This window comes from Sphaeramia orbicularis, chromosome 11, assembly GCF_902148855.1.
Source record: "Sphaeramia orbicularis chromosome 11, fSphaOr1.1, whole genome shotgun sequence".
NCBI lineage: Eukaryota > Metazoa > Chordata > Actinopteri > Kurtiformes > Apogonidae > Sphaeramia > Sphaeramia orbicularis.
Window position 1 is genome coordinate 48,021,198 of NC_043967.1, and position 55,185 is coordinate 48,076,382.

Consider the following 55,185-nt stretch of genomic DNA (forward strand, 5'->3'; position numbering starts at 1 on the left):
TCATCAAATGCCATCAGGAGAAAAGCGTCATGGTTTTGCTTCATTGTTCTGTTCAAATCATTTTTTTCAGTGTTTCCTGAGAAGACTCAGAAAAGAAGTCGATGTTATAGCAGTTCATAATTAATTTTTATAACTTTATGAAGCCCTGGTCCACTGGGTTACAATTTAAGTAAAACTGGTCTCACGCCGCAGACCTCACATGTTGGTATCTCACCAAAACAGACAAAAAAAAAAAGATTAATTGGAATTTTGATTTCCCCAAAGTGTACATTCGAGCCAAAACTTTATGAGTTCACTCATTAAAGTTAGGTGGGACCAGTGCATATAGAACCTTGATATCACTAAATACAAAGTTCCACTTGTCTCGTTGGAGCAATGATTTCAGAGTGAAGAGTTGGCTTGAAACTCATGGCGCTGAATGTGTGTTTTTCCAGATTTAGAGGATAAGATTTACCAATCTCCTATCAGTTATGATAACACAAGACTGAGCAAAGAAAACGCTGAGATCTGGGAATGCAGTGACATCGAAGACTGACAGGAACAGTCAGATGATTAATGCGTCGCATGACAACCCAGACGCCAGAGTAAAACGCTTCCGTTGTGCATTTCTGCAGACAACGGATACATGAAATCGCAAAGTAATTTGTCAGTGAATGATCCGATTCTTTCCTGAGTAGACTAGAGGTATGTGGGTGGCGGTCCAGGCCACCAGAATACCAGGGTCTGAAATGAAACTCAGAGAAGTCCTTAAATGTAGACAATAGGAACTGATTAGATGCATTATGGGTTATTTTTCATCACATCATTGGGGATGTTTCTATATAAAACTAAACATTTTATTATTTTTCTAGCCCTCATTAAGAGTTGTCATTGTGGAAACCTGACAATAAAAATCAAGTTCTCATATATGAAACTTTGAGACATAAGTAAAGTAATTACACAGTTTTATAGACACATCCAGAGCTGCTACAAAATGTACTGCTGGTCCAAAGCTATAGACATTATATTGTGTGTATGTATAGTTTCCAGAAATGTGTGATGCTATCATCTTATTCTAGTTGAAATTAGTGGACTTCAATTCTATGATAGTGTACACTTCACCATCATGTATGTAGATGACTGAGGTAAATTAATATTCATTCACACAAGAAATTAAATCTATCTGTTGCACTTCTGCATGTAATGTGACTGTTTTAAACTTATGTGGATCAGCAGAGCAAAACATTTTATTTATCAGGTGATTTTCTACATCATTTAACGTCATTATTTTTGGAGTTTGAGAAACTGACAAAGGTGATCCGTCATGTCTCCCTTCAGCCAAAGGATGGGTAGAGGTCATCATACTGACCAGCAGGACCCAGACACTCCTGATGTACCCAGTTCACAACATAAGACAGGATGTCCACCTCAACAAGCTGCCTTAAATGCACAAGACAAGAGAGAAGAAGACCAGATATTCAGATTTGATGTTTCTCCTGTTTGTATTTAAGTATACTAGCGGCATTGTACACGTGGTGCCATTGTACGATAGCATGAGAGGCTAAAATCACCCAGCATACCTCACAACATTTGAATATGGACATAAAAATTGTGCCTAGTAGATAGTCAGGTAACATTTCTATTCATTTGGTTAGTTTGGCGGTGATCGGGGCTGTGAAGGCTGAGGAAAATCCATACAAACACCCTCCTGTGCTGCAACATCGATCAGATGGACACAGGACGTGCATTACATAGTAGGATTGACATGTTTACAACGTGTCTAATTTTTTTGTATATTTTGTGAAATAAAATCATCTTATGTGAAAAACACCTTGTTTTTCCTAGTTTAATCCTCTCGTTGTCTACTGAACATCAAATATTGCTGTGTTCTGGAGGGGGGGGGGGGGTTGTACTAAAAAAACAGCCCCATAGTGTATCTGTTCATCTTAGCACTAGTTCTACTGGCCTTAGATCTTTGCAGCAGACATTTTCCATTATGGTTGGAATTCTGGTGCAGTTTACACTATTACACCTCAAACAAATGAGAAGTTAAAAGTATAGACATCAATTATTTAACATTCTCTACAATTACATTGATGAACAGGAACTACAGTTGAAACATAACATATGTAATGTGAGGCAGAAGCAAAGCCATATTTTTATCCAATCAGCGAGTTTACCTGAACATATAGACCTCTGGGCGATGCTAGTGAGGGGCGATTCCAACCACATGAGCGCTAACCAGTCACAAAACAGCAAGGCCAGCCGACCAATCAGGACAGAGTGAGTGGTCCAAGAGGAGGAGCTTAAAGAAATATAAAATGAAACATTTTTAACAGATGATGAAAAGAAAAATAATGGGGTTTTTAGCCTTGCAGAATGTAAATCTATTCTAGTGGAACAAGATTATTAACCTTAAAATGAGTTATACATCCTCTTTATATAACCAATGGATGATTTGCAGTGAAGTCTCCCTTCCTAAAGGAACCTCATTATTCACACGCAGCTGATGATTCCCGTAACATTCTCTGCTTCATGTGTTCTGATGTGGGTGTAAAGTGTACACTGGCTCTTCTTCAGTAGAGAGCAGCTTTCAAAGCTCTTTTGACCTGAAGTTATTTATTACCCTCATCCCTGCAAATGGTATTTCAATCAGGTCAGTGTGTGTGTGTGTGTGTGTGTGTGTGTGTGTGTGTGTGTGTGTGTGTGTGTGTGTGTGTGTGTGTGTGTGTGTGTCCAGACCTGTAACTACCTTACAGACTCAGATTTTTTGGGGCATTTTCTGTTTCTCATAGATGAATGAACACACACATGCAGCATGACTATATCTACCAAGCACATTTTTTAAAATAAATTTAGTGCAGTTTTGTACATTGGTGTCAGATTATTGATATTATAAGTGAAAGCTGGTTGGACAGACATTGAGACTCTAAAATTGTATCACAGTTTTGTACAAAACAAAAATTTTCCCATCAACAGAGTCCAAGTTTTACACCATTACAGTTACCTAAAAATACATTTCACTTAAAGCTCTAGTGCTTCATAGTTTTTTCCCCATTACTGCATAAAAAAATCCACAATTATCTTTCACCATGGAGAGCTGAAGTCTCTCTTTTACCTGTTTGTTATACTGTATGGGACCTGACTTCAAAAAATATATATTTAATAGTTATATTTTTTCAATCCCATGTGAATTTTGCTACCATTTACAAGATGTCAATTTAAAACATAATTTTACAACTCAAGGCAGTCCTATGTGGCAGACTTAATAAAGAAACATCTAGTTGTGTGTGAAACAGGTCAATTGTTGCATGTGATACACATGGAGCTAAAATGTACATTACCTCAGCAAATTTTACTTCACTCTTTGAGAACAAGGTGAAAAAGTATAAAATGAGATGAAAATTACTACAAGTCTGTTCCTGTTGCACATTTACAGTGATGTCACCACCATGAGTTTCTAATGTTTGGTCTTTATATTCTATATTCTATATGTCTTTTAAATGACAGACATCATATGTGTACATGATGTCTAACACAAAGGGAATCTAAAAATGACTACAATGCAATTTTTTTGCACCTCTTGACTCCATTAACAGGCTGTAGAATATATGTAGTATTTAGCTGATCATGTGTTTTCAGGCAGGTAGGGGGGTTAAATATGTGATTCACAGCCGTAATCACTGATTACTCTGAAGGTTCTGTCACAGGCACGTCAGCAGCTCCACTTATCATCTCTATTTGGCCTCTGTTTTGTCTTTTGATTCGGATCAAGAGGAGAAAGCTGCAGGATAATCGTGTGCATCTTCAAATTCTGGTCTTTTTTTGCACTGATTTCTGGCTCCTGCAGCTTCAAGCCTCCCACTCTGATTATATGCATGTATTACATTGTGCTGATCCTGAAAACAAGTCCTGAATAACAGCTCTGCCAGAAATCCATTTGTACTGATACTGGTTTTGTGGTTTTTTAAGGACAGCCCTGTTATGTGTCAGTCTGGGCCTCCACAGCTCTGCAGTTTGTCAGACTTTGACACATATCCCCCCATTTTCCATACTCATCTCCTCTGACACAACAAATAGATTTTTAATTTTGCGACCTGTCAGGTTATGACGTACAGCTTTGAGTACGTACATTTACCAGCTGAAGGGAACCCAGTCCCTGAAGCTGGAGCTGCTCACAGTCCCCTACAAGTCAAACCCTTCTCAGCTGGCATTAGTCCAGCCGCCCCCTCCTCTATTAAAGTGTGACTGAGGAGAAGGCCATCTGAATTGGAATATTTACCTCTGAGTGTGGAGTGGCATGGCTCTGGTTTCTCCGGCTACACCCACTGGGCTGGTATTTAAGCCCGTTTCTCCTCCCAGGCTGCATCAGTCTGCTGCAGGAGAATAACAAGCCCCAGCCTCGTGCTTCAGGAACCAGGACTACTGGCTGAACTTCAGTCTGCAACCAAACATGTCTGTGGAAACATTCTCCAGATTCTCCTTTCTCCTGCTCATTATTTCACTGGTGAGTTTTATTCAGATATGACAATATTCCTCATGCATAAAATTAATAAAAGTGAAAGCTGTCTCTGGTAATTCAATGAGATGCTTGGTAGTACTGTGCTTCTTTGGAAATAAAAATGCATTAATATGTAATTTGATTAATATCACCAGTTAAAGCTACTAAACCTCTGCTGAAAACATAACAGTTGCACATGTGCAGAAACAGAGAAAAAGTCTGAACATTTTTTTCTGGTGCTGCAGTCAAATCATATGCATTATTCTCAACTAAAAGCTGCAGATTTGTCTTTATTTTTTGCTGTTTCCCATCTGTTGGAGTCATGTTTTCCTTCTGCAAAGGGGCTGCACAGACTGACAGCAAGAGGGGAAGAAAACATGGAAAATGTTTGGTGGTTCATGTGTTCAGAGTCTCGTGTCGCCATCTAGTGGACGATAATGTCTCACTCAGCTTTTGGAGGAACTGCAGTCGAAGGAAATAATATTTACTCTGAGTATATGCTATAAATAATTTACATCACTTCACCCACGGCTTGGGTTTAGATGTTTTTATCATCTGTTGTTTCAGAATTACTGAGGGTGGAGTGGATGCAATTTCAGTAATAATTTTCAGACTGAACAAAAAGGATAAGATATTGCAGATTTAGATTTGGATGAAAATATGATCCCATTTCTAGACTGTCTTCCAGATCAGCAAGAAACTGATCCTGTTGTTAGATACTGTTCTGCAGCATGTGTGTGGTTGTTTTTCAGAGGAAAAAATGGGTTTCATGTTTGAAAAAATGTCAAAAACCTAAAAAAAAACAAAAAAAAAACAATATAAGCTCATCTACAAGAAGAATCCAAATATGAGATAGTCCTACTTTATGTTAAGTGTGTAGTAGATTTTATGTATGAGTTTGCTTTTTACACCTGGTTAGTCCACCTGTTCAGGGTTTCAGAGCCCTGTACCTGCAGCTCTCAGGTGTTTTTACATGTTCTGCTGTAGAACCTTCAGTTTCTGCTAGATTTTTTTTTTTACAACCAACGTGGGTCATGTTCAGTTGAAGACCCTGGTGCTAAAAGTACTGGTCACAAAAAAAGTCTTTTAAAAATATTCATAGGGTGGACTTAGCTAAACAAATACAACATGTTTATATTCTCAACTTGAATTATCCAAAAATGTGACTTCAGTACTTTTAGCACCAGGGTCTTCAATTTAGTTCTGTGGTTGTTTTCATCACTACACAACTGATGCAAACAGGGGCATTATTATTCAATATCATTCATTATCATGACATTACTTTAATTCCTATTTGGCATAAGTGATTATGATCCCAACCTTCTTTCATTTGCCATGAAAATGTTATTTTATTTTGTTTAGAGCTACAACCAATAATTGCTTTCATTTCTGAGTCATCTGTCAGTTATATTTCTGAATCTCTGTTTGGTCTATAAAATAATGGCAAATGTTAAAAAAAAAAAAAAAAAAAAAGTGCTCCCCAGTGTGCTAGATCATGTCTTGTTTGGATCACAACTAAAGTATGTTCAGGTCACTGTCACAGAAGAGGAAAAAAGCGGAAACCAAAAAAAACTTTTAGTTAATCAAAATAGTTAATAACATTCAATTCAACATGTAATAATAGTCAATAATTAATCCGTAATCATTGTATCCAGTAATTACAGTCACTGTACCTCAGTAGGTTTTGCTTTTAACCTTTTTGCAGGTTGTGGATGATGTTCCCAGTGTTTCTACACAGTTTTTCTCCATAATGATAACTTATAGATTTTGTGTTGAGCAATGGGAACATTTCCAGACTCATCAAGTACATAATTAACTTTGTCTCAAATTTAAGAGGAAATGCAGGAAACCAAACATCACTCAGGACTGCTGAAAACCAATTAGAGAAGTGAGATCAAGAGAAGAAAACTATGCAACACAAGGAGGAATGTGACTGTAGGCCTACATTTGGATCATATGGAATGTTTTTGCCACTATTTTTCTGTCATAATGATGTTACTCAGAATAATATTTATTATTTAAGCACACCATGTACATTAGCATATCAGCCATGAGGTCCATAACAGGACTCTTTGGTGTCCAGAATCCACATTATCTCATTCTGGTTTGTGTTTGCAGACGGTGGCCCAGGACTGTTCCCAGCCCTGCTCCTGCCCCGCTGACCCCCTTCCCTGCCCGGTCGGTACCAGTCTGGTCCTGGACGGCTGTGGCTGCTGTAAGGTGTGTGCCCGTCAGCTGGGGGAGCCCTGCTCTCTGATGGAGCCCTGCGACCACCACAAGGACCTGTACTGCGACTACGCCCTGCTCAGCGACACTGAAACCGGCATCTGCATGGGTAAAGCACCCAGAAAACACACAACCATGTTAGGTTTGATCAGATGTTACTAAGATGAAAATGCTCTTATTGGTTGATATTGAATTATCATGATAAATTCATGTCATTATTTCTTGTTGAAGTTGAAGAAACCAGATGCTTATTTGGAGTTTTAAATTATTAGTAGAAGACATAACACACAAATACACACCCTGATTTTGTGACTTAGTTCTGTATTTTGTACATACACTGACTTCCAAATAAAAATTAAGAAAGTTAATGCAATATAAATTCTTATTCATCCAGATTAAAATTATATAAAATACATTATTTGCAGGTTTAAACTCTTCTTTATGATCAGAACCTGACAAATAACTCAGAGAATCACGGCAAAATGAAGTAAAATAACAAATCACTGAACATTTTGTACTCTAACTTCCTCCCACCATCCAAAGACATGCACTTATAGGTTAATTGGTTCATCTAAATTGGTCTGGTTTTGGTCCACAGGCCACATGTTTGACATCTCTAGTGTAAATAAAATAAACCCCAAAGACAATATTCCAATATACATGTTGTGATATCTGCAGATCTCCAAGAAGAATTCTCACAATATAACTGAACAATCATCTTATTTTGACTTCCTCCTGAGACCCAGTATTGCATGTCTGTCCTCTGTAGGGGACAGACAGCTTCACAACTTTAACAAAAAACTGTCCACAACAAAGGACATTGCATAAAAAAAATCATGTGGTTTCCAAACATGACAATTATTTAACCCATAAAGACCCAGTGCTACTTCTGTGGCAGGGCCCATATTATTTGTTCCTCTATATTTAGCTTTTCTTAAGTGATTGATCACCATTTATTGTAACATTATCCTTTTTAATTTGAGTTCTTTTCAGTGTAAATCATATATTTTCCTATATTTAATTCACTGATCATGTTGATGTTCATAAAAGCTCAGAGTAAATTCAAAGGTTATTATATCAGAACAGAGAAAACTGAAGAAAAAGTGACTTTTTCAGTAAAATCTATCATTAACTGAACATAAACCAAATGTCTCCTTCCACTGTCTTTGATCCGATTCCATGGATTTTACTGGTGGATCAATGTTGTAGAAGACGATGGTGTTTCTATGTTCACTACGGAGCCTCTGAGCGTCCAAATGGGTCATATCTGATGACCATGAAAAGACGACAAACTGTATTTTACACCAATTATTTACATGGATTGATAGATTTAGTGGATCATCAGGTATTAAACATTTTCCATTAGTAGTTGTTTTTGGTTGCCAGTGGCTGTTTGGATCTTAGGTTAATGCAAAGAGGCCAAAAGTTTTTCTTTCCTGGGTCTCAGGAGAATATGATGTAGAATGTTATCATAATAATTATTTTTATTTCAGTGAATTGAACTATATTGAAATGATATGTTCAGGATTATGTATACTATTGTATGTAGTAGTGTATCTAAGCCTCATTTTCCTTTCCGTTTGTCTGTCTGTCTGTGTTCAGCCCAGGAGGGTCAGACCTGTGACCTCCAGGGCGTCATCTACCACAGCGGTGAGTCCTTCCAGCCCAGCTGTAAACACCACTGTGTGTGTATGAACGGGGAGATCGGCTGCATACCCACATGTTCCAGCGACGTACGGCTGCCCTCCCCCGACTGCCCCTTCCCACGCCGCATCACCATCCCCGGGAAATGCTGTGAGGAGTGGGTGTGTGACGAGACCCCACAGGACTACCACTATCAGTCAGTGATGGCCGGTCAGTGCTTCTTCCTTTGATCCATGACCCTTTGAGATAATTCATCAGAATGTCACTAAACTATTGCCTTTGCCAACTTTTTTCTACTACTGGCAGACAGTGTTTTAGTAGAGATTTGTCTTAGAATCAACTATATTTTACTCAATTTTGTCTTATCTTGCAAAAATTAGACTACATTTTATTTCAAGACTGGTCAACACATAACCTGGGAACCATCAACCAATCAATCAAATTTTATTTATATAGCGCCAAATCATAATAAAAGTTATCTCATGACATTTTACATATAGAGCTGGTCGAAAACAGACTCTCAAGCCAATTTATAGAACCCAACAGAATCCTCCAGGAGCAAACACTTGTGAGTGGTGACAGTGGCGAGGAAAAACTTCCTTTGTAGAATTGGACCAGACTAATTTGCTCTGACAGACAGGTGTACTTATGGTCTAGATCTGGTGGAGCCAATCATCCCTTTTATTTGGTCAAATGCAGGTGAAAATGTGCTTTCATACAATGACATTCTGCCATGTGAGATCCCTGCTGTCTTTTTGTTCATGTGGGAAAGCCTTAAAAAGGAGCCATGAATGCAACTGTAATTGGCTGCATGCTGAGTTTTTCTTTTTTTGCACACACTACAGATCTTAGTTCAGTTATCTGTCAGTTTTTCGAGTCTACTTCATTCAGCTGTGAAGCCACTGTTAACTGGGCTTTATCTTTTATATGCAGTACGCTGTGTTTTTAACAAGATAAAAAAAAAAAACATGTGGTGGAAATTGAGCCTGAAACCTGTGACACTGGGTTTTGTGAACAACAAATAAAGAACAAAATAAAAAGATTGATTTTGTTAAGGCTGTGGTATTTGAAATTGGACCCTGAAAGCAGAGGTTTGAGGCTGAATTCAAAAGAAGAGTTATTGTCCAGAAAAACAGTGGGATTCTCAGTAGTTTAGAAGCAACATGAGTGCACACAACAGACACATCTGGAGAAGGGGTGTTGGAGGGACCTGGCTTAAATACACAGTAAAGGACGAGGACAAATGGAGGCAGGTGCTGCTATTTAGCCACGCCTCCTCACACACACACCTGCAGGAGAGAGAGGAAACAGAAAGGAGAGGGAGGGAGAGAAAGTGGCAACACACACACACACACACACACACACACACAACACCACAGATTTCTTTGTATTGAAACAGAAACTGATTCAACTGAAAACATTTGCAGTTCGGTATAGCTCCAATATTGTTCACAGAAAACCTGAAAAAGGATTTGATTGATTTAATTCACCTGGTCTGTCCAACACACAGAGGTGTTTTAATCAGTACCTGTTGATAACGCCCTTTGGAATGCAGAGGTCCAATGAGAATTAGTGCCAGCCTTGTCAAGACCACGACTAAAGGGTTATCACAAAAATGTTTGTGCATTGTATTTGATAAAAACATTACTGTTAGTTCATATAAAACCTTCTGATGCCACCAATAATTCATGTCGGATTTGATATTTTTCATGAGGAAGTATTTGGAAATATAAACTACAAAATTCTACTCTATTCATTTTAATATGCAAATGAAATCATATTTCGTTTCATGTATAAGTTTTCATGTTTTCTTGAAATTTGTTACATTTCTAGACACTGAGGGAAAATTATTTTGTTTTGTTTAATATTTGAAATGAACTGACCTGAAAGCAACACCATGAAAGAAAACAAAGGTTAATCTTTCCTTCTAACTGGTCCAATTCTCTGTTCTTCGCAGGAGCGTCTCAGTTTCAGCCGTTGCCATCTTCAGCTCCAGTCTCAGTGTTCAGGCCTCAGGGGCCGATGGCAGAGAGTCCCAGAGACAACTGCATCGTCCAGACGACGGAGTGGAGCGAATGTTCGGCCACATGTGGCATGGCCGTCTCATCCCGCATCACCAACGACAACCAGCGCTGCCAGCTGGAGAGACAGACCAGGATCTGCATGGTACGACCCTGCAACAGCCAACAGGAGAAGGACATCAAGGTGAGTGGACATTAAAGGCTCTAAAATACCAAGTGGAATAGAACTACATTTGGGATTCATTTAGACAATAAACTGGGAACTAAATAAGAAAATTACACAACTCAAGAAAATATGAAATTAGACTAAAATCAGTACCACTAGGGATCTATACCTGTTAATTCCTCATCATCAAATCATATTTGAGCAAAAAAAAAGAAAAAAAGGTAAAGCTAACATCCATAGAATATTAATAAACGATAGAATCTAAGGAGGAAAAATGCTGTCTGGTATTTATGATACGTAGCATTTTTTGCAGAATTTAATTAATCCAAAAACAAATGATCTGGAGGTTATTTAGGATCATTTTTCCAACAATTTCTATATGTATGTGTATGTATGTGTGTATGTATATGTACATGTATACGTATATTCATAAGTATTGTTGAGCAGTATCTCATTACAAAACCACAGCATATTAAGATAAATTGGTGACAATAGTCTATAAGGCAGGGCTGTCAAACTCATTTCAGTTCAGGGGCCACATACAGCCTAATATGATCTAAAGTGGGCCAGACCAGTAAAATTATATAAATAATAGGATAAGAACTGATAAATAATGTCAACTCCAAAGTTTTCTCTATGTTTTTGAGTGAAAAAAGGAAAATTCCATTATGAAAATGTTTACACCTACGAACCGTACTTAATCATAACATGAACAAATATCAACAACCTGAAAATTCTTTTTAAAATAAGTGCAATGTTAACATTATGCCTAAGTTGATCATTTATACATGTGCATCACAACTTAAAGATTTAGTAACAGGCAGAATATAGTGTAAAATTTCACATACTTCTCTTAAGACATTTCAGATTGTTCATATTTGTTCAGGTTATTCATATTTTTTGTAAAAGGATAGTCTGTAAATGTAACTTTTTTCTAATTTTACTTTTTTTTATATGAAAACAAAGAGGAAATTTTGAAGTTTTCATTATTTATAGGTTATTATGATAATATTTTACTAGTCTGATCCACTTTAGATTGAATTGACCTACAATGATTTTAACATCCTTGATTATTAATATCTTCAGTGGAATTTTTGTGCTTCACAAATTCATCCAAGGGGCCAGATTGGACCCTTTGGCGGGCCGGTTTTGGCCCCCGGGCCGCATGTTTGACACCTGTGCTATAAGGCCTTAATTATATAACGACGCTGAGAATTAACTGAGGAATGACCTGTTCTTCCACAGAGGGGGAAGAAATGTGTGCGCACACCGAAAGCCCAGCAGGGGATGCGTTTCGAGCTGTCGGGCTGCACCAGCACCAGACTCTACAAACCCAAGTTCTGCGGCGTGTGCACCGACAACCGCTGCTGCACGCCCCATAGCACCATCACAGCAGAGGTGGAGTTCCGCTGTCCAGAGGGAGACGTCTTCACCAAGAAGATGATGTTCATCAAGACCTGCTCCTGCCACCACGACTGTCCACGAGACAATGACATCTTCATGGCGTCCAACATCAGGAGAATGTTTGGGGACTACGAAAATGACATGTGACAGGAAAATAAATCCACTCACACTCTCACATCAGGACCTGAGGACCTTCTGCATTGACTGCACTGTTTCACACGACTATATTCTCACATGTGAACCTTCGATCTAATCCAGCCTTGATGTAATCACTCAGCATTTTAAGACTTTACAGAAGCAATAGTTTCATTGGGTGGGAGGAAGACTATAGGAGTACAGTAAAGTAAAGGTGAAGGTGCACTGACACACTGAGGAAGAACCCTTAAAGTGAATCATTATCTAATTTTACGAAGGCTACAGACTGAAGCCAAATGTGACCCAAGATTTTTCACTTTTTTTTTTCTCTTTTTGTATATGTGACTTTTTGCTCAGATCTATTTTTAATGTTGGTGTGAACAGCACAAACCACATGAAGCATGATGTGTTTAATTCTGATTTAGTCTCCTTACATATGAGGTCCTTAATCAGACACAGAAGTGACTTATTTGCAACGTGACGTCAGTCTAAACCAGGACCGTCAAACTCATTGTAGTTCAAGACCCACATAAAGCACAATTTGATCTCAAGTAGGTTGGACCAGTAAAAATAATAATATAACAAAACAAACAAAATAGAAAACTTCAGTATTGAAAATGTTGACATTTACAAATTATCCCTTAACAAAAAAAAAAAAGATAACATAACACCAGCAGGGGGCAGTAGAATAACTGTGGTCTATAAAGAAAGACTTAAGTAGTTTTTGACAGAGGCTGATAGAGGAGTAACAGATCTCTTCTTCTCCTTCATCTAAATGTTTTTGTTGATGTCTAAGTCCACACACTTCCTGACCAGTCTGCCTCCAAAGGTCAGACAGACTAAGAAATGTTCAAGCATGTGTCTGTGTCTTATTCTCTACCAACCACAGAGCGTTTGTTTGTAATTTTTTCATATTTCTTGTGTTATTATGACAATTTCAAGGGTGTTTTTTGATTCTAACATGAAAACATGACAGAGTGAGGGGTTGTAGTTCCCTGACAGCCACAAGGACACTGCTGGACAAACAACATTAAATGTTCAACATTTGGTATTGTATTTACAAAACGTGAATCCATGAATCCACGTGCTTTTATGCAGAAACATGGATTGAATGTTTTATTCTGAAGTTACATGTGAGTTTCCTCTTCGGCTGGAGTGGACTGTTGACCACTGATCAGATCAGTGTCCGTGATTTTTGACATTTGAAATGTAGAAACATGACTAAAGATTACTATTACTTTGATTATTTTCTGTTTATTTAAGAAGAAATGGAGAAAAGACGACTTTGACATTTGGCAAAGACAGCCAGTGTAAATACTGTAAGACTGTGTACAGTTTTGTACTATAATTTATGCAACTTGTTTAACACAATGTTGTAGTATTATGTCTTGTTTCACTGTAACCACGAATGAGTTGTCTGTTTGCACTTTTGCTTCTTTTCCAATAAACAAATTATATTTTTATACATACACTACAAACTCTCGAGGCTGGTTTTGTTGTTGTTGTTGAAAATCTGTGTTTCTTTTCATCCTGCTTCAGAAACAGCAGCAGTGAATTCTACATCAAACAGAAGCAGGTGTGTATTTTGCATGAGAACATCTGCAGACATTCATTATACAGCCTGCTGCGTCGTTTGATATGAATAGATTTAATGTTTCTATCACACATAAGCAGCTGTTTATTCTACTGGACAAGAGGACAGGAGTCTGAACAGATAACCCACAAGCAGGTTCAGAAAATGGACCAACTTCTAAAAGGAAATGAAAAACTAAAATTTGTGTCACACTAGAATTCAATTTTTCATGATGATAAAAATACATATTTCATTCTGGATATAATTTTTTTCTTTTACTTTATTGCCTTTACAATTTTTACAGGCAATTATATAACCATAATATGGGGAAGAAAAGTAAAAGAAAAGAAAGACACTAACAAAACAAAATCACCTTGACTGCCAGCTTATGTTAGTGACAAACATGGAAGCATATCAAATAAATACATCTTAACTATTATAGAGAACAACAGGATTCCATCTTCTTATAAGTAAGAGTACTTTTAGCTATAAGATTGCAGTCATATTTTCCATTGTTTGGACATGTTTCACTTTTTGTATCCATTGAGCTATTGTAGGAGGGTCAGGCTGAATCCACTTAATGGCCATAATTTTTCTTGCAATCATCAACAAGATATGTAAAATATAACACTGGTCTTTGGTGAGAGTTTGTTTAGGTGCTTTTTCCAGTACAATAAATAATAATCCAAGGTCCAAGGGTATATCAGTATCAAAAATGTTTTCCAATTCCTCCTAATATTTCTCCAAAATGTCTGTAGTTTGGGCCAATCCAAGAATATGTGGGTATGATCCCCAACCACCCCACAGTTCCCCCAACATTTGTTTTTGTCATTATTTCTTAAAAACACTGATCTTTAGAGGAGTCTTAAAGAATTTCACCTTTACCTTCCAATCCAATTCCCTCCACAGCACATTCAGAACATATATCCTCCCAAGTGTCATCATCTATGGTGGTATTGAACTCCTAATTAACACTGACTCTTAATATGCAAAGTGTTCTGGATATAATATTTGGGATCATTATGTTTTCAGTCAGTCAGATGATCTTCCTTCTGCCTTAAACTAACAAGATTTTCATGCAGTTTTACCAGGATGTAATGTGATACAACAGCAGACACTGATGTTGGAGCCTTTATCGCCATCTACTGTTTAACACAGATACACTTAAAGTCATCAACCATCTGCTGACATATTTCTAGAACATAACAGAGGCTAGAACAGGTTTCAGTATTTCTATAATTTAAGTCAAATATATAAAATAAAGGAGCAAATCCAGTAAAACCAGAGTAATGACACTTAGCATGTATGGATTTGAATTCTTCTGATTACTAACAGCATTGATTTCTTCCACATAAACCCACATTTGATGGTTCCTAGAGCACTTTAAATGTTCGTAGTAGTGACTGGTGACCAATAGACCGGTCATGTCACAGGAGAACATGAAACATCCACAGCTAATGTCACTGAACGCTTCCATAGCCAAGACGAGTGTTGGATTCACCGCTTTGAACCACAGAGAAAGACACAACCCATGCAGTGGAAACACTTCTAACCTCCTCCAATGAGAGCTAAGGTCATTTCATCATCAGCAGAAGGTGACGGCCTCCCAAAGGACCCGGCTATAAATGGACAGTACTCTGCCAACATGTTGAGGCAGCTATGAAACACCCCTGACATTCCTCTGATTTAGCACCACTGGTTAACATCTGTTTCCAACATGAAAAAACATTAGTCTTAGAGGCAGCACTGACCCCGATCATGAGGTCAGACCTGCTTTTGGTCAGTTTGAAACCATCAGGATGGAAGCTTCCACACCAAGGGAAGCCAAACACTGCGGAAGAGCATGGACTACAAACACCATATGGACAGAAGAAGCCCAACACATCATGGCTACAGCTCTTAAGATGCCCTGTTCAGGCTGATTTTAGATATGAACATTAATATTTCTTTAAAAATTTAATAGGAAAAACAAAATCAATGTTGGGAGAAATTAAGTACAAACCATCTCTGAGGTATTTTAGAAGCAAATATAACAATTTAAACCAAACTAACCAATGCAATGTAATGATATTTTTCACAATATAAAACTATATTATGACATTTGTCATTGTTGTTTTGTATCCCAGACCCGTTAGAAAAGAAACACCTGAATTCAACATGTCCCAATACTTTTGTCCATATAGTGTATATAACTATTTCATTCCACAAGGACTTCATGTTCAGCCCACAAACATTTCATCCTACCCTTTTATGTAATGTCTGTTTTTGTGAAATGTGGAAAAATGTCCTATTTTTTCTCCAGCTAGACCATTTTTCGCTGCGTTTCATGCTGCTTTCAAAATCAACATACACATCCATATAATTCTTGAGTTATAAACAATAATTAAACTAGATTTACCTTTTCCAAACTTACAGTTGTGGACCAAAACTGGGTCATGGACCAGTTTTAATGTGTCCCCAAACGGTGCAGTAAAATGCAAGACAATACGATCCTGTCCGAGGTAGAATGCACAGCCCCACTACTTCCTGAACTTAAAGCTGCTTCTTTATTTCCTGTCTTTCATTATTGGACACACTGATTAGCCAAGGTGTGCCTGACCACAGTAATCACAACAAGAAGTAGCAGCAGACACACCTGTATTAATCAGTGTGTCCAATAATGAAAGACAGGAAATAAAGGAGCAGCTTTAAGTTCAGGAAGTAGTGGGGCTGTGCATAGAGACCAGTTACTGTGATTCCCAGATGCTTTGTCATAACAGAATGATGAAATGAAAACACTGGGAATAGTTGAATGTTGGGTTCACCAAAATGGTTGGAGATACAAGAAAGTGCTTTTTGTGGAGAGGTACTTCACTAAACAAAATGGAAAGACTCAGTATTGAAACAACAATTTTTTTGATGACTAGTAACTTGGTAACGTTATTTGGTAGTTAGTTGTGACTGACATTCTCCCACAGAGTCCTCAACTTATTTCTAATGTGAAATATATTAAAAAAAAAAAAAAAAAGTCAGTAATAAAATATAGAAGGAAGATCATTATCTATTGATATGTTCAAGTCATGACAAGAAACGAAATTTCTCTACCTGAAAAATCTCCAAAAGCAGGGATGAAAACATGTAAATTCAGTTTTTTAAAGAAGCTCATGATGATGTTAGATGTTGTGCTTATGAGTCTATTTTTGAAGAATAAAAGTAGGTCATGATCATCAGAAAATGTGGGTTTTAATTTGAAACCCATTGAGTTCCAGATGGCCTTTTCAGTGTGGGCTGCAGGGACATGTGGGTGGAGCTACACTGTCGCCATCTGCTGATGGAAAGTTAAAATTACCACAGTCAAACTGACAAACCCTCAGCTGGAGATCAACCAAGGATCTTCTCCCTATCGAGGAATTACAGGAACATGTTCAACCAGGAGTTAACCCTAAATATTCAGAATAAAAAAGGACTTTGTATGTCTGTTTGCGTTGACTAGGAATAGATTAATTGCAAAATGTTGGGAGGAAATGTATTATAAGGTTCAATATCCTGTTAAAACTTCTGCGCAAATATCAAGTTCTGACTGTAACAGATGACAAAGATGTGCTATCATTTAGCAATCAATCAATCAACACTCTAGAACACAAACTGCATTTATAAAATTTATTTATAGATATACAGTCCTGTATGTATGATAGTATGTATATATTTATTTAGAAATCTATGCATACTGCAATCCTTTCACAGAGGAGAACCGAACCACTGGTCAGCAATGTGAACACAATGACAGAAGCTCTGGATATCCACATCAACAGCCACACATTCAGAGTTCAGCAACAGGAAATGAACGCAACAAGAGATGGCACTGAAAGACTCTGCACCAGCAACTCACTGGGACCTCGACTCAATTTACTTAAATGACAATCACTTCAGTGATATTACAATCATATTTTATGTGAATAATCCTCTATTTACTCAATTCAACTACACTATAGTCTGTACACTTTGTAAAAGAAGAAATTAAGTCTTTTCAAGCAAGGTGGAGTTGCTGGTGACTGCGAGATATCCGGTCGATGTTTTTTTGGGGGCATCTAGAGTCCGACAGCAGCGTCAAGTTCCCGACTTGATGCGTAGGTTAAGAAACGACCTGTGCTGAGCAGGCAGGACAGCACACACAGGGATCTGAGAAATACATCTTCAAAGAGAGAAAACTAAAAGAAGGGAAAGTGTTCTTAAGATGCTAAAACAAATCCAGAGAATTCTCAATTCACTGATTCAGTTTCTATTTCCATCTTATGGAAGTGTGACAGAGGCGTCCAATTTGTCAAAATGCCCAAATAATATAGAAAATGACACCAAATAAGCAAGTACCAAAAAATAAAACAAAACTGCATGACATAATAGATTGTCTTCCTTTGCTTCTCAAATTCATTACAATGTGCTGCCTGCTGCTCTTAATACAACATTCTTGGTGACCAAACAAAAAGCTGCAAAAACAGCTTCCACATTCCTCTAATGTTCTGCTTGTATTTTTCAAGAGGGAATCCTCTCATCAGTTCTTCAGTATCCAGGGGGTTTATGTTCACCATTTCCCCTTTATCACACGAGGACAGCAAATATCTAAATTTATGTGTTCAAGGTTTCTTGACTCATTGTTATACAGCTCAAATCAAAAGCAGTCACGTATTGCACTATGAATGCAAAGACACCAGTCTACACTATACAGGAAAGTGCTTCTAACATTTGTACAGCTGCAAACATACAGTATTCTACACACAAACACAAACAACATATACATTAATCAGTGTGTCTGTATGTATACATCATTACCATCACATAGGCAGTCACGCCCTACAGTACAACAGCTTTTTAACGGCTTCTTCCCCCAGGTCATGTCTGAGCTTGAACATTAAAAGGACCCAAAGTCTAATGGGGGAAGAGTAGAGGTGCAGGTGTTGGGGTGAGAAGTTGAAGGGAGGCAGTGGTCCTCCAGTGTCTGGTCATGGTTGTTTCAAGTTTGTGGGGTCAACTTCAGGAATGGACCTTGAAAGCGAGCAGCTGCTCCGAGTGCATGTTGTTGAGGGAGCGCAGGTCGGGCAGCTTAAGCAGCAGCTTGGTGAATATGGCCGACTCGTTGGGGTGGTTCTTCATGATGAGGCTTCGCAGCGCACGGATCAGCGTCTCCTGCAGGGCCTCGACGGAGTTCACATTCTCGATGCCCGAGCGATCTGGAGAACACAAAAATGACAGAAGATTAAAAATGAGACGACAATGAAGATGTAAGTAATATGCCATTTTCCTCCAAAGTGAGGTTCAGAGTGTGAAACCTAAATACGGTTATCGAGATAATGTCATACTGCTGTGTAGAGTCATACAAAACCAGAGAATGTGACAAACTGACATTCAATCATCAACAAAAAAGGATATATTTAGTTTGATACATTACTGTGAAAACAGTATTTAACTACTGGTAGATAATTAATGTTCGCATTTATCCACTCCTGAGGGAAAAGGCTGTGAATATGGAATACAGTCTAATAAATTCACCTGCAGAGACCAGGACCACAGCAGTGAAAAGGCTCATCTCCTCCTCGCTAAGGCCGAGGTTCATCAGCTTCTCGCTGAAGTCGAACATGGAGTTGAGGAGGTCGCCGGCGCCCATGGCCCTCAGAGAATCCATGCTGTACTTCTTCCCACCCAAAAAGGTGACGGTGCGGTCGTTCACGTCGAACAAGGAAGCAAAGCGAACCACCAGCACCTGGAAAAAGGAAGCACAGGGGTCTGTCAGCTGGGCTCCATCAGGACAAAAAACCAAACCCAACCACATACATTCGACATGTACTCCGACAAGTATCCAAGTGTGGATGTCTCATTAAGATGTTTGTGAGTTTTTACCTTTAAAACCTGTCTGATGTTTGCATGTTTTTATTTTTAAGACCAGGCATATTATGTGTTGAACAATGGAACAAAGGAAAGTTCATGATAAAGGCCTGAACAGATTTTACTTTTTTAATTTCACATTTCTATCTTCTAATGCTGAGAAATATGTGTTTTAAAGACACTCCAGAAAAACCCTTTTTAGGGAGAATTTCAGAGACCGTTTTCAAACAATGCTTGCCATTTTTCACCCTGAGGGTCTTAAATGGTTAATGAAGCGTGGCTCACCTCAAAGGTGCCGGCCTTCAGCAGGCTGACCTGGTCGTGCTGGGTCAAGTCTTTGAAGCCGGGGATCTTCTTGGCGAACTCCACCACCTCCCTGACAGCAGGGGTGAAGCTGTGGGAGAACTCCTCCCAAACTTCATGGCCGGACTTCTGAGGGTCCACGTGTGGGGACATGTTCATAGGACAAACCTGATGGTTGGATGGAGGACATGGCCTGTTAAACCTGCTCTGTTCACACAGCAGCAGTGATGTAGCGAACATGTTAGACATTTGCAATAAAACACATTTAGACAGAGCTACAGTAAGTAATGCAAGTTGGAGAAACCCGACTTGTTAACCAAGTCCCTTTCTAAGCTAAAGGTATCGAGTGATGTAGAAGACGTGGTGAAGATCTTATCTCTGACTCCCATCTTCCTGCCTCGTCTTACCAGGTGCATCCGGTTTCCTCCTCTCCACAGGGGCTGGCTGTGGGTCCCGTGAGCAGGGGGCTCTGCTGCCTGAGTTTTGAAGGCTCCGTGTACGTAGGCTGGACAGTGGCTGCTGGAGCTCTTGGACCCTCTGAAGGGACAGCCAATGTCCTCTTGCCCTTGATGGCCCAGAGTGGAGGGGGGGTCCTGGGTTGCCATGGTGACCAGGTTGTTGTGGTGGTTCCAGGCGTCCTGCCTCTCATCTATCCTGTGGTTGGTCACGTTGTTTACAACAGCAGTGTTCTGCAGGGCAGTGGAGGGCGGGGCCTCAGCGGTCAGGTTGCTCTGCTCCTGGTTGTACATGAAGGTCTCCTGATGGGCCCGGGTCACTGAGCCGATCACCTCCTCCTCGCTGCTGTCTGATGCACTGGGCGAGGCCGAGCTGGGGCTGGTATCCATGGAAATGGTGGGCTCAGGGTCAGAGCTGGAATCTGATTGGCTCAAGCAGGGAGAAGAGGCTGGAGAGCAGGAAGGGGCGGGGCCGGCGTCCTCTGAGGTAGGATTGAAGGCGCAGGCTGGCAGCGGTTTGGCGATGGGGAGCGTCTGGCTGCTGTGCAGCTGGTTATGCAGCTGACTGTTGTTCATCATGTTGTTCATGGCACTCTGCATCTCCAGCAGCATGCGCTGTTTCTCCCGCTTCGGGATTCGTCCAAAGCGTACAGCTGATCATGGAGAAGAGATCATTTGAGTGACATTCATCTTGACAAGTTCCACCTGTCAGATCTAATTTCCTGTTTCTTGATTACACTTTACATTAGACACAGGCACACACCTTCTTTACTCAGGTAGAAATACTAACACTCATGATAGGATTCTAGTTTGACTCTGGTAAAAGTAGAAGAACTGACTCAGGACCTTTACTGCAATAAAAACAAACTCTGAAATCAACTAACAGTAAAAAGTGGGGCTTTGAGGGACATCTCTCCCAGCAGTTTATGTGCAAAGTGAAATGAACCTCACATCATATATAATGTGAAGATCTAACGACTATTTAATCATTTACATCATATAAATAATGATCATTTTGTTAAGTCTGTTATTCATTAGCAACAGCCCTTTAAACATCACAGTAGCTTTTCTCATCCTTTTTCGACATTTTACTTTCTTTCATTTCATTGAAAAACTGACTGTACTTGTTTTAACATCTGAGACTACTTCTGGATTTTGTCTTTACACATTACATAATTTTCTTGTTATATCTTTTATATTGGTTTGATCATGACCATATTGTTTAATTCTCATCATCTCTACAAAGGTAAATGCCAAGGGATAATCTTTATTATGTGTTATTGTGCCATTCATTTAGGTTGAAATCTGTTTTGATGTTGAAAAGGTGCCCTCTACATGGCAAATGCCCCTCAGGGGGCAATCCAAGCACTATATTTTGTCATAATCATTATCATTTATTTCCAAGCCGTAATTACACAGCATGCTTTTATGTGCTCTGATGGCGGGTAGGCTGTCATTAAGGAAACTACTTCAACATTTTCCCTGTTAAACATACTGTCCATGGTCTTATTTCACTGTTTACTACTACTTTAATAATAAGCCATTTGCTGGCTGAATAAGGTTATGGTACTGTCTACAGAGGCTCAACGTGCTAAAGACACTCACAGTCTCTGGACATTCCCACCATCAGGCATTTCTTGAAGCGGCACTGCTGGCAGCGGTTCCTGTTTATCCTCATGATGGGGCAGCTCTCATTCTTAAGGCACTTCTTGTATTGGATGTTCTGCTGGATGCTCCTCCTGAAGAAACCCTGCAGATTCACAAACACACATGTACTCTGTATCTTAACTGCATCTATTTGCCTCATGCAAACTCAAATTATTGATATACAATGACACGGAAGTGTGGCAGAGTGAATAATGGAGGAAAACCTCACTCTGATGCATGTAGAGCTGAATTTTTAGTTGAACATATCCGTTCTCTGCAGTGTGTTTGTCAGTGTAACTGCTCCCCACAGCTAACTAGGCCACACAGCAACGTGAGGTATGCGACTATGATGAGCACCTCGTATAAATATGAGGGAGAGTGAACTAGTTTCACTGAGTCTTTGTACAGATGGCTGCACTGCCAGTGACCCATTTCAGCTACAGCCCACTGTCACACACTGCAGAGTGGCAAACACACTCTAATGCATTCAGACTGCATACTCCTCTGGTTCTGGAGTGGATTTATTAAATCAAGGAGTTTCACTATCCAGTCTTCAACAGAAACTTGATTTGCTCATCATCTGTATAAAAGTATCACTTCCTGCCATTTCATTTTGAATAAAAAGTGTCCTACATATAATTAGATTGAAGTCATCTTTGGTTTTCCCAGTGATGATAGAGTTTCATATGTGCTGCTAATGAAAGAGCTTTAATTTTTTCTCAATTAAATAAAAATTGGCTCCAAAAGGTCTGAATGCTAAAAGTTATCAGTTATCCAGACTAGTTTCAACACTGCTCCCATTATGAGTAGGATGTTACACAAATATATTTGCATAATTTTGGACCCATGTTATTACAGTATTTCAATTCTGCAAATAATAGACAGCCATTAATTCATAGAAGAGCATTTCCAGGCAAAAAAAACACTGACTCTTAGATGTTTTACTGTTGTGTCGATTACCTTTAGCAGTAGTAAAAATGTGCCATGTCCTAAACACAGTGACATATTACATGGTGTTTGTGCATTTGTGTTTACCTTGCAGCCCTCACAGGCGTGGACACCATAGTGGAAACCAGAGGCCACATCTCCACACACCTTACACAGCAGCACCAGGCCGTTGATTTCTTATGTTCACACACAAAAACATGTTCCAGGTCAGTTAAAGGAAAACAATCTGCAAGTTCGGCTATGCACAGCTTCTATTTTACTAAACAAACAGGGCAGATAAAGACGTGTGTGCAGCATGATAATCATCAATCTTCAGACCCTGATGTCACACTAAATAAATGAATCAGTGTCCTCAGTCCCAAATGATTAAAAAGTGTAATGAAAGCAAAGGAAACACTTCTGTTCCAGAAGGTGCATTTTTTTTGGCAGTTTTGTCCCTAAAATGTCTAATACGCTCAGAAAATTGGGTTTGTAAGTTAATAATTCATTAAATAATCAATAATATTTTACTACATCTGAGCTCCAATTTAAGTCCTGAAAGTAGAATAAGCTACAAAAATACATAGTAAAGGCATAATAACATAAAAATATACAATAAAATGAAACATGAAATGAATAGAATGAAATGAAGCGTGAGTGTGATACATTTTATTAGTCGTTATTGAGAATTATGATGGTAAATGTTTAAATCTTTCCAGTTAAAAGGCTGTCAGAATGATCAATCTTATAAAACACAGAATACAAATTCAAAACCTAAGTCTTACCCAAAATACATCATATGAATTAATATATTGGCAGATATTGGTGTTAGTATGCAAGATGTCATTTTAAATGAAGGCAGTGGCTGATAATTAAAATGTTTTATATTTAAGGTGTTTTCATTCATTTTTATTGCTTGAATTCATGCTCAATTTAAGATAATGTAATGACGGCCTTAAAACAATTAACCTAATAATGAAAATGATTTCTTTATTCTTCCATCACAAAAGCAGGGACATATAACGACAAAAACAAATAACATCGGTGTCAGTATTGGCTCAAAAATTTTGCAAATAGGGCATTGCTACTAAAACTGCTTCCTCTATTAACTCTAATTTTTTTTTTGAGCTAAAATCTGGTCTTACTTGTGATGCCACATTTTGCAGTGGAGGAGGAGCGTCCCGTCTTCTGGGTCCCGGAGAGGTTTTGGCCTTCAGCGTGGAGTGCGGGGTCAGCCGGCTGACCCAGCTGGCGGCGGCTCGGTGAAGAGCCACGGGGGGGCGAGGCCGACTGGTAGCTGCCGTTGGAGGAGTCGCTGTGGCAGGACTCTGGGCTGGAGGCAGAGCTGGCCGAGCTGATGTAGGCGATGACACCTGAGGATGACCGAGGAGGAGGAAACATATTCAGATCACATCCACATCAGAGCCACGCTGCTGCACGGACTGACCTTTTCCTTCATTACCATGAGTACATGCTGGACTTTAATCTGACTCAGCCCCACAAACACCATCCCTGAGCAGGAAATACTCACTAGAATTAATCTGCTGCTAAAAAACACAGCTTCCAAATTAAACAGAATTAAAGCTGTCCCTTCCATGATTTCAAACTGAGACTGTAAGTCATCTGTTCTGTCTAAGTGTCAAAACTGTGCCAATACAATAACGGGTTTAATTTGAGAATGTTTCTGAATTTTTAGCCGATTTGAGCCTTTTAACATGTAAATCTAGATCTGGAAAAAAAAAAAAAATTGTGCATCTCTTCATTTAGCTAGCTCAATTTTTACATAGATGCAAATGCACTAAAGTCAAAACCATTTTTTCCTTTTTTTCCAAATAGAAATTAATGTAAAAACAAAGCACATCTAACATGACAAAATTGTGCTCAGTTTAATTTTTGCTATTTTATTTGTGTTTTTAAAATACACTGTGAGTTTATCTAACACCTATTTTTACCTTTAAGATAAAATAATCAGGAAATTCACAGTGTTACAACAAAGAGCAAGAACATTTAATGTAAACAAACGTATTTAAGAATTGATAAACTGTAAACTCTGAAAAAAGCTAATTCATAATTTGTGTCTATATGTATGTTTAACTGTATACTTTATTGAAATAAGGCCAGTTGATTCTATATTATTCAATAATTGTAACAGAAGAAAAAACTGTTTTCTTCTCTATATGAATAATTGCTGCAAAACACTACAATGGCCTGATCTTTGAGGAAGTTATCGAGCCTTTTCTTGAGGGTGAAACTGTATATCTTGTGAGCAGTTCTAAAGATTTTATCTGTGCTGGGAACACATGAGCCTGGAGCTGAGTATAACACACAGGTGTCGGGAAATCAGAGGGTATTCACACTCACATTGTTCATTTTGGTCTATTCAATGCACAACGTTGCTGTACTGATGTAGAATTTTCAGGTATCTTCTTTAGTGTGTTTTTTTTTATTTTTATTTTTTACTTTTATTCCTTACATTTTTACACAACTGGCTGTCCTTTTACTTAACGTTTGCTAGTTTAGTTTTAATGCATTTCAGTAATCAATTTTTTTCCCCCATCTCTATAACATCATTTACAATATTAGGACCAAATTCAACCTAAATGAATGCAATGATAACATGCAGAGAAGACATCCATCTGTCATCTGTGATGAAGATGATGTAGAAATCTGCTGTCTGTGACTGCATGATTAAGAGCTTATTTAATCTTTGATAATTTTTGTTTTATGCATGAGCAGCCAGTAGAAATGTCCTTCAATGTTCTACTTTTACATTTCAGATCCCATACTTTTTCACTTCTACTGCAGCAAAGAAGTTGAATAGATTCTTCTGCTTTTACCAGTTGCATTTTTTACTCAAGAATCTGTACTTCTCCTGAAGTAAAGAAAGTACAGACTTTTTGCCTCCTCTGATTAAAAACCAAGTACTGCAATGTTACTATATTCCCGCGGTGCTTCCTTTTTCTTTGTTCAGTCACCATGTATGTCACTACTGAGTCTGCATGAGCTCTATTCATTGCCTGCCCTTCACTGCTTTTTTTTTTCCTGTTGAACCAACAAGCTTAACATAAAGAGGGCAGATCATAATACGCCAGCAGCCTCCTCAGCCAGTAGGAGACGAGCAGACAGGCTACTGCTGCTGCTGAGCCATTTTTTCCCCTTCAACATAGGCTGACCTGATTTCTTCCCTTGCCAGTCTCAATGATTAGGTAAGAGCCATTACATAATGTCAGCTTCAGCAGGGTGTGTATAGTAGGTAGTCTGGCTCATCCCTGCTCCCATTCACATATACAGTCTCCATAACCAATAACCAGTGCATTAAAAAAAAAAAAAAGGTGTTTTATGTGCAATTTAACTGCACGTGTACTGATATAACAGGTGTTAAATAAGCAGACCCTGCATTCCTTAAGTTTACTTCACTGGAAAATACAAGCATGGCTAATGTAATAAAAATATACAAAGAAAAGCACAGCTTTTTGTAGAAAAGATGCATCAATCTATAATATTTCAAGAAAAGGGAATCATTGCAGAAATATAGATTTACACAAACATTTGTATGATGAATAGACGTGGTGTGTGTGTGTGTGGGCTTTAATTTAATCCAATGTGACAAAGATGAAAAATGGAGCACAGAAAATATGTTCATGCTGCATGGGGGACTTTTAACTCAGTGGAAAATTAGTCAGTGAACAATTAAATGAAAAACAGCTTTGTGGTAAAAGAGATACATTTTATAATATATTGTGTAATTTTGATTGTATTTCTACTGAAATTTTTGATAACTCAGATCTTCATTTATATGTTAAATTAAGTTATTTTTTCTCAGTTTGTCATTATTTTAATCTTTATAAAAATTACAAATAAATAAGGTCATAAAAGTTGAAGTCACTGTGTATTGTGGTTGATTAAAAAAAACTGCGGTTAAAATGTGTTTATTTTATATTTTCGTTATCTTTTTCTCTTATGATGAACAAATGTCCTGATTAACACGGTGATTCGAGTATCATATGAACTTGAATGCACCACAGCCTCATACAGTTTTTTTTTTGTTTTTTTTTTTCTTCTTAGTCTTTTCAACACGCCCCCACGTGGAGCAGGCATGTTTTTTCCCCGGGAAAACTGGGTCACCGCGCGCTGCTGCTAGATGCCTCACGTGTATCGGCGGCGAGACCCCACACCATGTTGCTGGGCGAAATTATGCAATGGCTACGTCACTGCGCCACTCAGCCAATCAGCGACGACGCACGGGGAGCGTAAACACAGATGCACATGGCTAGACTGACGGGTCCATGTGAGACGAGACGACTGCAGTGCTGCTGAAGCCAAGTTCTTGGGTAATAACAACAGCCCACTGGCACTCCTAACCCAGTTAATATAAACACACCAGTATCATTTATAACCTTTAACTGATCAAACTGCCAAGGATTTTAAATATTGAACAGAAACGTGCTTGTTTAAATGCTAAAACGGGTCGTGCTACTTTTAAACGAAACCGAATTACGATTAACGGCAGCACGATGTGTTAAAGCCTCTGCAACAAGCTACAACTAACTGTCATTTATAAAAACAGTTCAAACACACTTACCAGCTTTAGTCGACTCCATATCCGTTGACTTTCGGGGCTTTCCTCCTCCTCTGCTACCTCAGTACTGAAGCCGTTTTTCTGTTTTAGTGTTCAGCAACTGAAAAGTCGCTGAATGATCACGGTCGAGAAACTGTCTTTCGAAGCTATAGCATCGAACTTAGCCGCATTTAACTCGCTTTAACAGATACGTTGTGTTGTCAGCTAGCGAGACAATGTTAAACTGGTACAAAAACAACAAAAATTAACCGTACAAACCGAGCTGGTAAGTTTTCAGAGGTGGTTAAAACGACGCCGAAGTGGCAGCAGTTGGTCCCCGGAGGCGGAGGTGGCTTCTTTGGACTAGTAGGAAAAAAAAAAACCAAAAAAAACAAAACACCGGAGCTCGTCTGATACAAAAACCGGCGCTACATCCAGAAAAAAAGCCTATACTTCATTCAGAGACAAGTACGACAAGGGGAACGGTGCGAAAACGGTGCAAGTGTAGTTTTGTGGAGGACCGGTTTCGCAGTGACTGCCTGCTCGGAGCGGCGCTCACCCATGTGACCCACTTCCACGGCTCCTCCTTCTCTACAGCCCCGGTGTCAATGTAACCCACTGACATACTTTCACCAGTCAAAAGTGCACAAAGACTCTTGGTGAATGCGTCCCGTGTCCAACAAAAAAAGCCAAATACAACTTAAGATCATGAACTGTTAGACTATTTTACTCCTTTTAATCTGAATTGAATAAGTACAAAGGTCTGATTTTTCGTTCTTAAAAAGGAGGGCAAAGGTAAACTTCGAATCGTGACAGGGAAGGAAATATTTGGCAGGAGTTTGAAACGAGTGCAGGTTCTTCCTATTGATTTTACATGCTGCAGCAGCTCCTAAACCACGGCTGTCAAACTCATTTTAGTTCAGGGGCCACTTCTTGTTTTCCTAAATATATTTATTGACCATTTTCATTGTTTTATAAGAACAAACAAACAAAAAAAAAACCCATAACACATCAAAACAATCTCTACCATCCCCCACCCACACAATAGAATCCACTCTCAGTGCAACAAAACATACTTGACAGACATAATTGATTATACGGACAGGTCCTTTAAAAATTGCAAAAAAGGTGTCCAAATCTTATAAAAGTTTTTGATCTTTCCTTTAGCCTGGTACGTCAGCTTTTCCATTACCAGGTTCGAAGACATTTCTTTAATCCATTGGTTTGTTGTGGGTCCTTGAATATCTTTCCAGCTCAAAGAAATGACTCGTTTGGCTTGTAATAAACAAAAATTTAAAAGTTTCTTTTTTCCTCCAATTACTTGAAACTGCTCAGGAAAGATGTGCAAAATACAACATTTTGGATCCACAGGGAAAACACATTCTGTAAATTTATAATCAGGGGCCACATTTGATTTGATTTATTTTTTATTTATTTTGAACATGCAAGTAAACAAAAAACAAAATAAAACATTTAAACTCTTAATCTCCCAGATGACTTCAATTTATTAGAAAGACCCTTTTAGATAGTCTTAATCAAAGTCACTTTGTCTCCAAATTTTATTCAAAGTTGCAGCATTTGAATACTGATAAGTTATCATTCTTAGGGAAATCATGGGAAACTCAGATGAAAACAACAATAGATGATGATATATGGGAGGAAATCCTACTTTTACCTTCAAAAATATCCATATGTAACAGATTCAGAGAAATGCAATATTTTATTTTACAGAATGTCTATATATCTCCATATATGTACAGTAAATATACAGCTGGGGCCTCCCCAGACTGCCCCAAATGTAAAACTATTTTAGGGACAAGACTTCACTGCCTCTGGGAATGTGAAAAGATTCAACAGTTTTGGCAAACCATATGTGTTGAGGTTAGTGTGGTCATTAAGCACCAGGTACAGCCTAATCCATTATTGTGTCTATTTGGATGTATCCCTGAATCATTGAGAACACATAAGTATGCTGTTCAGTTTTTGTTTATGTTGGGCCAAAAGGCTGTTATGACCAAATGGGTTGGAGAAGAACCTCCTTCAATACATCTGTGGAAGTCTTTGATATCAGACTATATTTCTCTGGAAAGACTAAGATTTTATATTAACAATCAGAAGGACGTCTTTACAGCAAAGTTTGGAAAAGTGTTGGAATATCTAGGAACTCAGACTGCAACTACATGAAATAGACTTCATAGGAACTTTTGAGATCAGCGCTGTGGACATATTTTGGATCTGCCTTACATTTCATACAACCTGTATGTACTGTGCTGGACTGGATAATTTTGAAAATGTTCAATAAAAAGAATGTTAAAAAAAAAAAAACATTTAAATGGACAGAATCTATCTTCAGCACATACAAGTCTGAATTTTGCATGGTCGAAAAGGAGTAGGAAGAAGTCTAAACTTATTTAATCCTACCCCTCAGTGCTTTTACACCTTTATCACTAACTTGATAAAAGAATCAATACTATTTTCATAATTTTGGCATCGAACCACAACAGATACACAATGCAGTAACTGAATTATATACAACAATATGATCATGGCAGAACAGTCATACAAACAGACTCAACAATTCAACCATTTTCTTCAATAATTCCAGCAGATTTATCAGTACAACATCCTCCATAAACAAACAGGCCTCATTGTCATTATTAAATACTGTACCTCTCAAGAATCATTTTTTTTTATATCTTTTTTTAAAACTGAATTATGTTTGGTATTTGTTTTATCTCCACACACAATTTGTTCCATAGTTTTACTCCACAGATGGTGATACAGAAACTTTTTAACGTAATGCATACTTTATGAATTTTTTATTTTAACTTTCCCTTTAAATCATAGCCTCCCTCTCTTTCACAAAACATTTCTTGAATATTGCCCAGCAGTAAGTTATTCTTTGCTTTATACATTATTTAAATAGTTTTGAATTCCACAAGGTCAACGAGTTTTAAAGTTTTAGATTGGAAAAATAGTGGATTTGTGTGTTCACGAAAACCAACATTGTGAACAATTCTTATTGCTCTTTTTTGCAGTATAAAAAGTCTTTGTAATGAACTTGCATATGTATTTCCCCATACCTCCAAACAGTAACTTAAATAGGGTAAGATCAATGAATTATACAAAATCTGAAGTGATTTTTGATCTAATATCCCCTTTGCTCTGGCCAGGACTGAGATGCTTCTGGATAGTTTGTTTTGTAGATATTTTATGTGAGGTTTCCAGCAAATTTTATCATCAATTATCACTCCAAGAAACTTGTTTTGATTCACCCTTTCTATATCTACACCCTCTATTTGTACATTCATCCTAATATGATACAAACTGGGCCGGACCAGTAAAATAATACAAATGATAGGATAAGAACTTATAAATAATGTCAACTCCAAAGTTTTCTCAATGTTTTTGAGTGGAAAAAAGTAAAATTCTGGAATGAAAATGTTTACATTTACAAACTGTGCTTGAACATAATATGAACAAATATGAACAACCTGAAATTCTTACGAAAAATAAGTGCAATGTTGACAATATTATGCCTTAATTTATCATTTATACGTGTGCATCACAACATACAGATCACAGTGGATCTACAAATACACAAAAAAATGTAGTAACAGGCAGAACATTGTTAAAATTCCACATTTCAGACATGTTTGTAAAAGGCCAGTCTGTAAATGTAACCATTTTTGTGTAATTTTACTTTTTTTACACTAAAACAAAGAGGAATATTTGCAGTTTTTATTATTTATAGGTTATTTTGATAGTATTTTACTGGTCTGATCCACTTTAGTTTGAATTGACCTAAAATGATTTGAACACCATTGATTGTTAATTTCTTCGGTGTAATTTTTGCATTTTACAAATTCACCCCACGGGCCGGATTGGACCCTTTTGTGGGCCGGTTTTGGCCCCCGGGCCTCATGTTTAACACCTGTGTCCTAAACTATGGAACAATCTGCCTCTCCATATCAGACTGGCCTCCTCTCTGTCTGTTTTTAAATCCCTTCTTAAAACCCATCTTTTCTCCTTGGCTTTTGAAACCATGTGAGATGCTTGAAGGTACTATCTTTATTGTATTGTTTTTATTTAGTAGCGGTTTATTGTTCTTATTTATCTATTTTATTTATTTATTTAGTTGTTTTTAATTGTATGGCTTTTTAATCTATCTTGTATTTTATTCTTTTACTTGGTTTTATTTATTCTTCTGTATAGCACTTTTTCCTTTTTGTACAGTTTCTATGTCTTTAAATCTATTCTGTATTTTATTCTTCTATTTTGGTTTTAATTATTCTTCTGCACAGCACTTTGGTCCACTGCGGTTGTTTTAAAGTGCTTTATAAATAAAGTTGGATTGGATTTACATGCTATAAATCAAGCTTTATCAGTGTGAATAAGATTTTGCGTAAGTTGTAGGTATTTATTTTTATATAGGTATTTTAAAGTTTAATTTTAGATGTATATTTTTACCGATTTTAAATTAGCCTTAGTTTTAGTCGTTTTTAATGTATTCATTTATTTATTAGTTATTTTTTTTATTCATATGGCAAATACGGGTCCTCAGAAACCAGTTTTGTTCTCTTCTTTGTGATGGAATGAGAAATAAAACTCCTTTGAATCCTTTTGAATCCTTTGTCTCTTGCCCAGGTCATCGTTCATCCTCAATAGTTTTTTGAAGTTCAACTGGACTGATTATTAATAAATATAATAAACAACACATTTTCAAGAACAAAACCAGTCCAGTAGAACTTAAAAAAATCTACTAAGGGTGAATAAATGTTGTTATTTTGCAAGTATTATGTTGAATTCAGTTTTATCTGTAAACGTTTAAAGATCCACCGTGTAAGATTTAGGGTCATTTAAGATGGTATAATTGCAGAAATGTAATGTGCAACTTTCAAAATTAAGTAAAGGCTCATGAAATCTATTCTAAAGCAAATTTTTAGAATAATCCAACCACTAATCATTGGTTGAAAACATATAAATACAAAGAGCAAAAAATAACTTGCTACTAGTCCCTATCGGTGCCTAAAATCAGTATTACTTTCAACAGGACAAAGGGTAAAAGGATATTCTGCCATGTATTTAACTTAATTCTTCTCCCTGAACATTCAAAACAATAGAGAGGTCAGTGTCATTCCATGATGCTTCCAGTAATAGGCAGAGCTTCATCACAAGCTTCTCCAAAATGCTGTTTCTTGTTTTAAACCACACACAGTGCAGCAGGATTTTGCATCCGGTCTGACGTTCAAAACATTCCCCATCACCCTAGATCCCCTTGGAACTGTGGTGTCCTCAACGAGAACAATGTGTTCAGAAGTCAGGCTTCCTCTTGGCCGTGTCCATTTTTGTCTCTCCTGCATAATAAGTAGGTCCTCCAACTCCATCTGCTCTAAAACAGTCCAGCCGTGTACTGTATTTGCATGATAAACAACATCTAAAAGCTAAGAGCAAATAAACCACTGTGAATAGCATTCTGCTTTTTTTTTTTTTTTAATTCTGACTACAAGCTTGCTTTTATGTACAGACTTAGGGAACTTTCATACCTTAATAGCTCTGGCTAGGCTTTCAGATTTGTTTTTAGTTTACTGTGAAGCATATGTGTAGGTGTAAAACCTCTCCCACACCACAGGATCTGATCTTTGATCTGGACAAACAAGGCCATTAGTCTGAGTCAAAGTGAGTCATGGTTTACTTCTCTTGCAGTGTGAAAACACTTTTTGAATGGTTCAGATTTTCAGACCATTAGGAGTTACCTTTGCAGTATAAGGAGAGACTACATATAAGAAACATGAGGTGCACGCATGAAGATGATCACAAAACGAAGGTGAATTTGTACTCTGGAAGCAAAAATAACTGAACATAAAAAAATGGGTTCCTTGGTATGGTCTTTCAGCTGAGAAAATGTCCTCAAAGGAAAGTTAGACAGACAGACAGACAGACAGACTTTATTGATCCCAAACTAGGAAATTGTAGTGCAGCAGCAGTGTGACAAACACTAAAAATATGATACAAGAATAAAAATAGAACACAAGAACAGACAGACTATACATAATAAATTAGAACTATAAAAAACAGAACTGGCAGAAAATCTGGACAATCAAACAGTGAGGTGCAACAATGAACTGTAATATTCATTCATTCATTATCTGAACCCACTTTATCCTCACTAGGGTTGCTGAAGCCTATCCCAGCTAGTTATGGGCAAAGGTGGGGGTACACCCTGGACATGTCGCCAGTTCATCACAGGGGCTTATGGGCAATTTAGATGAACCAATTAACCTATCAGTGCATGTGTTTGGATGGTGGGAGGACGCCAGAGTACCTGGAGAGAACCCACGCAGACATGGGAGGAACATGTAAACTCCACACAGAAAGGTCCAATCCCTGTGGGACTGGTGTTGGAATCGAACCCAGGACCTTCTTTTATGAGTGCTATCCACTGCACCGCCTAAACTGTAAAGTGCAAAAGTAAAATGGAATGTCGAGCCCAAATAGGGTTAAGCTTCTTGCTTTGTCATATTTTTGTCCACATTGGATCTGGAGCTACGGTAGCCCATGTTACCCTTAAATTGTATTGGATTGTATAGTTAGTCAGCTTGCCTCTTAATTTAGCCAACTAGTGCTAATTAGTGTGTTTATATATGGTGTGAACTTGACATTACTTTAATAGTGGTTCTGATGTTGCGCACCCTAAACCATCAAAGGATTTGGTGATGCTACCAACTTGCTTAATTTGCTAATATTAACGTTATTTTGTATTGGATTGTGTGGTCTATCAGTTAGCCTGCTAATGAAGCCAACTAGTGCTAATTAATGTGTTTATTCATGATGTGAATCTGACATTACTGTAATTGGGTTTAATTCATTACTGTGGGTTTCCTCCAGGTTCTTGAATTTCCTGTCTTTTTTTTTTTTTTTTTTGATCAATTTTTTATTTGTTTTCATTGTGCATCTCAGAAGTACAATACAAAAGAAAAAGAAAGAAATTCACATTTTATAATACAAGATTCTGTGACACACAAAGTATAATCCCCACCACCCCCCCAGAACCAGTGGCAACCCCTATACCAACCCAGTCTGGATCTCAGAATACAAAAAACAACTAATAAAGACAGATAAAGACAAATACATGTATACAGATGAAAGAGAATATAATTTACAGATATAAACAGAATAGTGATCAGGAAAGTCACAGACAATTATGTTGCACTCTTTCTTTAACCATAAAATAAACACCATCCCACATACTAAGCGTTTTTCGACTGGCTGCATGCATCCGGGCCACTGACCTCTCCATCATAACTATGTCTAGAAAATAATTTATCCATTGTTGCTGTGATAAAGTATGAGGTGGTTGCCATCTCAATGCCAGCATTTTCTTGGCTGCAGTGAGAGCACCCCATAATATACGCCTCTGCTGAAGAGAAAGTTCTACGGTAGAGTCATCTAATTTCCTCTGTCATGAAAAACAGGTGTATATAGGATTATTCTCCTGTCAGTACCCATGACCAGTGCCTAAAACAGCAGCCCACTCCTCTTAACCCTTTCATGCATAGTGGTCACTACAGTGGACAGTTAGCTTTACTCTTGTATAGTCATGGGTTTTGTTGTTTTACTTCCATATTAACCAACACAGTGGACACTTATGCATCATGTCATAAACTGCAATTCATACCGTTATTGTAACTTTGCTGTTCTTGATTGGTTCTTGAGTGGAAATCAATTGTTAATATTTATTTTTTGCATATTATCTCCATGAAGTGAGTAATAACTAGTATTAGAATATGTTAAAATGTGAGAAAACATCAGATTAGCTGCATTAAACATGGTTTCATTTCACTGTTTTCATATCACTTTATGATATTGGGTTTTAAATACATGTTTCTTTGCTTCAAGAATAAAATTCATGGTGTAGCTGAGTGGACATTTTTGTAACTCCATGAAAAACAGGTTGATTTAAAAAAAAAAAAAAAATTCAATCACTTTTTTTTTTTTCATGCCTAAAGAGGAATAAAAACACTCAGGAAAAAAAAAATCTTGATTAAGGTTCTCATCATTCATGCATGAAAGGGTTAATGTCTTAATACTAATGCTAAATATTGTGTGTTTATTAGGCTGAGTTAACTGCAGAGAACGAATTTCCCTTCAGGGATATTTTAGTGAGTTAACCTTTAACCTTAAACAAATCCATCAAAGGCTTTTTATGTTACCCAGCCTTTTAGCATAGCATAGCTTCTTTATCCAATGTTCACATTAACTGACATTGGATTGTATGGTCTGTCAGCTAGCCTGCTGATTTGGACAGCTAGTGGTAATTAGTGTACTAATATGAGAAGCTGAATTTGCTGTTATCAAACATAACTGTGTGTGTTTTAACATATATCAAGTATTTGAACACACTTGGTGGCAGTAACATGGTGAGTCTCCCGTCACGCACGACCCTCACGTACAATTGTGGGGACCTAGTTTCCAAAAAAAAATGAGTTGCTGACAGTCAAAATGCCAAAATAGAGGCTTGAAAACAGCAGGTCACCAGCCAGTTGGTGATGTCACAGAGGCTGCATTCACTCGATACTGTTTCTATGTCTATATTATCTGCTGTCTGTGGTCTAAATAGCATATGGATTGAACTACTGGATCCTATTTTTCTTTAAATCCCACCAGTCCTCAGAGCAGCTCTCCCCACAGTCACATCTGAAAGCACTCTCGGCCAAATTCTTAGTGGGTTAACATGACATAGAAATGCTTCCCTCCTGTCTCCAAACAGCAGACAGGAGTTGGCTGAAGATACAAACACAAGGCATTTCCCAGGGCGCTCTCAATCCCAGCTAATGTTTCCTCAGTCCCTACAATGAAACCTTTTTATGGAGGAAACAATCCCACGCTTTACAATCCCGTTCTCCACTTACTTTTTTTTGGGGATTTTTAGAGATCAGGTCAAGAGGTGAGTGCTGCCCCGCAGACTAATGTATGGAGAGACAATAGAGGGGGAGTAATGTGAGAAATGGCTGTTGTTGTCACTCCACCCTTCCATGTACTCAGTTGACCCTTTCCCTCCATGGAGCAGGTCAGAAACGTGTGGTAGTGTGTTACTATGAATGACCAAGTGCATAATTCATCAGAAGATACTTTGACACTAGTGATGTCAGTGACAAAGGTGAGACCCAAAAATACACTTCTAGTCTCTGAGATAAGGATCTGCTCTTACTCTCAAGCATAAATGTTTTTGGTGCTGTTTCTTAAGGGGATTCAAGGATAGATTTTTATTTATTTATTTTTTTTTTGCCACAATCTTTTGCCTCGTGTGCAACATTAGAATCTGTTAAAGGGCTTTCCCTGTGTTTCTGTTGAGCTTGGGCACTGTGGATGTGGTGAAGTGTGGGCATGGAATTTGGGAATCCTCTCCAAGAAAGTTTGATGTCATCTGACAAAACATTTACAACATATACAGTGTCATACTTTTTGGATCATTAATAGCCCATTTTTCTGAAACACTAGGAAAAGCTTGGTAAGATAAATAACCAACATGAAAAAGGCTTAAAAACAACACATGCTAAAGAAGTCAACCGCCTGCAACCATTAGATCTGTGAATAGTTAAGTTTCAAGTATTTGATTACATGGTGCCAAAAATGGTTTGGATGCTGCATCTATAAGCCTTATAGTGGTAGAGAAAACCCTGTTATCTTAGAAATACACTAGTGCGCATAAGTCCAAGACCACCTTCAGGTTTGTTTTTGCAGGGTTGTAATAAGCATGGATATTTATTTCTCATTCTCTTTTCTTCAGATACAACAAGAAAATATGAGAAACATGTGCACAGCCTTAAAACACACACAAAAAAATGAACTAAATGGGTTGTAAAGGTTAAAGTCGCTATTTAGTGTGACCCCTGGCCCCATGACAAGACGCAGCACAAACAATTAGAAACATCTGACGTGTTGAATGAAACCTGTTTAAAACATCAGAAAATGCATGCAATGAATCACACATATTGTCTGAACAAAAGGGTTGAAGATGTGTTAAATGCAAAGGGATATCACACTAAATACGACCACTTTGGTTTATAGAAGCTGTTTTTCCCTGAAATGTTTGTTTTTACTGCTGTGCATAGTTCATATTTATCCTGATTGGATCTTAATACAGAGACTGAGAAATGCATATGTGTGATCATTAGAACTTTACTAAACCAACAAACATAATGTTGGACCAGGACTTTTACAAAGTGTTGTTCATCCAGCAAATGTCAAAAACCTAACAGCTCCCAGCTCAAAACTGATTTCAACACAAACTTCACATAATGTGCATGAGCACACACAAATCTTACACACTGAAAATCTAGAATTGACTATTGTACCCAAAATTCAATTCAGTGTTTCAGATAGTCATGAACTAAACAGGTTTGTTCACCAATACATTTAGACATGAAAGTGAAGAAAACTATCAGTTGGATATAAGCCTTAGTCTGGGCCCATCTTTGTAAAATTTGCCCCTGGTGTTTTTTCAGAATACAAACTGCAGAACATTTGCAGCAGAAGTATCAGGTGATGTTTATCTGTCCTAGTTCTTTGAATTCACTTTGGTTTATCCCCTATACACATCTAGCTGAGTAAACTATTTCAGATCAAAACCATAAACCTCATTCTAATGTCACATTTGCATACAATTTACTCTACAAGTGAAAACAACGTGCAGAGAGGCTGTGTAAAGTCAGCCACACAGATACGTGTGTAATGTGGAAAGTAGACTCTTAAGTGGCTGCACTGTGCTGCTCAGCAGTCAGCAGATCACAATGAAGTTGTACTGAGCTGTTGTGACTGTATTTATGTGAATGGAGTGTTTCTAATAACAGAAGATTGGCTTCAGCAGTATGTCCCATGTTACATAAAGGTTTAAAATTGGATTCACACCAGCAAGAAGGAAAATGCTTCTGTTGTTCTGTGCTGTTTTTGCGGTAGGTCACAATAAAAGGAGTGTACTAAATAAATAGAGCGCAGAAAGAAAGTTAAAGGTCCAGTGTGTAGGATTGGGAGGGATTTACTTACAGAAATGGAAAATAATGTTAAATAACTGATTGTGTGTGTCTTTGAATTCTCCTTCCTTTTGGGATAATAAACGCATTATATTTCGAACATTATATGTTGTGTCCAGCACCTGCTTTGTTCTTGACACTCATCATAAATTTGATTCATGACAACCACCATTTGGTGTACAACTTTTTATTTGTTTTGGTTTTTCTCAAACCAACAGTGGAGGATCAACAGCTGCACAACCTGATGGGAAATAAGCTGGCTCAGTGAAGCTGGACTCACTGGGGACTGTGATATAAAGACTGGCTCTCATTATAATGAAGGACATCGTGTACAATTTGGATCATCCTCTTCACCACATTCTAACCAAAAATGTCTGGACCCTATCTGACACCCTCATCTCAAAAAAACCTGGTGCAGATTTTGAGCTACTGCAAAGGAACAGGTCTGAACTGGAAGATGCTGAGCATGAGTTTTACTAGTTTTACCAGTTTCACCAGTTTAGTTTAGTCAACAAGCCCCGACCTCAAACTCATTGACACCCTCAAGTTTGCAACTGAGTACATGGTCAAAGTTTTATGGTCAGATGATACAAATTGGATAGGAAAAGTAAAGTGGCACATTGTACCAACTCTTCAGTATGGAGATGGTGTCATTATTCTCTAGAACTGTCCTGCCATTAGAGGACCTGGTGATGTGCATAAAGTGGAATAATGAAGGACTACCTCTGGAATTCTTCAGGATAACCTCAAACCATCAGTTGTAACTTGGACACAGTTGGGCATTCCAAGTGGACACTGAGGCCAAAAACACATCAAAGCTGCTGGTGGAATGGATAAAACAGGCTAACATTGAGCTTTTGGAATGGCCTACCCCAAGTCCTGACCTCAAACCTGTCAAAAGTATGCAGACTGTGTTTCAAAGGCTCAGTTTCATGAAAACAAACCCTGGTGGTGGTCAAATATCCAACTGGATTTTTTTCACCCCACTTTGGGTTCATCAGGATCTGGTTCCCTGGTTCCTATGGAGAAGAAGCTTCAAAAGATTGAAAGGGTTGACCACCGATGAGAAATATAAGAAGACCTAAACTCATAAGAGCAAACGAAACCACTTGGTGTCACATTCCAGTTTTTGTTCATTATCACTAAAGGTTTGGTTGTAGCCCATTTTGGCTCCATTGATTTCCAAATTACTCAGGCACATTTAGTGCATTTGTATTTCAGTAAAATAACCTCTTCATTTTAAATGGTCACTATTTCTGTAATTCATTACTTTTTTATGTGAGCATTGATTCTAATATGAAATATTGAATTGAGACTTTGTTAGAATCCATGGGACCCCTGATATTGTGACGATTTTCCATCACAATTGCATCTGGTGTCCCTGCGAAGCCAGATTGTTTTTTTTTTTTTTTTCACTTAATTTAAGATTTGTTTTGTTTTGTTTTGTTTAATTCAAGCAGCCAATGGAACAAGTGAAAATGATCTTGGTAAGATTTCTTGAAATAAGATTTTCAAGATCTATTGTCTAAAAATAAGTTCTTATTTCTCACCGAAAAGTCTTTAGGTGATTATGTCTTATTTTAAGTGTGATGAGATATTTTGACTAGAAATGAGAAAAATACACTTGGTAAGATTTGGATTTTTGCAGTGTAGTTGGAAATCAGTGATCATTTGAATCATAGGAGCAGAAGAAAGTCCATGCATATGATTCCCAGGTAATGGTTCAGATCTGTCTTGGCCCTCAGGTATTCATAGAGTGGTGCACTGATGTTCTAATTCTGTTTTTTTTTTTTTTTTTCTTTAATCAGTTTGAAGGATGAATCTACAAGTATATCATTTAATAGGACCAGTTTTATCCTTCGCCTGAGGAATCTTTTTTTTCTCTGCTGCATAGAGCTCCAGTGTTGTGATAAAAACTATTAGAAACGCATCAATGAGCCACTGTTTCTTCTTTATTGTGAACATAAACACTGTCGTTTAATCTGGCTCAGTCTCACATACAACAGGAAATACTGTGTAGGAAATGATCACAACAGCATCAAATGTGGATGAAAAAATCCCCAAATAGACACCCAGTCCTCCTACTTGAGTAAGGTTTTCTTGAAACTACAATGCACAGCTATTTACATAAATTATTTTTGTAATTATATACATCTCTAGTGACACAAACATAACATAAACTCCTTATCCAAATACGTCTTGGGTTACTCTTTTCTTTGACTGCACGCGAGTCCACTTCAATAGCTGCTAACACCTCCTTTATTCTCACATGTAAACACAGCTCTGTGCTGATAACAGCTACTGTTAATGAAGAGCAGAAACAGAAATATCAGAGAAATATATGTGTCAGCTGTCATTATAGGCACCTACTGTTTTCCAAACATGTTTTTTTTGTTTTTTGCAATTTTTTGTAGTGAGTTTAGAAATAGGTCAGTGGACACAAAGAACAAAAAGGAACAGATTGGGTTTCTTTAAGTGGTTGCACTACATCTCCCTGAAGCCTGGAGGGGGATTTAAAGCTCTACATTCTGTATAGATGTAGCTCAGCTTAGTAATAGTTTCATACGGTGAGATGCCTCTTATCTTGAAGAAACACCAGTATATTGTGTCTCCAGTAATTGGAATTTTGAGAGTAATAAAGTTTTTTACAAAATCATATCCTCCTAAGACCCAGCAATGCATTTAGTTCTCTGTAAGAGTTTCACAGCTTTACTTAAAAAAAAATGTTCATGCTGTTTCTAATCAAGGCAATTATTTAATGTAAAAAAAAAAGAAAAAAAGAAAAGAAAAAAAAAGCACAATTTTCACTTCCCTAGGTTTCAGGAGGACATACTACGTCTTTGACACCAGGTCTCAACAAACAGGAGATTTGATGGAGCAGTTAATGAGGCCAAATCATCAACAAATATGGAGCATTTTATTAAAGCTGAGACATATGCATACATTTTGATATAATGTCAAATTTAAACAAGAACCACAAATTGAATCAGATGCTTCCCCTATTCTCACACCATAATCTGTTCGTGCAGTTTTGTCCAAGACACTATGTCCGTTTACATGCACAGCTTGTAAATGTAACTTGACAAAGCTGTTTAATTGGACTCTTGTCTTTGTCCCAGCCTATATGCACGGGAGTGTAATGGATTTATTGTTTAAGTCATGTCGCCTTTGGTACAATAGGTGTTGATATGCACTCTTTCAGCTTGTTAGTACTGGGCTATTTCCAGTTGACCTACCTTGTCACAAACCACAACAATCGTCAATAGTGAGTTAGAAACCCAGAGGTAAACTGGCACCACAATGGACTTCTGCACAGATCTGTGCACAGTGTCATTTCTGTCCACTCTACTTTTTGTGCAGATGAGATGCATGCAGTTTGACTTCCAGGCCAGGATTTGGTGCAGAACATGTCCCATTTCCATCTGTTTTTGCATCTGCAGGAGTAGATGGACTTCCAATCACATTATCAAGGTTTGTTAGTTCAGCTTTTAAAACTTCAATTTCAGTTGAGCTAGCATTTTTACATGTACATTTGAAGTACAGTTTCAGCCATACTGATGCAATAATTACAGTTTTTAGGCATCATGTAAACCCACTGAGTGTTTTGTGAAGTCACAATGAACCTGACCTTTGTTTTGGCCCCCAGAATCAAACAATTAAATAAGTTTATCCCTGAGTCAAAGTGAAAATCTCTGCCAAACTAGAAATCAGTCCTTAAAGTTGTTTCCAATATGTTATAATAATAATGGATTACATTTTTATGGCGCTTTTCTAGGCACCTAAAGTGTTTGACATTATTGATCCATTATTCATTCATTCTCACATTCACACTGTGTTGGTGGCAAACTACATTTGTAGCTACAGCTGCCCTGGGGCAGACTCACAAAAGCGTGGCTGCCAATTCGCACCAAACGGCCCCTCCGAGCACCACCAAACAGTCGTACAGCAGTGTGAGTGACAGTGGAGGCAAGGAGGGTGAAGTGGACCCAATGGACTGACCAGGACAGAGCGGGATTCGAACCCTTCAGTTACTGGACAACCCGCTCTACCTCCTGAGCCATGGCCGCCCCAATCCAAGGCATTAGGTTACAGCAACCTTGACCTTTGACCTTAGGCCACCAAAGTCCTTTCAGTTCATCTTTCAGGCAAATTTTGTGCCGTTTTTTTCAAACTGATCTTGAGATATTGTGCCTTAAATGTAATAGTGATCAACAAACTGACCATTTAACACATCCTGTTGTACACATGTGCTATAGATGCATCTAAATAAAAAAAAAAACGCATCAGTTCTCAAGCATCAAAATCAACAGTTTGATGAGAACTCTTTGGACATGTATGCAGCACATGCAGAGCATTCAGCTCATTTGTGGCTTTAACCACAGTTGGCTGTAGCAGAGACAAAGATCCTCTCTGGGGATGGATGCTCCAAAGATAGTTGGAACTGGTAACACATCTATTTCTAGATATTATGAAAGCGGATATCTGCACGTTTTTTGACGTGTGCAAATACCAAAAAAACTCACCTATTCAAAGCAGTGTTTGAGGAAATGAAAGAGGTCACAAAATAAAACATTAGCCTCCACAAAATCACTGTGCATAGCTGCATGTAAACAGGAAGTACAGTGTGCATTGGGGAATTTTGTCTGTTGTGCAGGGCAAAAACAGAATATTATGCACGTAATCACTCTTAATATGTGGGATGTGGGACGAAGCATGAGCTGAGACCTTAGGTCAGGTCACCCTAACCAACAGCAGACACCAAATGAGGTAGCACTGAAGTGTACTGAAAGCACATGGTTTAAAATCATACTAAGACACGTGGGTTTTTCCTTTCCTCACTTCAAGTAGTTAAATATTAAAGGACAACAAATTCAGAATTATTTGATAAAGAGGTGAAGCAGCAGCGTAAAGTTTTAGATAAGATCAATGTAGTAGTATAAGTCAGAGTCATGGAGACAAGCCATATAAATCCTGGAAGTTGTATGGCATTTAGTAAACATTCAACTTATTTTACTCCTAATGTTACACTGGGGCTGCAAAATAAAATCATTTTCAGCCTTCAGTGTGTTGAACAAAAGCTTGAGGTACAAAAAAGGGCCCATTGTATGCGTTCTGGTACAGTGTGTATAGTGTATACATCGTGCATGAATCAAGTCTAGCAAATAATCAGTGTTTATCTTGTGATATCATGTTCCCTTCCTTCTTTTAGAGCTTCAACCTTTGCGCTTAGTAAGCATGTATAGGATGTAAATGACACTGCTACAGCCTCTTTACAGAAGTTAATTCAGGTCTTCAGTGTTCAGATTGATATAGGAAGTGAATCACTGTTTTGATTGTGCAGAACAGTAATTTCACATACAGTCAAGTGTTTGCATTAAAAGAACAGTATGTAACCACAGTATGTGAGGAAATGTACAGGCCTTCAGCACTTTTTATTTCCAATAATTGAATGGATCATAGCACATCATAAAAATATTCTCCTTAGTTACTTATTTACATCCATGATAACAGACAGTAAACTGATCTCTACATAGATTACTCAGGTCGTATATTTTTCATTTTTCTATTGTTTTATTCATATCTATTGATATGTTTATTTTGATAATCAAGGGAATGAGAACAAAACAAAACGGTAACTTAAAACTGCAACGTCTTAAGCCTCAAAATTTACATGAGTGAAAAGGAGTAGGTAGAAATATAAACTTATCTAATCCTGCCCCTTCAAACCCTTCCATTTTTAATAGATAATGAAAAGGTTATTACCGAAGGCTGTACAATAGTGTTGCTTTAGTTAAAATCAGTTGCAGTAAGTGTGAGTCTGAGTACTGAGCATCTGGTAGTATATTTTACATAATGGTTTAAAGGTCCAACATATGACGTCTGCACATGCTCGTGTGCTGTGTGTAGGTCTGTGTTGACATGAGACCTGAGCCGACTGTTTCTACCAGTATCTAGTGTTGACTAATGCAACTGTAGAGAAACAGGAGAAGAGTGGTAGTAGAGAATGCGAGTGCAGAAATAGAAATATACACTTCTCAGGCCAAAAAACAAGTCACACATTCAATATTTTACTGCATTATCTTTGGTTTTGATAACAGCACACATCCACTGTGACTTTTTTTGCCACATAACGCTTATGCAGTGTCACAATAAGATTCATGATATTTTTTCCATCCATAGTTGCATTCATTTTTGATTATTGATGATGGAGAATCGGACCGCTGCATGAAGCCTTCATCACATCCCAAATTAGAGTCTGGACTTTATGGAGGCTAATCCACACTGCAAAATTCCCAATCTTACCAAGTGTATTTTTCACATTTCTAGTCAAAATATCTCATCACACTTAAAATAAGACACAATCACCTAAAGAGTTCAGAGTTCAAAGAGTTCAGATCCTTCCATGTGTAAGTACTGCAGTGGTTAATAATGTTTCAGCTGGAACAGGTTATTCAACTCTAACTGCAGTATGTGGCCTCTTATGTCTCTAATGTCAAAAAGATCGGACAATACCAGGATTGTTTAGGATAATCAGGCTTGTGACAGAATGGTTCAGGGAGAATGAGACATAATTTTCATACATGCACTGCAAAAATCAAAATCTTACCAAGTGTATTTTTCTCATTTCTAGTCAAAATATCTCATCACACTTAAAATAAGACATAATCACCTAAAGAGTAACTTTTCAGTGAAATATAAGAACTTATTTTTAGACAATAGATCTTGAAAATCTTATTTCAAGAAATCTTAGCAAGACAATTTTCACTTGTTCCATTGGCAGATTTTTTTTTTTTTTGCTTGAATTAAGCTTGTCTACAAATCTAAAAATGCACTTGATAAGATTTGGATTTTTGCAGTGTAGTTGGACAGATGCCAGACAGATAAAAAACTAGAAAAGCACTCGGAGAGCGCAGACCTCTGCCAAGGCAGATCAGTCCCCCTCCAACACCACCAAAATGTAATCATTTGTTCCTTGTGCCAGTATCAACATTTCCTGAAAATTTCATCACCTCCCCCCCAATCACCACCAAAATTCTATCATTTGTCCCTTGTGCTAGTATCCACATTTCCTGAAAATTTGCTGAAAATCCATCCATAACTTTTTGAGTTATCTTGCTAACAGACAGACAAACAGACAGACAAACAGACAGACAGACAAACCCCGATAAAAACATAAAAACTACCAGTTTCCTCCTAAACTGACTCTGGCACAAATTTCACAAGTGCACGAGCATATTAAATCTGCAACTACCATGTTTTTTGTTTTTTTTGTTTTTTTTGGCACCCAGATACCACATTCATTAAATTGTTCATGCATGTTGGTGGGGACATTGAACCTAAGATGAAAACTGCTTTTAAACAGCTTTTTTTTTTAAACTAATGTGGTGATCAGCATGAGTGATGGTGCATCTAAAGGCTGCAGCCAAGACTAATTTACTAGAGTTGACAAGTAACACCTCCCCATGTGTGCATCACCCCCACAGCTGCAACAACATGACAATGGACCAGCGCCAGTATCGCATCAGAGAGCAGCAGGGCACGTCAGTCCACAGATAACGACATCCAACATGACTGCACTGAAATGTGACAAAATACAGCCGTGGACAAAAGTTTTTGGACACCCTTACAATTTTACAGATATCACCATGCCATATTTGCAGAAACATCTTTCTTGTGTTTCTAAAGGTGCTGCTGTATCAGACACAAACTAATGCAAATTATATTTTTTTCGTTTATTGTTAGCAAGAAAAATACCAAAATTAATTTATTGACAGTTTCAACAGTTCATGCCCTACATGTGTTTCAGTATCTGCTGAAACATCTAGTTTTGACCTCGCTGGAACTGAGCATGTGCAGAAGGAACATGTGGGATTGGAGAATGGAACAATACTTGGCTGAGTTCAGTGATTTAAGAGTGATTCTTCATGTAATATATCACAGATATATGGAGTGTTGAAAGCCTTGTTTCCATCCCTGTATGACGCAGCTGCTCCCAGAGAGAACAGAAAACAGACTAGAAGACAGTCTCAGGAATTAGTTAGAGTAAATGTACTTTTGCCTTGTATTTACTCTGCTTTTCTTATTGTGTAGTCATTCATCAGGTATTTATTTCTTTATTCTAAGCTGTTTTTCAGGGAGTTTTAATGTGTTGATGCTTTTAAAAAGAGACAGTGCCTTTTCAAAAAGTGTCTAAATAAACTTTCAGCGTGTTATGCACTTCTAACCAATGTACGTTCATCTTATCATTATGTAACCTGTGTATTTACATGAGGTGGACATGGTGCAGAGACATTAACTAATACAAGTGAAGGTTATTATAAAGCACACAGACCTGACTCTGTTTTATCTTTAACCCTTTAACCCCTGACATGTCTGTGGTGAGCGCTCTGAATGTATGATTTATTTAAATATTCATAAAAATTCAACCATTTGCTCAATAGGAAAAATTTCAGAACATGCTGATAGAATAGACCTAGTTGTTTCCATAGACATCTGAGCATGCTCAGTGCACCCCCCACCGTCTGTGGAATGGGGGGGTAAATCAAGGAGCAGTGAGTGAGACAGACTCACTATAAATATAGACATTTTGGTTTGGGTTGTTTTTACACTGTTTTCCTTGTGGGTTTTTTTTTTGTTTTGTTTTGTTTTTTTGCTGTTATTTGCAGTGTTTTTGTGATTTTCCTTTTTTTACTGTGTTTTTTACAGAGTTTTGAGCATAAGTGTTTTTTGGAGTTCAACCAGGTGTCAAAAAGCAGCTGGACAGATTTAGAAAAAAAAGAGCCCAAAACAAAAACTACAGGGCCAAAATTCAAAATACTTGCTGCTTATTTTATTTTTCCACTTCATTTTAGTAATTTTTTTTTTTTTTTTGGCATATTTTTTCATGTTATTTATTATTTTTGTAAATATTTGTTTTTGTTCATTTAGTTGCATATTTTCTTTCTTTTCCTACATTTTGTTTTTTGATAATTTTGTCTCCAATTTAATTCATTTTGTGGCTTATTTTGTTCATGTTACTTACTATTTTATTGGTTCATTATTCATTTTTGTTAATTTTATTGATCACTTTGGCTGTTTCTGTTCATTTTGTCGCTTATTTTGTTCTTATTTTCGACTAGGTGCTAAAAAGCAGCGGGACTGATATTGAAAAAAAGAGCCCAAAACAAAAACTACTGGGCCAAAATTCAAATACTTGCTGCTTATTTCATTTTTCTACTTCATTTTAGTACTTTTTTTTTTTTTTTTGCATAATTTTTCATGTTATTTATTATTTTGTAAATATTTGTTTTTGTTAATTTAGTTGCTTATTTTGTTTCTTTCCTACATTTTGTTTTTTGATTTATTTTTTTTTTTCTTCAATTTTGAGGCTTATTTTGTTCATGTTACTTACTATTTTGTTGGTTTATTATTCATTTTTGTTCATTTTATTGATCACTTTGGCTGTTTCTGTTCATTTTGTCGCTTATTTTGTTCTTATTTTCAACCAGGTGCCAAAAAGCAGATGGACTGATTTAGAAAAAAGAGCCCAAAACAAAAACTACTGGGCCAAAACTCAAATACTTCTTGTTGTTGTTCAGTGTGTTCCAGTTCACAGTTCTTGATGTATATTCTGAGTGCCTTATTTAGTCAAATTCAGTCAAATTTCAATCCCTCTTTGTCTTGTTCTGTTATTCCATTCTTTATTGACCCTAAAACACACACTAAAGCAAAACCACTGAAGAAAAGGAACACAAGCACATTCTCACCGCAGCTTTTATGACACTGAAACAGATACAAATTCACAGCAGAAATAATGTCTCAGGGGTTAAAGGGTTAACGATAGACATGTCTACAGGTTTCCATATGTCACTGAGGTTTATTAAATGTGTTGCAGTTATTTAATGATGGACTTTCAACTGTGCGTCATTAAGTTTTAGTCTGATTTGTGGCGGCTGTTGAGTTTTACCATTGAGATTCATATTGAAAAGTTTTCTCTTATTCAAGGTCAAAGAGCCTTTAGAACAACTGTTTGTATCTGGACAGATCAAATGTTGTGTTTTCACTTCAAGCCCATTACTTTTCGATGACATTATGAACACATTTAACATAGATAGTATAAATGTGCCACTGTCTCGACCCTGGTTTTATGGTGCAGATGTGTAGTTCTAAGTAGTGTGAATATGTTCTGAGGTCATGAAGGTGTGTCTGTATTCAGGTCATTATCAGTAACCTTTTCTAAGTAGTAGTCCACCATGGATGTTTACACTATATTTAGATTGTACTCCAAAAACTTGTCAAAAAACATCCTCAAGTTCTTACATTAGCCCATTGCAAAGATACAGTATAAAGGTTTTAACGTGATTTCAACTAAAATGTGTCTTAAAATAAATTATTCTTTGGTTTTTAATTTCATTTAAACTGTTTATGGTTATTAAACTATCATACTATAAATAGACTGTAGTTTTTGATTCTTTCCTCTTGTTTTTTGGTCGGGGGAAAAAAAAAAAAAAAAAGTCTCGATTAACCCACAAATACCCAGTGCTACTTTTATGTCACTTCCGAAATTAATCTCTTTTTAACCGTTCATAAATGATTTATCATTTTATCCTCGTTATTTTGCATTTTTCCAGTAAAAATCAGGTATGTTCTATCCAGTGTCATTGATCCAACTTCATGGGTTTTACTGGTGAATCAATGTTGTAGAAGATGGCATTTCCATGTTCAGTACAGAGCCTCTACAGGCTCTGATACCTGCATTTAACCCTCCTAAACATCTGATCTAAAATGTTTAATAACTTTTAAACACCAATCCTGTCAATACATTGAAATTATTCAGCTAAAATGCAGTTTTCTCTTTTCTGACATGACTCATTTGGACATTCTGTAGCTCCATGGTGATATGGCAGACACTACACTGGTTTCAGACTTGTTTTCCACTCACTAACTTTACTAAAAAACTGCTCTTTGACCTTTGAATTAACAGTTTTTATGTAAATCTACCACACTAAATTACCTAAGAACAAAACTTATTTTCACTGACACATGAAAACTGCAGAGAATGTAAGTGATAAAACACTTCAGAAAGGTCAAATGCAGAAACTCATTTAGAAGTGGACACAAAAATAGCTCTGGGTCTAAGGGTTAAGGGCCTCGGGTTGTTATTGCAGCTCTAGACAGGTTTTTCTTTCAGGCTAAAAATGTTTCTGAGCTCTACAAGAACCTGTTCTTTTAAAAATCCTAAAAACGTACACAGACACACACACACGCCAGAGTCACCATAAAAAGTGTTTTTATTCGTTTAAATGTACAGACTTGTGTGGTGTTTAACGATAGCGGTGCAGCTGCAGGGTGTTGCGCCTCTTCCAGGCCGCACGGCGGGAGCCTCCGATGGTCAGGTGGAACTTGTGGCCCTTGCCCAGGCCACGGCTCTTCTTTCCCGCAGACGTCAGGCCGCGCATCTCTCTGTGCTTGTGCACTGCCTTTGTGATCCATTGAGTGTCTGGGTTGCGTCTGACGGCCTTGTGGAAGGGGTCGATCAGAATCACCTCAAAGAACTTGTAGGTGGAGTCCTCACCCACCCAGTAGGAGTTGAGCACACGCAGGCCTCCGCAGTGACGCCCAGCACGCTCCTGGAAAACCAACAAAGAATTATAACCATCAGCATCATCAGGAACGCAAAATGGCATTATCTCCACTGTAAAAGAAACTCTGCAGGTCACATTTAACTACTACTTTTAAACATGGCTCTTTTCAACCTGCTGGAGCTCATAGCGCCATCTAGTGGCTGACAGTGACAAGACTTTACAAATGAGTGAAGTTTTACAAATTTGTAGTCACAAAGTTATGTTTGCATTCAGATATGTTCAAGAATTCACAGAAGTTAAATGCATGATTTGTTTGATATTTGGAAGCACAACCCTACACATGAAAACAAATGCACATTAGAAGGACTCAGGACAATCAGTAGTACTTTTTTGCTGTCAGTATGTTTTAATTTATTTGAGAAGGTATTTGTTAGAAGTAGGACTACAGTTACATAAACATGAAAACAATGCCTCAAGAGAAGAAAAATCCAACAGGAAGTCAGCATCATCTGAAGGGATGTGTGGTTTTCACTTCAGTTTTAAGACAAGTCACAGCAGCAGCAAGACCAAGTTATTTTTTCAGTAAATGACGGAAACAAAACTGACGACGTCCTTAATCAAATTCGTCACACATTGTCAAATTAAGTCAAATTTTATTTACGGTGATCACAGTTTGATAATAATGAGCTAAATGATCTTCAGTGTCACCCATGTACTACAATGTCCCCTGGCAATTTGAGAAAAAGCAAACCTTTTCAACTGCCCTTTAACTCTACTGGAACAAACCACTGTTCTCTGAAACAGCTGCCTTTAACAGTGTACAGGTTCACAGTAGTTTTATGTCTGATTTTCAATTTACTCTGCAACCATTAGAAACTGATGATTTCTGACGACACCCAGGTTCTTTAAATCCCCTAAAGGCTGAGAGGTGGTTCAGTCACTTCTGTTTCAGTCTCAGTGAAGCTTGAGAGACAATATCCTTCACTACCTGCAAGAAACTACAGGAAATCTATCCTACATGAATCAGCTCCTGTGGCTTCATAGAAGGAAATCCTCGTTTCCTCATGAGGATTGATGTGGCCTCAGTGATCAAGACACATTAAGTTGTGCTAATGAATTTCAATCTCAAAGAGAATGAGGGGCTGTTAAAAACAGTCAATGTTTGACTGAAACTGCACTAAAAAAACCATAAGAAGCCAATGATAATTAGCAGTAGAAGTTGATTCAGGTGTACAAATGATGACAGTGATTATCAACACATCAGTGGAGGGGAGAACAGACTGCTGTACACAAGGGGAGTTACTCAAATGTACAGAAAAATGTGACCTTGTATATTTGCATAACGTGAAAATAGAGGTACAGGGAGCTTTGAGAGGTTTTTTTCTTTTGGAATGTAACAGTTTGCAGCTGTGAAATCATGTCATCCTAATATTCTGTTGGTGCTGATATACATCTGGAACAACAACAGCATTCACCTTTCACAGAAGCACAACTAATGTTTAGTTTACAGACAGGGGTCAATCTGTAAAATCCAGGTTTTACAGGCTGTGCATCACTTCACATCTCAAATGTGCTTTGACAGAACCCAGAGCTTTATACACTTAGGATTGTAACCTACCAAATGTAGGGTCTTAAACTGACTGAAAGCCTTTTCATAGACATCATCTTCAGATAACCCGCTTCAAATAAATATAAATTAGATTGTGATACATTTTTCTGATCTTCAAAGTTCACTTCGTTTCTATTACTGGCTAAAGATTTACAATGCGTCAGTGTTTTGTTTTCTTCTTCACATATGTTGGACAGTTTCATCACAACTGGTTTGAAAGTTCTACAACTTTATGTAATGTTCCACTGTTTGGCAAAGGTTGGCCATGCTCTGAGGACCGAAAATCAGTCTTCAAACTTGAATGGAGATAGCAATGGAGATATGATACCAAGGAAGATCATTTTTTTAATTCCAACATGACCCCTGACCCCCGCCCAATACTCACAATTGTGTTTTTTCACCCTTGTTGGAAAAACTGTCGTTTTGGAGGACAAAAATGCAACTACTTTGCAGCTTACAGTGAAGGCTTAATTTTAAGAGTTTTATAGGAAAGCCTGGCAAGCACATCTTGTTCTGCCCGTAAAAGGTTTTAAAGACACATATCTGGTTTCATCAAGTTTCACTCGAGACCAAAAAACAGCCATAACACTTGTCAGTCATGATTACTGTCAAGACAAACGTACCTCAGCAACGGACTGCAGACTGCGGGCAAACTTGATCTGGTTGACGCCATGGTGCACTGGCTTGCCATAGGTGGCACCCTTGGGCACAGGGCGTTTACGGCCTCCACGGCGCACACGGATACGGTAGATTACGTAACCTGTTAAGGCAACAACAAAAACAATTGTCAGTTGTACATCTCACATTAACATTAAATGCTGTATAATGTATCAGGATTAGGGCTGGCACAGTTCAAATATAACGGTAAGTTGGACATTACCACACAAATGTTTAACGTCTTTTCTTCAGACATTTAACAAACTTAACCACTTTCGTCTCAAATCTGTTATAATGCACATAAAAAGACATTAGCGCATTCTGCTGCAAGTTGTTTCTTATATGCAGAGACTTGGTATCAACCAATACTTGAATGTACCAGGCATTTTTCAGTTGATGTGATCGTAATCAAACTAGTATTGTAACACCAAGCATTTGTGTTTGAATTGTGTGAAGCATCAAATATGGAGTTGAAGACATGAACGCACCCTGCTTGGCCTTGTAGCCCAGTCTACGGGCCTTGTCGGGCCTGGTGGGTCTGGGGGCACGGTGGAGGTTGGACAGCTGACGGTACTGCCAGCAGCGCACACGGAGCAGGAAGCGCATCACATCGGACTGCTTCTTGCGCCATAACTCCTGCATATACCTATATGCTCCCATGTTGACTTATCTGAGGAAGAGAAAGTCATAATTAATCACCTCATCTTTTTTTTCATAATCGATACAGTAATGAGCAAAAAGTTATCCCTATCCTACAGGTGACAGTACCAATTTATATATTTCAGACTAAACATCAGCTTCACCTTTAGCATTAAGGTGTGTAGGATTATTCCAAACAAATCAGACAGAACAAGCTCGTAGGAAATGACAGGCCATTCATTCTATACCAGTCTACAGTTAATATTTCTGCACATGGATCATAACCCAACCACTACACATTTGAAACAGACTCCATACTCTACTGCCATTTCGTATGAGGCCACATATGATGTGAATGTACCTGCGTACAGTTTGTACATAGAAACACCATGTGACCAGGTGTGTGAGTATGAAGTATATTGTAGTATTTACAGAATGGCATGCTTCTTTTTCACTATGAAGGGATAGCGCTGCTGGACCCGTTAGCTCAACTTAGCATATAGCCTCTCCTACTTTCTCCTTTACCGTCATTTATTACAACAGAACACATTACGAATTACACTTTTAAGTATGACCACTCTATTATAACACACATATCAAAAGTACTCTATAATACATTCTTTTAGCTGCGGCGAGCAGAGTCAAAGGCTACCGGACAGCTAGCATCTGAGCTCAAGTAAAAGACGTATAATCAGTATTTTAAAAACACTACGCTTATAAATAATCACTGCACTAGCATCGTCATTAAGTCGCTACACAAGGTCCTGATTAACACAAACAGATGAAACCGTTTAATACGTGATTTTTATGGATTGCGTTTGGTACTAAAGTATAGAAACACTCGCTTACATGATGGCGTACCAGCCGGAAAGAGAGAGCGTACGTACCCAGCATGCCTTATGGAAACGTCAGTGACGCACTTCCTTTGTCATCGTTCATGGGAAATGTAGTCTTTGTTACACTTTAACGGCTTGCTTGGTTTCAATGCAATATTTTAAACATATATGCTTTCAAATTATAAAATATTTATTTCATAGACAAATTCATATTTTATTTCAGTTATTGTGCCAGCAGTTTGTTGTTAGTGTTGACTCAGACAACTGCGCATGCGCATTTAAATGGCTTGTCAAAGTGCTAACAGAGGATGGATGCTCTAGTAGTGATGATACATTTGAAGACTTGATAAACAGCTAATTGTCTTCAGATTTAAGTAAGAAACTCCTTATAATTGCGAATAGTAGTAATTAACATACAATGTGCTCGCAACTAAGATGTCATTTACGTGTTAACATTACTCTAATGGAGATGCTATGTTTGGTGTTGCTGCTAAAATGTTAGCTAACCAAGCTAGGTTAAAAACAAAACGGTGCCACAGCGACCTGACATGGAGTTTTTTTTTTTTTTTTTTTAATAAGTTAAGTGTAACGTTAGCGTGTGTAAGGCATGTTACATGAAAGTCAACCTAATGTTCGTATCCATGCATTTGCAGACCCGAAATGGGGAAAGGCTGTAAAGTTGTGGTGTGTGGCCAGGCAGCAGTTGGAAAAACAGCCATTCTCGAGCAGTTGCTGTACGGGAATCACATCGTAGGTAAGAACTGCATTTATCAGTAGTCATGAGAGAATATCACAACAATGACACCGTAATTTTGGATGACTGTGAGAGTGGGAAGGATGACAGATCCAACCATTCAGTTATAGAGTACAGGTTACAGCTGTCTAATTTGACATTAATTCAATGATCTATGTTCAGTTGTCTGTGGGTTTCTTGGAACAGGTACTGTTTGTAACTGTAATACAAACAGTTGAGTGAATTGTCACACTGTGATAAACTGCACAGTTAACCAAATACCGCATTATTGTCATGTGCAATTACATCTGCTGCAAAAGCTTGCAATTTGTGTAAGGAGGATTAAGGGTGATCTAATTGCAGAACTGGACAAGACCCTCTCATACATGGTAGCATTTTGGATGACAGTAAGCAGAGTGGTCAGTCAGTGTGTCATCATCTGAACCATTTTATCCTCAAGAGGGTCTTGGGGAAGCAGAGTGGTGTAATGTGTAAAACATGAAAAGTTGCTGAAATTTTTGTACTTTTTAAAAAAAATTGTATGGTTGAGTTGAAACATAATACTCATTTCAAACTGGCCAATGCATTTGCAGTGCATTGGCTTTGCATTTTCCTTGATAACCAGTCAAAGAGATTACAATTTCAGCTCCGGTCTCAACCGTAAGGCCTGTCCAGAGGAGTTAAAATGCCTCATATGGCTACTGGTTCTACAAACTCTT

At 37.8% G+C, this 55,185-nt stretch overlaps 4 protein-coding genes across 5 annotated transcripts in view; 2 read left to right on the top strand and 2 right to left on the bottom strand.

Moving 5' to 3' along the window:
• The first annotated feature begins 4,335 nt into the window (after positions 1-4,335).
• ccn2b (cellular communication network factor 2b) lies at positions 4,336-13,547 on the top strand. The gene is made up of 5 exons (XM_030148093.1): positions 4,336-4,486; positions 6,599-6,815; positions 8,309-8,560; positions 10,308-10,555; positions 11,783-13,547. Exons 1-5 carry the CDS (start codon positions 4,433-4,435, stop codon positions 12,086-12,088), a joined length of 1,077 nt encoding a protein of 358 aa, XP_030003953.1. The 5' UTR covers positions 4,336-4,432; the 3' UTR covers positions 12,089-13,547.
• A 3,727-nt stretch (positions 13,548-17,274) lies between these two features.
• nr1d2b (nuclear receptor subfamily 1, group D, member 2b) lies at positions 17,275-27,953 on the bottom strand. The gene is made up of 8 exons (XM_030147374.1): positions 27,420-27,953; positions 23,983-24,210; positions 22,946-23,034; positions 21,869-22,013; positions 20,216-20,916; positions 19,791-19,976; positions 19,173-19,383; positions 17,275-18,853 (listed from the first exon to the last, which is right to left on the bottom strand). Exons 1-8 carry the CDS (start codon positions 27,436-27,438, stop codon positions 18,657-18,659), a joined length of 1,776 nt encoding a protein of 591 aa, XP_030003234.1. The 5' UTR covers positions 27,439-27,953; the 3' UTR covers positions 17,275-18,656.
• Positions 27,954-49,680: 21,727 nt separating this feature from the next.
• rpl15 (ribosomal protein L15) lies at positions 49,681-52,957 on the bottom strand. Its single transcript, XM_030146565.1, has 3 exons — positions 52,747-52,957; positions 52,225-52,361; positions 49,681-50,037 (listed from the first exon to the last, which is right to left on the bottom strand). The coding sequence occupies exons 1-3, from the start codon at positions 52,916-52,918 to the stop codon at positions 49,732-49,734; spliced, it is 615 nt and encodes a 204-aa protein (XP_030002425.1). The 5' UTR covers positions 52,919-52,957; the 3' UTR covers positions 49,681-49,731.
• Positions 52,958-53,973: 1,016 nt separating this feature from the next.
• nkiras1 (NFKB inhibitor interacting Ras-like 1) overlaps positions 53,974-55,185 on the top strand; it is a 9,586-nt gene continuing 8,374 nt past the window's right edge. Inside the window, exons 1-2 of one of the 2 annotated variants that reach the window (XM_030146566.1) lie at positions 53,974-54,107; positions 54,387-54,487. In XM_030146566.1, the coding sequence (XP_030002426.1) occupies positions 54,394-54,487 (94 nt within the window). In that variant the 5' untranslated portion in view covers positions 53,974-54,107; positions 54,387-54,393. The remainder of the gene's footprint in view (positions 54,108-54,386; positions 54,488-55,185) is intronic. The other variant, XM_030146567.1, reaches the window with a different exon arrangement.

Bases quoted from the DNA above. Each gene is read 5' to 3' on its own strand.
- rpl15 (XM_030146565.1), bottom strand. From the start codon at position 52,918: ATGGGAGCATATAGGTATATGCAGGAGTTATGGCGCAAGAAGCAGTCC. The intron at 52,362-52,746 runs GTGCGTTCATGT...TTGCCTTAACAG, and splicing joins GGGCTACAAGGCCAAGCAGG to GTTACGTAATCTACCGTATC. The intron at 50,038-52,224 runs GTACGTTTGTCT...TTGGTTTTCCAG, and splicing joins GTCTGCAGTCCGTTGCTGAG to GAGCGTGCTGGGCGTCACTG.
- nr1d2b (XM_030147374.1), bottom strand. The intron at 22,014-22,945 runs GTAAACACAAAT...GTGAATCTGCAG, and splicing joins ACGCCTGTGAGGGCTGCAAG to GGTTTCTTCAGGAGGAGCAT. The intron at 19,977-20,215 runs GTAAGACGAGGC...TCCAACCATCAG, and splicing joins GAGGAAACCGGATGCACCTG to GTTTGTCCTATGAACATGTC.
- ccn2b (XM_030148093.1), top strand. From the start codon at position 4,433: ATGTCTGTGGAAACATTCTCCAGATTCTCCTTTCTCCTGCTCATTATT. The intron at 4,487-6,598 runs GTGAGTTTTATT...TTGTGTTTGCAG, and splicing joins TCCTGCTCATTATTTCACTG to ACGGTGGCCCAGGACTGTTC. The intron at 8,561-10,307 runs GTCAGTGCTTCT...TGTTCTTCGCAG, and splicing joins CTATCAGTCAGTGATGGCCG to GAGCGTCTCAGTTTCAGCCG.